At 54.0% G+C, this 67,805-nt stretch overlaps 5 protein-coding genes across 6 annotated transcripts; 3 read left to right on the forward strand and 2 right to left on the reverse strand.

Annotated features, from left to right (window-relative positions):
* The first annotated feature begins 93 nt into the window (after positions 1 to 93).
* On the forward strand, positions 94 to 14,076 carry ANPEP (alanyl aminopeptidase, membrane). The gene is made up of 20 exons (XM_049783937.1): positions 94 to 808; positions 2,096 to 2,238; positions 2,467 to 2,606; positions 2,868 to 2,994; positions 3,089 to 3,243; positions 3,614 to 3,727; positions 3,822 to 3,965; positions 4,045 to 4,110; positions 4,206 to 4,271; positions 5,882 to 6,054; positions 6,146 to 6,225; positions 6,570 to 6,703; positions 6,791 to 6,846; positions 7,277 to 7,427; positions 9,411 to 9,502; positions 9,758 to 9,868; positions 9,942 to 10,112; positions 10,864 to 11,004; positions 11,161 to 11,242; positions 13,927 to 14,076. The coding sequence occupies exons 1-20, from the start codon at positions 222 to 224 to the stop codon at positions 14,074 to 14,076; spliced, it is 2,883 nt and encodes a 960-aa protein (XP_049639894.1). The 5' UTR covers positions 94 to 221.
* A 2,757-nt stretch (positions 14,077 to 16,833) lies between these two features.
* On the reverse strand, positions 16,834 to 19,883 carry MESP2 (mesoderm posterior bHLH transcription factor 2). Its single transcript, XM_049783939.1, has 2 exons — positions 19,068 to 19,883; positions 16,834 to 17,379 (listed from the first exon to the last, which is right to left on the reverse strand). The coding sequence occupies exons 1-2, from the start codon at positions 19,881 to 19,883 to the stop codon at positions 17,110 to 17,112; spliced, it is 1,086 nt and encodes a 361-aa protein (XP_049639896.1). The 3' UTR covers positions 16,834 to 17,109.
* Positions 19,884 to 31,265: 11,382 nt separating this feature from the next.
* On the reverse strand, positions 31,266 to 47,040 carry WDR93 (WD repeat domain 93). The gene is given in 17 exon segments (XM_049783940.1): positions 31,266 to 31,541; positions 32,305 to 32,368; positions 32,678 to 32,891; positions 33,379 to 33,498; positions 34,974 to 35,101; positions 35,452 to 35,522; positions 37,382 to 37,510; positions 37,512 to 37,574; positions 38,653 to 38,758; positions 40,439 to 40,464; positions 40,878 to 40,993; positions 43,113 to 43,191; positions 44,358 to 44,422; positions 45,073 to 45,103; positions 45,105 to 45,161; positions 45,163 to 45,267; positions 46,750 to 47,040. Coding segments are annotated over 17 exon segments (1,941 nt in total).
* A 1,278-nt stretch (positions 47,041 to 48,318) lies between these two features.
* On the forward strand, positions 48,319 to 57,074 carry PEX11A (peroxisomal biogenesis factor 11 alpha). The gene is made up of 3 exons (XM_049783270.1): positions 48,319 to 48,410; positions 52,734 to 52,849; positions 56,131 to 57,074. Exons 1-3 carry the CDS (start codon positions 48,355 to 48,357, stop codon positions 56,685 to 56,687), a joined length of 729 nt encoding a protein of 242 aa, XP_049639227.1. The 5' UTR covers positions 48,319 to 48,354; the 3' UTR covers positions 56,688 to 57,074.
* Positions 57,075 to 61,585: 4,511 nt separating this feature from the next.
* Positions 61,586 to 66,635, forward strand: PLIN1 (perilipin 1). Of its 2 annotated transcripts, none has more exons than XM_049783256.1 (8): positions 61,586 to 61,717; positions 62,340 to 62,556; positions 62,825 to 62,907; positions 63,307 to 63,571; positions 64,142 to 64,314; positions 64,815 to 65,003; positions 65,255 to 65,506; positions 66,331 to 66,635. In XM_049783256.1, the coding sequence occupies exons 1-8, from the start codon at positions 61,670 to 61,672 to the stop codon at positions 66,598 to 66,600; spliced, it is 1,497 nt and encodes a 498-aa protein (XP_049639213.1). In that variant the 5' UTR covers positions 61,586 to 61,669; the 3' UTR covers positions 66,601 to 66,635. The 2 variants fall into 2 exon arrangements, with proteins under 2 accessions (XP_049639213.1, XP_049639214.1); XM_049783257.1 differs by having other exon boundaries at positions 62,352 to 62,556.
* The last annotated feature ends 1,170 nt before the right edge of the window (positions 66,636 to 67,805 follow it).

A 67,805-nucleotide genomic window follows, 5' to 3' on the forward strand; every position in this document is an offset into this window, starting at 1 on the left:
CCAGCCCTTTGCTCTCAGCAGAAACCTGCATCCTGGCGCTGCATCTCCACGGAGCCTGGGGGACTGTGTCTGGCCTAGCCCAGTGACCTTCGCCTCTCAGAACCAAAGGACCCTGGTTAATCTTTGCCCAGGCGACTCCTCCCTCACCAGGGGATATAAGTGAGACAGCAGCCGCCCGCTGTCTCCTGCCCTGGGCCTCTGCGGCATCCCCTGCCCTCACCATGGCCAAGGGCTTCTTCATCTCCAAGACCGTGGGGATCCTGGGGATCATCCTAGGCTTGGCAGCTGTGAGTACCATCATCGCCCTGTCCGTGGTGTACTCGCAGGAAAAGAACAAGAACAATGCTGAAAGCAACACGGTGCCCCCCACCAACGTGCCCCCCACCGCTGCCACCACCCCGGACCCCAACCTGCCGTGGAACAAGTACCGCCTGCCCGACTCTCTGTTCCCACATTCCTATAGCGTGCAGCTGCGACCCTTCCTGACCCCCAACAACCAGGGACTCTATGTGTTTGAAGGCTCCAGTACCGCCCGCTTTGTGTGCTTAAAGGCCACCGACAAAGTCATCATTCACAGCAAGAAGCTTAACTACACGACAGCACCGGTGTTGCGTAGTGTGGATGGTGCCCAGGCCCCTGCCATCGAGCGTTGGCAACTGGTCGAGTTAACCGAGTATTTGGTGCTGCACCTCAAGGAATCGCTCCAGCAGGGCAAGACCTATGACCTGGACACGAAGTTTGTGGGCGAGCTGGCCGATGACCTGGCTGGCTTCTACCGCAGCGAGTACATGGACAACGGCGTCAAAAAGTAAGTGAGGGGGCCGGAGAGATAGCATGGAGGTAAGGCGTTTGCCTTTCATGCAGGAGGTCATCGGTTCGAATCCCAGCGTCCCATATGGTCCCCCGTGCCTGCCAGGAGCAATTTCTGAGCCTGGAGCCAGGAATAACCCCTGAGCACTGCCGGGTGTGATCCAAAAACCACAAAAAAAAAAAAAAAAAAAAGTAAATGAGGGTTGGAGAGATAGCAAGGAGGTATGGCGTTTGCCTTGCATGCAGAAGGACCAGAAGGACGGTGATTTGAATCCCAGCATCCCATATGGTTCTTCGAGCCTGCCAGGAGCGATTTCTGAGCGTAGAGCCAGGAGTGACTCCTGAGCGCTGCTGGGTGTGACCCAAAAACAAAAACAAAAGTGAGGGGGACCGGATAGATAGCATATTGGTAGGGCATTTGCGTGGAACATGGCTGATCCCAGATCGATCTGGATTGGATCCTCAGCATCCCATATGGTGCCCTGAGTGCCGCTGGGTGTGGGCCCCACTCCAAAAGAAATGAGAAAAAGAAGTGAGGGCTGCTGGGGCTGGAGTGGTAACACAGTGGAGAGAAAGTTGCCTTTGCATGGGTCAACCCAGGTTTAATCCCCGACATCCTATAGGGTTCCCCTAAAAGCACTGTATAGAGCCAGGAGGAACCCCTAAGTGCTGCTGGAGAGGGGGAGATTCAATGTCTTTGTTTTCTTTGGGGGACCACACCCAGCAGTGTTCAGAGCTTCTGGTTCTATCTGGGCTTGTGGGGATCCCTCTATGATGCTGGGGATCAAACCTAAGTAGACTATGCAAGACCCATGGACAGAGCCCTTGCCAGCCCCTCCCATCCAGTGCGGCAGGTGATAACTCTGCCCAAATTTTCAGCTTCCCTTTCCCAGGTCTGGGGTCAGGGTGGGGGATAAAATTGCCTTGCAAGGCTGGGGCAATAGCATAGCGGGTAAGGTGTTTGTCTTGCATGCTGCCAACCACGATTTGATCCTTGGCATCCCATAGGGTTCCTTGAGCCTGCCAGCAGTAATTCCTGAGTGCAGAGCCAGGAGTAACCCCTGAGCACCCCCCACTGGTGTGGCCTCCAAACAAACAAAAGTAAATAATAAAAAAGGAAAAAGGAAGAGTCCCTGGTAGCTAGGGAAACTGAGGCACAGGAGAAAAGCTAATCAACACTTGGACCCTCGTTCCAGGGAAGAAGCCTGGAGGCTTTCTGGCAGAGGTGGGCACAGTGTCAGCCTGCTGTGCCCTCAAGGTGCCTACTAACTCCATTTTTGGGCAGGGTGGTGGCCACAACCCAGATGCAGGCGGCCGACGCCCGGAAGTCCTTCCCGTGCTTCGACGAGCCAGCCATGAAGGCCATTTTCAATATCTCCCTCATCTACCCCAAAGAGTACCATGCTCTCTCCAACATGCCCCCCAAGGGTGAGTGGACAACTGGGGAACCAAGCTCGGTGCCCTCACCCCCAGGCCTGGGTGCTGGGCTATGCCTGGGTGGGTTGAGGATCACTGGGAGCGGCCCCTGGACCGAAGCCTGAGCCCACTTGGGAGGTCACTCAAAACCCAAGGCCACAGGCTTGGAAAGCGGATGCCCCTGGGCTGGGATGCAGTGGGAGGGAAGCACCCCCACATCCCCAAATTCCTTGTGCCCAGGTCCTGACACAGAATATTCCAAAGACCCCAATTGGCGTGTCATTGAGTTCCAGACTACCCCCAAAATGTCCACGTACCTCCTGGCCTACATCGTGAGCCAGTTCGACAGCGAGAAGGCTGAAACAGCCAATAAGGTCCAGGTAGGGAGCAGTAAGAGCACCCCCTCGCCCTCTCTGGGGATGGACCCAGCCGCCCCAGCTTGAGGGACATCCCAGACAAGTTCCTTAAATTCTTTTGCTCTCAGTCTCTGTAACTGAAAAATGGGTTTTTGCTCCTCACACACGTGTGGCAGCCGGGACTCCCTGCCTCCTGGCCTGACCTGTCCTGAGCTGGCCAGGGTCTCCGTAAACCATGTCCCCACAATTCCTCCAACCTCCTCCTTCCTTCCCATCTGCCTCCAGATCAAGATCTGGGCCAGACCCAGTGCGGTCCAGGCAGGTCATGCTCAATATGCCCTGAAAGTCACCGGGCCCATCCTGGACTTCTTTGCCAGACATTATAATACTGCCTACCCGCTCAGTAAATCTGGTGAGTGAGGGTTGAGGGTTCTTGGGGATGGACAGATGGTGCTCCACCTGCAAGATGGGGGGATCCCTTGCCAACTGCCTGTCCCCCTCCACAGACCAGATAGGCCTTCCTGACTTCAATGCCGGTGCCATGGAGAACTGGGGACTGGTGACATACCGTGAAAACTCACTGCTCTTCGACCCATACTCCTCCTCCATTGGCAACAAGGAGCGGGTGGTCACTGTCATTGCTCACGAGCTGGCGCACCAGGTAGCCCCCACCAGAGATGGGCAGAGTGGAAGAGCATTGGGGGCAGGGTTCAGCAGCTGGACGGGTGGAGTCCCAATATCTGTGGTTGCAGGGTGGTGGAAGCTTCAGCAGCTGGAGGGGTAAAGTCCCAACATCTGTGGTTGCAAGGTGGGGGGAGCTTCAGCAGCTGGAGGGGTGGAGTCCCAACATCTGTCCTTGCTGAGTGGGTGGGGCTTCAACACCTGGGGGTGGAATCTCAACATCTGTCCTTGCTGGGTGGGTGAGGCTTCAGCAGCTGGGAGGAGGTTTGGGTGGGACTTCGCAGCTGTAGTTCCTGGGGAGGAGTCTGGGTAGCTGTGGCCCCTGGCTGGGCTGACACTGACATCTACAGTGGTTTGGGAACCTGGTGACCGTGGCCTGGTGGAACGACCTGTGGCTGAATGAAGGTTTTGCATCCTACGTGGAGTACCTGGGCGCTCACCATGCGGAGCCTGACTGGAATCTGGTGAGTTGTGGGGTTACAGGGCCAGGGAAAGCTGGGGCCAGGGACCAACACTTGGCCTCCTCCCTGAATTTGCTGACGGTCTGGTTCTTAACAGCAAGACCTCATGGTGTTGAACGAGGTGTACCGGGTGATGGCCGTGGATGCGCTGGCCTCCTCTCACCCGCTGTCCACCCCCGCCAATGAGGTCAACACCCCCGCGCAGATCAGCGAACTCTTCGACGCCATCTCCTACAGCAAGGTGCGCCCCTTTTCTAGGTGAAGGGAGGAGTAGGCCACCCCAGCTTCCTTCTGACCCTTCTTCCCCTGTCCACTCCCAGGGAGCCTCGGTGCTCAGGATGCTGTCCACCTTCTTGACGGAGGATTTGTTCAAGGAGGGCCTGGCGGTGAGTCCCTGGGGCCGGCACCCAGCGGGCAGGCTGCAGAGCTGGGCCAGCTCCGACCTCACCTCACCTGCTGTTGTCTCCCTGTGTCTCCACAGTCTTACCTCCATGCCTTCTCCTACAACAACACCGTCTACCAGGACCTGTGGAACCACCTGCAGAAGGTGGGTAACAGCTAGCACTTCAAAGAACTCTTTAGGAGAGAGAGATAGGTGATTTCACCAGCTAGAGCAGACCATAGGTTCAGATTTGAGAGAGACAGAGAGAGAGAGAGAGAGAGAGACAGAGACAGAGACAGAGAGACAGAGAGAGACAGAGAGACAGAGGGAGAGACAGAGAAACAGACAGAGAAAGAAAGACAGAGACAGATGTCAGCAAGTTAGAGTCTGATTAATTCTGATTGTTTCATAGTAAAATTATGATGAGACCCCATTTCATGCACATGGAAAATTTCACAATTCAGAGCTGCTGAGACAGGAGAGAGAGAGAGAGAATGAGAGAGAAAGAGACAGAGACAGAGAGAAAGAGGTTCTGTGGCCTTCCTGGCATTGAGGGGAACTCCCAGAATCTCTTCTTGTACCCCCAAGCCTGGTTCTTGACTCCCCATTTGCACAGCTGATGGCTGACCCTGCAGGGCCTTGGACCTGCCCATGGACTACCTCCTTTTTTTGTTTTATTTTTTGATCACATCTGGTGACACTTATGACAAACTATGCACTCAGAAAAGGCTCCTGGCTCGAGAGACCCTATGGGATGCCGGGGATCGAACCCAGGTCCATCCAGGATTAGCCACGTGCAAGGCAAATGCCCTACCACTGTGCTATTGATCTGACCTCTACCTCTCTTCCTTGTTTCAGTTTCCCCCTCTTTCTTCCCCTCCAAAGTCAAGTGGCTCTCTACATCTCTCTCTCCTCTCAGCTCCCATTCCCCAAGCAGATCTTCTCTTTTGCCTTATTCTCAATTTCTTTTTTTTTTCCTTTTCTTTTTTTTTTTTTTTTTTTTGGTTTTTTGGTCAAACCTGGCAGTGCTCAGGGTTTACTCCTGGCTATCTGCTCAGAAATAGCTCCTGGCAGGCACGGGGGACCATATGGGACACCGGGATTCGAACCAACCACCTTTGGTCCTGGATGGGCTGCTTGCAAGGCAAACGCCGCTGTGCTATCTCTCCGGGCCCTATTTTCAATTTCTTTAGGGGAGCACCATGTTGCCAAGGGTCTACTTCCTACCCTTGGCAGTACTTGGGAGGGGTTCATGCATTGCCAGAGATCAAACCAGAGCCCCCACATACAAAGTATTTGGAGTTTCTCCTGGGCCTCTGTTTTGATTTTGGTTAAATCCTAGGGGCTGTCAGCAAAGCAGTTAGAAATGCCAGGCACAGGTGTAGGGAAGATAAGATCCTTGGGGGGGTGGCATTGAAGTAGTACTGGGTGGGGCTAAGAGAAAGAGTACAGTGGGGAGGAGACATGTCTTGCATGTGTTGACCTGGGTTTGATCCCCAGGCATCTCATATAAACCTCAAACCCTCCAGGAGTGATGCCTTAATCCAGAGCCAGGAGCAAGCCCTGGGTGCTGCAGATACAACCCCCCTCCCCCACAAAAAGAGTGTATAGGAATGAAAGCACTGGGCCTTGAGGTGATAACTGAACACCATAGGGTGTAAGCTCCATAATAGACCCTGGAAGACAATAGCTCCCCAGATCCAGAATGCTGGGGGTCGGGTCTTCGGGGCCATGCAAGTGTGCTGAGCTGAGCCAGATCCTCCCTACCCCCACAGGCTGTGGATAACCGCAAGTACCCACTACCCACATCTGTGAGTAACATCATGGACCGCTGGATCCTGCAGATGGGCTTCCCTGTCGTCACTGTGGACACCACCAATGGGACCATCTCCCAGAAGCACTTCCTCCTCGACCCTGAGTCCAACGTCACCCGCCCCTCACCATTCAAGTGAGCGGGGTTGTAGGTGGGGCAGAAGTTTGTCTCTAGTCATGTCCCCTGACCCCCTGGGACTCCTTTGGTCTCCCCTTAATCCTTGCAGGTACCTCTGGATCATTCCCATCTCGTGGATGAAAGCTGGTGCAGAGCAGGAGTCTTTCTGGCTGAATGGGACAGAGAGAGGTAATGCTGTCCTCCCTGCCCCTGACACACCATCTTCCAGATGTTCTCTTCATCTCCCCTTTCCTGTTGGGCTACTCCCCATCCCTCTGGTGCTCTCCCGCTGTCCTATCATTCTGGTCTCCAGCATCTCTAGTCACTTTTGTTTTGGGGCCACACTTGGCAAGACGTAGGCCTTACTCTGGCTTTGCACTCAGGGAGTTATTCCTGGCGGTGCTCATGGGACCCTATGGGATCCCAGGAATGTGATCCCAGTGGGAGGGCTGAGGCTTAGGCCCAGGAGGGTCCAAGGTGAGTCTGCAGCGCTTCTGAGAATCCCGACCCTCCTCCCCCTCCCGGACACACAGAACAGAATAATTCTCTCCAAACCAACGCCAACGAGTGGCTGCTCCTGAACCTTAATGTGACTGGCTATTTCCGAGTCAACTACGATGAAGGCAACTGGAAGAAGCTTCAGAATCAGCTACAGAACGACCTGTCGGTGGGTGACTGAGGAGGCCCCTCACTGCCCAGGACAGGCCCGGGGTGGTGCCCTTGGCTGCCGCTCATGCGCTGTTGCCACCTCTAGGTCATCCCCAGCATCAACCGTGCGCAGATCATCCACGATGCCTTCACGCTGTCCAGGTGAGCCCCCACAGCCCAGCAATCCACACTGTCACCCCGGAACCTTGAATCCCTGGCCAGAAGTCCCTGACAGCCAGGTCCAGGCCTATTTTGGTTGTCGGTCTCGGTGTTTTGTTTTGTTTTTAAATTTTTGGGCCACACGCTACAGCATTCAGGGGTTACTCCTGGCTTTGTGCTCGGAAATCACTCTTGGCAGGGTTCAGGGAACCCTATGGGATGCCGGGGATCGAACTAACTTGGGCCGCCTACAACCAGCCTTGGCCACGTACACGGCAAACTCCCTCCACGATGTGGAGGGTTTTTCTGGGGCTCATTCTTCAGTCCCACTTTGGATTGGGGCTGACTTGACTCGTTGAACTCCTTGACTCCTGAGACTGACTTTATGGGGGCCCTGAGGTAAGCTTACCTGTGTCATTCCCTTTGTCTCCAGTGCTGGGATGGTAGGGGTGACTCTGGCCCTGGACAACACCCTCTTCCTGAGCAAAGAGGTCGAGTACATGCCTTGGCAGGCAGCCTTGGACAGCTTGAGCTACTTCAAGCTCATGTTCGACCGTACGAAAGAAGTCTATGACCCCATGAAGGTGCGAGGGCTTTGGGCAGGATGGATTCTGGTGGGATACCACTGTGGGGGAGAGTGTCCCCACACACACACACTGGCGGTTCTAGAGGAGGTGCAGCGTGTATTGTGAACAAGGGGCTCTGACATCTAGCTGCTGTTGCAGCTTTGGTAAACTTTTTTTGTTTTTGCTTTGGGGCCACTCCTGGCTATACTCAGGAATCACTCCTGGCTCTGAGCTCAAGAGTCAATCCTGGGAGGCTTGGGGGACCATATGGAATGCCAGGGATCGAACCCGGGTCCATCCCAGGTTGGCCGTGTGCAAGGCAAATGCCTTACCGCTGTGCTATTTACCAGCTTTGGTAAACTTTGGAGAGGCAAGAATAAAACCTGGGGAAGGCTTGTCCAGAGTAGCCTAGTCCTGCTGACCAATGAGAATAAAGATGATGTAATGGGGCCCGGAGAGATAGCACAGCGGTGTTTGCCTTGCACGCAGCCGATCCAGGACCTAAGGTGGTTGGTTGGAATCCCGGTGTCCCATATGGTCCCCCGTGCCTGCCAGGAGCTATTTTTGAGCAGACAGCCAGGAGTAACCCCTGAGCACCACCGGGTGTGGCCCAAAAACAAAATACAAAACAAAAACAAAAATAAAAAAAGATGATGTAATGACTTTTTTGGTTGTTTTTGTTTTTTGGGCCACACCCATTTGAGGCCCAGGGGTTACTCCTGGCTAAGTGCTCAGAAATTGCCCCTGGCTTGGGGGGACCATATGGGATGCCAGGGGATCCAACCTCGGTCCTTCCTTGGCTAGCGCTTGCAAGGCAGACACTTTACCTCTAGCGCCACCTCTCGGGCCCCTATGACATTTGACCAATGAAAATAAAAGATTGGACCCTGTCAATGACAAGGATCTAATGACAGTGGGGGGAGGGGCAGGGGAGGGAACACTTACAAAGGGTTGGAGGACAGCTCTGGGTACAGGTTCTTTTTTTTGTTTTGTTTTGTTTTTTGTTTTTTGATTTTTGGGTCACACCCGGTGGTGCTCAGGGGTTATTCCTAGCTGTCTGAGCAGAAATAGCTCCTGGCAGGCACGGGGGACCATATGGGACACCGGAATTCGAACCAACCACCTTTGGTCCTGGATTGGCTGCTTGCAAGGCAAACGCCGCTGTGCTATCTCTCCGGGCCTGGGTACAGGTCCTTTAAGCACTCTGCCCCCTCATTCCTTCTGGAACCTTCTGAACCTTCTGGACTTCTAAATTCTTTTTTTTTTTTTTGGGTGGGGGGGGCAATCCAGTCGTTCAGGAATCATTCCTGGCAGGCTTGGGGGACCCGATGGGATGCTGGAGAGCGAACCTGGGTTGGCTGTAGGCAAAGCAAACACCCTCCCAGTCCTCCTGGATTCTTTTTTTGTTTTGTTTTTGGGTCACACCCAGCAGTGCTCAGGGGTTACTCCTGGCTCTACGCTCAGAAATCACTCCTGGCAGGCTCGGGGGACCATATGGGATGCTGGAATTCTAACCACTGTTCTTCTGCATGCAAGGCAAACACCTTATCTTCATGCCATCTCTCCGGCCTCTGGATTCTTTTTATTTATTTATTTATTTTTGGTTTTTGGGCCACACCCAGTGATGCTCAGGGGTTACTTCTGGCTATGCGCTCAGAAATCGCTCCTGGCTTAGGTCATTGGGGGATCAAACCCAGGTCCGTCCTGGGTCAGCCGCAAGTAAGGCAAATGCCCTACCACTGGTCACCGCTCCAGTCTCCCCACCACTCTGCCCATCCTCCTGTGGTTCTATGTGGTTCATCCAGATGTTTCTCACCAAGCATTTGTGGGAGAAAGGAGGGTGGGTGATCCCTGCTGCTGTTCAGATGCCCAGAATCCCACTTATTTCTAGACTCTGTCCCCACCCCACCCCCAGGATGTTGGGGTCTTGGGGCTTTGTATGGGCTACAGCCCTGCATGCCTGGTCGGTGCCTCTTGAACACTCCTCTTTTCACTCCACAGAACTATCTGAAGAAGCAGGTCACACCCCTCTTCAATCATTTCAAAACTGTAACCAAAGACTGGAGTCAGCGCCCAACCACACTTATGGACCAGTGAGTGCTCTCCCGGAGGTCCTGCCCAGAGTTTGGCGTCCCAAGGCCCAGCTCAGTGCCCGACAGGGAGAGTCTACTTGTATGAGGCTCAGAATGTAGTTCTGTCTCTTCAAAGTCCCCGAAATATCTTGGGAGACCAAGGAAGCTCAGGCCTGAAGCACAAAAAAGCAAACAGGGGCACCCAGAGGTATGGGTTGGGCTGCAGGCTTTGAGTTGGGGGGGTCCTGGTGGGCTGAACTGTGTCCATTGGGACAGGTACAATGAAGTCAACGCCATCAGCACTGCCTGCTCCAGTGGGCTCCAGGAGTGCCAAACTCTGGTGCAGAACCTTTACCGAACGTGGATGCAGGACCCTACAAACAACACGTGAGTGTGCCCTGTCCACCCTTCTGTCTCCCTCTGGCCCAATACCCCCCTGTTAATCAGCTGTGTCCCCCAGGATCATCCACCCCAACTTGCGCTCTGCCGTGTACTGCAACGCGATCTCCCTGGGTGGTGCCGCCGAGTGGAATTTTGCCTGGGAACAGTTCCGGAATGCCACCGTGGTGAACGAGGCTGACAAGCTCCGAGCTGCTCTGGCCTGCAGCACCAACGTGGACATCCTGCAGAGGTGATGCCCCGCTTGGTTTGTGGGAGTCCCCCAGGGGCCTTGTGTCCCCTCCCCACTTCTCAGATGAGGTCACTAAATTGGCTGGAGGGAGGGTGTTGACCTTGCACGCATCAACCCAGCACCTCATAAGATCCCTCGAGCCTGCTGGGGGGAATTCCTGAATGCAGAGTCTAAAGCCTCTGAGCACAGCCATTGTGGCCCCAAACACAGTAATTAAAAAAGAAAAAAGGGGGGCCCAGAGACATAGCACAGTGGTGTTTGCCTTGCAAGCAGCCGATCCAGGACTTAAGGTGCTTGGTTCGAATCCCGGCATCCCTTATGTTCCCTGTGCCTGCCAGGAGCTATTTCTGAGCAGATAGCCAGGAGTAAAACCCTGAGCACCGCCCGGTGTGGCCCAAAAACCAAAATAAAAAAAAAATGAAAAAAGGGGACTGGAGAGATGGCACGGAGGTAGGGCATTTGCCTTCCATGCAGAAGGACAATGGTTCAAATCCTGGCATCCTATATGGTCCCCCAAGCCTGCCAGGAGCAATTTCTGAGCATAGAGTCAGGAGTGACCCCTGAACGCTGTCGGAGTGACCCCCCCCCCCAAAAAAAAACCCCAAATAATTAAAAAGAAAAGAGAAGGAGGTCATGGAGACTTGGAGAAGCTAAGTATTTGCTCTAGTGCAGAAGAAGGTTTGGTGCTGGGGAGGCAAAAATGGACCCACCACAGCAGGTACCCCTCAACAAGTGGCCTTGTCTCTAACAGGTACCTGGAATATGCCCTAGACCCTAACTTCATCCGGAAACAGGACGCCACCTCCACCATCACCAGCATCGCCAGCAACCCCCTGGGGCAAACGCTGGCCTGGACTTTCGTGAAGTACAACTGGAAGAAGCTCTTTGAGGAGTGAGTGTGCAGAGGGATGGGCAGGAGGCAGGCAGCTGACGGGGGGCTCCACATTTTCGTCATAATCCCTGGTAATGTACGCGTAGACACGTCTGTCCGTGCTGCCCGTCAGCACCTAAGCACACCCCCAACCCTGTCCCTCTGATCTCTCCACAGCTACGGTGGCGGCTCCTTCTCCTTCGCCAACCTCATACAGGCAGTTACAAGGCGCTTTAATACCGAGGATGATCTGAAACAGGTAAAGTGACCCAGGACACTGGTTTCTTCCATAAAGTGGCCTAGGACATTGGTTTCTTCCATGGGGGGTGGGGGTGTCTCTTGGGTTTCCCAGACCACACAGACTCTCATGTTTTTGCTGGGAAACTGCAGGAGTTCAGGTTTTTGTTTGCTCATTTTGCCTTTTTAATTACCTTATTTGAACATGGTGGTTATAAAATTGTTCATGGTTGAATTTCAGCCATTCAATGTACAACAAACACTCTTCACTAGGGCACATTTTCTGCTACCGTTGTTCCAGTTCCTCTCCCGTCTTCTTCCCTACCTCTCTCTGGGACAGTCATTTTTCTCTTTCTCTCCTTTCTTTTTTTTTTTAGACACTAGTTTGCAATATTGATTGTTACAGAAGGGGCATCATATGTGTCACTATCAAATATCCTTTCAGTACCCATTTTTTTTATCAAGAGCAGGGATCCTTAAAAAATGTTTTTTAGGGCCAGAGAGATAGCATGGAGGTAAAGCCTTTGCCTTTCATGCAGGAGGTCATCGGTTCGAATCCCGGCATTCCATATGGTCCCCTGTGCCTGCCAGGAGCAGTTTCTGAGCCTGGAGCCAGGAATAACCCCTGAGCACTGCCGGGTGTGACCCAAAAACCACACACACAAAAAAATTTTTTTGGTTTTGGACCACACTTGGTGATACTCAGAGGTTACTCTTGGCTATGTGCTCAGAAATTGCTTCTGGTTTAGGGGACCATATGGGAAGCCAGGGATTGAACCAAGGTTCCTCCTGGGTCAGCAGCATGCAAGGCAAATACCTTACCACTGTGCTATCTCTGGCCTCAGGGATCCTCAACCTTTTTTTTTTTTGTTTTTTTTTTTTTTTTGGTTTTTGGGTCACACCGGCGTTGCTGAGGGGTTACTCCTGGCTGTCTGCTCAGAAATAGCTCCTGGCAGGCACGGGGGACCATATGGGACACCGGGATTCAAACCAACCACCTTTGGTCCTGGATCAGCTGCTTGCAAGGCAAACACTGCTGTGCTATCTCTCCGGGCCCAATCCTCAACCTTTTAATTAATTAATTAATTTTTGTTTTTTGGGGGGGCCACACCCAGTGGCACTCAGGGGTTTTCCAGGCTCACTTGTGGCAGGCTTGGGGGGACCATATGGGATGCCAGGGATCTCTTCTGGGTCTGTCCCAGATCCACAGTGTGCAAGGCAAACACCCTACCGCTTTGCTATCATTCCAGCCCCATCCTCAAACTTTTTAAACAGGGGGTCAAACTATAGTTTAAAAAGAATCTATGAAAAAAAGAAAAAAAGGGGCCGGAGAGATAGCATGGAGGGTAAGGCATTTGCCTTTCATGCAGAAGGTCATCGGTTCGAATCCTGGCGTCCCATATGGTCCCCCGATCCTGCAAGGAGCGATTTCTGAGCATGAAGCCAGGAGTCACCCCTGGGCGCTGCCGGGTGTGACCCAAAAAACAAAAAAAGAAAAAAAGAAAAAAAAAAGAATCTATGAACAAAGTGGCTGTAGTTTGAGGACCCCTGATCAAGAGTGATCAGTTCCAACTGTCATTGTCACAGTGGACCCTTCTCTATCCCAATTGCATTGTTCCACTCTTTGTGACAAGCTTCCTACCATGAGAGTCCTCCTGGCCCTCATCTCTATTGTCTCTGGCTATTATCATCTATCCTTAATTTTTTTATATCCCACAAATGAATGAATTATTCAGTGTCTATCCCTTTCTGTGTGTGTGTGTGTGTGTGTGTGGTTTTTTTGTTTTTGGGCCACACACAGCGGTGCTCAGGGGTTACTCCTGGCTGTCTGCTCAGAAATAGCTCCTGGCAGGTACGGGGGACCATATGGGACACCGGGATTCGAACCAACCACCCTAGGTCCTGGATTGGCTGCTTGCAAGGCAAACACCGATGTACTATCTCTCCAGGCCCCTCTGTGTGTTTTTTGTTGTTGTTGTTTTATTTAGTTTTGTTTAGTTTTTGGGCCACACTCGATGAAGCTCAGGGGTTACTCCTGGCTCTGCACTTGGAAATCATTGCTTCTGGCTTGGGGGACCATATGGGATGCCAGGGGATCGAACCTTGGTCTGTCCTAGGCTAGTGCACTAGGCAGATGCCTTAAGGCTTGCAGCACCACTCTGGTCCCAAAACTACTTGTGTTCTTTTTTTTTTCTTGTTTGTTTGTTTTGGGACCACACCAGACAATGTTCAGGGGTTACTCCTGGCTCTGCATTCAGAAATCACTCCTGGCAGGCTTGGGGACCTCATGGGATGCTTAGGGATTGAACTTGGGCCATTCACATGCAAGGCAAACGCTCTAGCTCTACCTGCTGTGCTATTGCTCCAACCCCTATCCCTCTCCCTCTGACTCATATTTCACTCAGTGCTTATATTTGGTTTTTGCTTTTGGGCCACACCCAGCGGTGCTCAGGGCTTACTCTTGGCTCTGCACTTAGGGATCACTCCTGGCAGTGCTCAGGGGACCCCCTGAGATTCCGGGAATTGAGCCTGGGTTGGGCCTGCGCAAGGCAAGCTCCTTCCCCTATGAGCTGTGGCTCTAGCCAGTCCATGTTTGTTTTGGGGGGCCACACCTGATGCCAGGTTTAAACTTCCTTGGGGTCCCGTCCCTGGGGGTGCAGACTTTTCTCTGCCCGATCTGGACTGAACAGCTTCCTTCTCCGGCAGCTGGAGCAGTTTAAGAAGGACAATATGGACACAGGCTTCGGCTCCGGCACAAGGGCACTGGAGCAAGCCCTGGAGAAGACCAAAGCCAACATCAAGTGGGTGGCAGCCAACAAGAAACTCATCCAGGACTGGTTCAACCAGAACCAGTAATGCCTGGCAGTCCTGGGCCCCGCTGTGCCCGTCTCCGGAGACCCCCCACAAACACATCTCACTCCCAAGGCATAGTCTGGCCTCCTGAGCCTGCCATCTCTGCCCAGTGCTTGATCACTTCCTCCTGGTGACCCCGGTGACCCGCCCCACCTCACTGATCTCAGGGAACCCCACCTCCCCCCGGGTCTCCCCCTGGAGGATGAGTTCTTGGAAGAGATCCTGGAACTTGAGGGACCCTCCAGGACACCAGATCTGTATATTTTTTTTTCTAAGAGAAAATGTAAATAAAGATTTTCTAAAGGAGTTCCAAAGACTTGTGATAAACCCCATCTGGGCATTAATGGGAATGAGGGCCCTGGGGTAAGGTCCCGGGATCACACAGGGGAGAACCACCCACCTTCGGTGCTTTGAGTCCCAAGGCAGCCCCTAAGTGCCTAGTGCTGGGGACCTACCTGATATGGGGAAGCCAGTTGTAGAGTTCCCACAAGAGGTGGGGCCAGGCATGGACAGGTACCTACCCTAACAGAAACCAGGATGCTTGGAGGGAGGGGGTCCCACTCGAAGCCCTGAGAGCCTTGGAGCCATGGGAGAAAGAGGTCACATTGGGGGGAGTCTTGAGCTGGGTCCCTCATATCCTTAAGGCTCATGGCTAGAAATGTGAATTTGTGATTCTAGTTACCTGTTTGCAACCTGAAATGGTCCCACCTGGCCAGAGTGGGAGCATAGCCTAGACAGGCTCCTAGTTTTGGGGGGTTGGACCTTAGCAAGAGATGGGAAGATGGTAGGTACTCAGGGTGGGCTCTAAGATGACCAGGGGGTTTCTCACCAACCTTGGGACAGCAACGATGTAGAAAGACCTCAGCCTGCCTGCCCCAAGTAGCCCAGGCAGCTAGACTATAGGAGGTGGGAGGTATTAGCTGCAAGGCACCTTAGGGGATCCACTTGTCCATAGCTCTGTCACTGTTAACCCAAACTTCAGCTACAGTGAGGATTCCAGGGGGCCTGGTCTGTACCCTCACCCCAGTTGTCAGGGGGACTGTGTCACCAGCCGCATCTGCACTGCAAAGTCCCCCAACTCTATGGCCAAATGAACTTCAAAGGATGGGGCGGGGCTGGCTGCATCCTTGGGGCCCTCTGGGGCTGTCCCGGCACCCAAGCCTGTGGGCCAGCCCTTCCTGTCGCCAGTGTCCAGCGGCTGTGGCTGGCTGAGGCTGGCACTTGACTTTCTGGTGCCAACCGCCCCCCAGGAAGGAGGCAACTCACTATCTCAGGGAAGGGCCCAGCAGGGAGTTTAGCCATAGCTGAGAATTTACTGCATTATCTCCTTCCGCTCCGTTATCTGGTTGGCGGATGTAGGAGAGACCCAGGGAGAGGGGCGTGCCCTTGGGCCCAGCCTGCTTTTTTGCATCTGAAGTCAATCCAGATTTGCCTTGGATCTCCCATTGAGGGGGAGCAATGTCGTGACCCCCATACCCTATCCAGGGACCATGCATGAACCTTCCAACCGGCGGAGGCAGGAAGAAGCGGAGGGGGTGCAGCCCCCTACACCCTCTTCATTACACAGCCTTGGACCCACAACCAGTTCCTGGAGCCCAGATGTAAAACTGGGGTGTTGGAGGGCTGGAGCACAGAGAGGAGGGCGTTTGATCTCCAGCATCCTATGGTCCCCTGAGCCTGCCAGGATTGATTTCTGAGTGTAGAAACAGGAGTAACTCTGAGTACTGCTTGAGTGAGTTTATGAGCCCTGAGTAAATAAATAAAAAAACAAACAAACAAAAAAAAACTGGGGTTTTGCCTACTGAACTAGCTATAAAATTGCTCCTCCCAGTGGGAGTCCCCATGGTACACACTTTACACCTCAACTGGGCACCGCTGAGTGCTGCAGACAATGTCAGGCCCCTGAACCTGAGGAGCACTGTTTGGGAGGATTTGGGAGCATACAATTTCCCAAAGGTTCTTTGCTCTGACTGGTGCTGGGAGTCAGCCCCCAGACTTGGTAGGGAGTGCAGCTCTCTCTCACCATTCCACACCTGAATTATTTATTTGCTTTTGGATCACACCCAGCAGTGCTTAGGAGTTACTCCTGGCTCTGGGCTCAGAAATTGTTCCTTGCAGGCGTTGGGGACTATATGGAATGCTGGGATTCAAACTACTGTCTGTCCTGGGTCAGCTGCTTGCAAGGCAAACACCCTACAGCTGTGCTAGCTCTTCGACCCCCCACACCTGGATTATTAATTAGTGTCAATTTTGTTTTTCATTTTTGTTGGGGGGATCACACTGAGGGATCACTCAGGGATTACTCCCGTTTCTGTACTTGGGAAGCACTCCTGGCAGTGATGCCAAGGATCAAATCCGGGTCAATTGTGTGCAAGGCTAGCGTGCTCCCCTCTGTGCTATTGCTCTGGCCCTAAAGGTCAAATTATGAAAGGTTAAAGGTTGGGACAGAGAAGCATAGGTCAGTGATTCCAAGCTCAGCCCTCCTCCCATGGCAGAGTGACAGGGGACCACAAAGATGGAGCTGCTGAAACCAGGTTGTGAGAGGGAAGGACTAATCCATGATCACAGCAATGGAGCAGACACAGGCTGCTACATGCAGAGGGTAAGCCAGGGTGGTGGGGGCTCAGTCACTGGCAAGTAAGGACCCAGACCTGAAATTGGAGTGTGGGAGTATGACAAAGGCAAGGGTAGAAACAGGCTCTATTTAGGGGGTAGGAAACCCCTAGACTGGCACAAGGAACACAGACAGGACCCAATGCATTCTGTTGTTTTGCTTTGTTTTTCAGTAAATAAAAAATGGAAGCATAGAAGCTTCTGGACACAGGGTTGTCAATGAACAGGGTTGTTGGCACTCCCCACCCCAAGTCTCCTTTTGGAAGCCCAGAATCTTCCTGCAGCACAGCCGAGTCCGCACAGGGGGGCATTCTAGCTCCCCCACTGCCTCCAAAGCTGATCACAGTTGAACAAAGGGGACCTGGCCAAAGGCATGTCAACTGCCGATGAGAGGTCATCCCCACTTTGAGCCTCGTTTGACTCTCAGTAGAAGACACCCAGCTGGGTCCCCTCCAAATCTTCAGACCAGAGTTCAGGGCTGCCACTGAGCCGCAGGCCAGAGTTCCGGGCTGGGCTTGGGTCCCCGAGTGGGAACAAGGGACCAGGCTCCTGGTCCCCAGAGCTGGTGAGGGGCTCGGTTCGGAGGTCCCAGAAGTGCCACTGGGGAGGCAGCTGGAGGCTCTGGCATGCAGGGTGGGGTCTCGGGGGAGGCGTCACAGGCAGCAGAGAGAGTTCTGGGGATACAGAGATGTCCTGGAGAGAGAAAAAAGAAGGGGTTAGAGGGCTTGAACCCCTATGTCTGGAGCCTGGAAGACAGTAGCAGAGATTACTGGGATGTGGCTGGGCCCGTCTCAGCTGCACCCACTCACCAACTGCCCTCGGACCAGCCCCCATCACACCAGCTTCAGTGTGGCTGGACAATGAAGTTCTCAAAGGGCTCTATGTGTGTACATGTGTATGTACGCATGTGTGTCTGTCTGTCTGTCATCTGTCTGGGCTCTTGCATGCAAAGCAGCTCTCAAGGTCCTGGCCTAAGAAGCGCTTTTAAAATGAGAAGCTTGGGGTTGGAGCGATAGCACAACAGCAAAGTCTTTGCCTTGCAAGTGGCCAACCTAGGATGGACCCAGGTTCAGTTCCCAGCATCCTGTATAGTCCCCTGAGCCTGCCAAGAGTGATTTCTGAGAGCAGAGCGAGGGGTAACCCCTGAGCGCGGCTGGGTGTGGGCCCTGCAAAATAAAATAATCTTGTTAAAAAACAAAGAAAAAAAAACAAACAAAGAGGGCCCAGAGAGATAGCACAGCGGCGTTTGCCTTGCAAGCAGCCGATCCAGGACCAAAGGTGGTTGGTTCAAATCCCGGTGTCCCATATGGTCCCCCGTGCCTGCCAGGAGCTACTTCTGAGCAGACAGCCAGGAGTAACCCCTGAGCAACGCCGGGTGTGGCCCAAAAACAAAAAAACAAAAAAAACAAAAAAACAAAAAAACAAAGAAAGTGAAGCTTGAGGGAATGGAGAGACAGTACAGTGGGTAGGGTGCGCTTCATCCCCAGCATCCCAAAAGGTCCCCTGAGTACCCCCAGGAGTGATTCCTGAGGGCAGAGCCAGGAGAAACCTCTGAGATCACTGAGTGTGGCCCCAAAACCAAAGAAATAGCAACAACAATAAAAACACATAAAACTTGTAGGACAAAAAGGTAGTTATGAGGGTCCAGCACTTGCCTTGCATGTAGTCGACCCAGATCAATTTTCAGAACCCATAGGAGCCCCCCCCAAACCTGGCTCTGAGTGATCCTTGAGCATATAGTCAGGAGTAAACTCTGATCACTGCTATGTGTGACCCCAAAACAAACCCCAAGCCCAACAAAAATATGAAGTTCATGGGCCAGGGAGAGAGTACCAGGTTACAAGAGACACTACCCTGGCATGTTCCACCCCAGAATTAGATGTCATCCCCAAGCACCCTGCCAGGAGTCACTCCTGAGCATACAACCAGGAGCAATCCTTGAGAATCGCCGGGTGAGCCCACACACAAACAACGAACACTCCTAGCTCCAAGCTCTGTGCACCTCTCTGTACCCCCTTTTCTGACTCTGTCCCCCAGCATCCTTTGGAAGAAACCAGCCAAGTCTCCCACAAGGATGTAAAAGAACAGAGCGAAAGCACACAGCAGGGAGGGAATTTGCCTTTAACATGCCAGCCGGGGTTCAATCTCTGGCATCCCATGAGGTCCCTGAACCTGCCAGGAGTGATTCCAGAGTGCAGAGCCAGGAGAAACTCTGAGCACTACTGGGTGAGGCCCCAAAACCAATAAAAGAAAAAAAAAAATCCTTCCCATCCCCGGCGTCCAGGTGCCTAGCACTTTTCCTGTCTCCTGTCACTCCATCCCATTTTGTGGGGGGCCACATCTGAGCCACCTGAGAGTCTCCCTGCCTTGCCCTGCCATACCTGATACATAGAAGCCAGCTCCAGGGCCTCGGGGGGTGTCGTCCAGGGGGTGTCCTCACTAGGAATCCCGAGCTCAGGGGATGTCTGTGACCCTGGGCACACTCGGGGCAGTGTCCAAAGGGTGGCAGCTTCGGGGGTGACCAGATCCTGGGGTGCCTGCACCCTGGGGCCATAGGGGGGTGTCTCCCAGGGGCTCCTGTCATCAGGGACCTTGCACCCCAAGCCTTCGGGCGGTGCCAGGGCTCCGGGGCCTGCAGGCGGGGACCCCCAGGATGCTGTCAGGGGGACCTGGGGGTGCAGGGCCTGGAGGTGCATGGGGCCACCACCGTCGGGGCACAGAGGGCATGGGCAGGCCCCAGGGCTGGGCCTCCGTCTCAGCTGCTGCTGCTGCTGCTGCCGCCTCCGCTCCTGCTGCTGCGGGTGGAGACTGAGGCCCAGCACGTCCGAGAGGTGCCCGATGTAGCGCGATGCCAGGCGCAGCGTCTGGATCTTGGTGAGACTCTGCCCGGCCGGGGCCACCGAGGGTGGCAGGAAGCGGCGCAGGCGCAGTAGCGCGCGGGCCAGGGTGCGCATGCGTAGTTTCTCGCGCTCGCTGGCGCTCTGCCGGGGACCGCTCCGCGCCTGCGCACGAGCCGGGGCCGTCGGGGCGGCCTGGGCGGAGGCGGCTGGCTTAGAGCGGCGGGCGGCCCCGTCCGAGCCCGACGACGAGTCGGAGGACGAAGAGGCCGGCGAGATGGACGAGTCCCAGCTCCAGCCCGCCGGCGGGAGGATCCAGGGGTCCCCGTTGTGCAGGGGAGGCGGCGGCGACTGGGCCATGAGCGGGCCTTAAGGGAGGATGGCTCTGGATCCTGGACCACCAGATCAGGGCGCAAAGGATGATGCTCTGGGATGCTGGACCAGGCCCGGGGCGCGCAGGAGGAAGGATGCTCGGGAGGCTGGACGGCCCTGGCCCTGGCCCCAGCCAGGACAGCAGCGCTTTGGGCTTTTTATTCGGGGGCTCAAGGTGTGAGGGGGCTCCCCTCCCGCCAGGTTCTGGAGGTGTCAAAATCCACAGAACCTGGAGCAGGTCTGGGCAGGGGGCCCCTGGGAAAGCGCGCCCATTTGCGAAGGTGTTGATTCTGACCCCTCTGGGGGGCTCTAATGGGGACCCCTCCAGCCCCCTGCAGCCCGGGAAGCGTGGGAGGGTCATTTCGCATCTGGAGGGAGCCGCCAAATTTCGCACCGTCTCCCCTTTCTCTCTCTCTCTCTCCTCCCACACACCCACCACCTCCCCAGCCTACCAGGCTGAGCTGATTTGGGGTGAGCTAGGGCGCTGCTTCTGGGTGCCCAGGTGGATGAGGGGCCGTTTCTCTTCGGCTTTGGGATGTCATCCAGTGGCCCAGCAGCGTCTGGGAGGAGATGCCAAGGGCAGCACTGGGGGGGCTTGCTCAGGGACTGTGGGGAGAGAGAGAAGGGGGTTTCTAATGGGTCCTTCTGCTCTTTGCAACACCGACACAGGGCCCATTCACTGAGAGATGTAGAAGTTCATTTCTGACCCCCAGTAATAAAAAAAAAAAAATAAAGAGCCTGGAGTGATATGTTAGTATAGTGGGGAGGGTACTGGCCTTGCACAAGGTGACCTGGGTTTGATCCCTGGTAGCACATAGGGTTCCTGAGCACAGAGCCAAGAGTAAGCATAGCCACATCTGAGTATAGCCAGGTGTGGCCTCCCCCAAAACAAGGACAATAACAACAAGAAAAATTACGGGAGGGGGCCTGCGAGCTAGGGCAGCACTCGGTGATCAGATGCAGTGAGGAACCAAACTGGCTTGTTGGTACCAGAGAATCCTAGAGGCCACATCAGGCTGTGGTTGGGGGTCCATGGTGTAGAATAAAATAATAAAAAGGCCCTTTGGATGCTACACATAGGGTCAAATTCCAGCCCTTTGGGCTATGTCTCTTGCCTGACAAAGTGGGGTCCTTTGTCAGGCCTTGGTGTTGGAAGCTCCCCATGCCAGGACCCAGTGTTGGCACATCTTGTAGAGACTTTGGGAGATGCCCCTTAATGTTCTGGCCAGTCCAGAGTGAGGTGCCTATGGAGCTTTCTGAGACATCCTAGTTGGGGGGTGTGACCCCATCAAGCTGCCTCTGCTCTTGAGCTCCTGCATTCCTTTTATATATTTATTTTTGTGAGCTCCTGCATTCTTGCCAGAACCACCATGACCTTTGCCAACCCTGCTAAGACAGTCCCAGGGCTCTGGGCATCACGAGGCAGCCATGCTCATCGCTGTGAGGGACAAGGCGTCCAGTCACTCCCCTGAACACCTGAACTCCAACCTTGCCCATCCTATGCTGACCTGGCAGGGAACTGGGTGACAGTGCCCAGGGCTGTTCTGAGGGGTGCAGCCCCCTGCCCTTGCCCACTTTCTCCTGAGTATGGCCCCCTCTCTCTCCTGAGTTGGGGAGGCCCGGCCCCCAGGACCTTCTGCTCTGGGACCCCGTTGGGGCCTGGTGCTGGTGGCCGGCCTGGGCAGCTTGTGGTTTTCTCATTATCGTGGCCCAGCTCTGCCACCCGGGCCTCACACCTCTCAGCCTGTTGACTCAGGCCAGCGCCAGAAGCCAGAAGGTGTCGACTTGGGAACACCATGCGTAGGGCCTCTGGGACAGATCCCAGATCACTTGGGGCACGGGTGTGTGTGTGCAGGGGAGGCGCAGGAGAGGGCTGAAGCTTCCCTCCCAGGTCCAGGCCGCTGTAGGGTCCTGAGCACAGCGAGGAGGCAAGGCTCTGCCAGACAGTGCCACCTTGAGTGGTCCCAGCCTGCCCCATCTTCTGGAAGCTTCTCTGCTATTCGGACCCCCATAGCCGGTCCCAGTGGGAAGACCCAGCCCCAGAGTGTAAGCAGGTGTGAGCAGCAGGTGTGTGCCCCAGAGGCAATGCTTGGGCGATGCTGGATGCTTCAGGCTCCATTAGGCCTTGCCCACGGGGACTATGCCAGGCTCAGGACTGGTGCCAGGGACTGAACCCAGGTCTTCCAGGCAGGGTGAGCACTCCACTAGCTTTTCTTCTTTTTTTTATTTTTATTTTTGGGCCACATCCAGCAGTGCTCAGGGTTCAATTCTGGCTCTGCACTCAGGAATCACTCCTCGTGGTGCTTAGGGAACCCTGTGGAATGCCAGGATCAAGTCCAGGTTGTGAATGTGGAAGGTAAAATTTCTTCCCCATTGCACTCTCACCCCAGCCCTCAGTTTACTCATTTTCTTTCTCTTTCCCCCCCCTTTTTTTTGTTTTTGTTTTTGGGCCATACCCTTTGACACTCAGGGGTTACTCCTAGCTATGTACTCAGAAACTGCTCCTGGCTCTGGGGATCATATGGGATGCTGGGGATCGAACTCAGGTCTGTCCTGGGTCAGTTGTGTGCAAGGAAAATGCCCTACCTCTGTGCTATTGCTCCGACCCCAATTTACCCACTTTCAAGTGTCAGCCCTCAGGATCATTAGCAGCAGCATTACTACCAGTGGAAAACAGGCCCATGAAGTAACCAACCGATGATCCCCAGCATCTCTTCCCTTCCCGCCAAGGGGAATCCTAGGGCCTTTGAGGCAGTGTCTGTTGGGCTGTCCCTGGCCAGGGTGGGGATATGGAGCACCGATCACACACACAGACATACAGACACACACACACACGAGAGAGAGAGAGAGAGAGAGAGAGAGAGAGAGAGAGAGAGAGAGAGAGAGAGAGAGAGAGAGAGGAGAGAGCTGTGACGAGAGAGAGAGAGGAGAGAGAGAGCTGTGACGAGAGAGAGAGAGGAGAGAGAGAGAGGAGAGAGAGAGAGCTGTGACGAGAGAGAGAGAGAGAGAGGAGAGAGAGAGAGGAGAGAGGAGAGAGAGAGAGAGAGCTGTGACTTGCCCTGCTCTACTCTGTTCTGTTCTGTTTGGGTTCCCGGGCGTGTGTGTCCATGTTTAGAGGTACCAAACGCTTCATGCTCATGCTCAGGCTCGGGTCTCACTCAGGTCTCACTGCCACAGCACAGATGAGCACAGAGCAGAGAGGCAGGTGTCCTGCCCAGGTTGCACAGACCAGGCCTGCCCTCGGGGTCACAGTGACTACTACCTGTACCTAAGAACTCAGTCCCTCAGATGGGTCGCGCCCCCTCCTGGTGATGGGTGAGATTGTAGGGGGCTGCACTTGGCTGGGGGCCTGGGTCCCTTTTTCCAAGCTGGTCTTCCCACTTTCTAGCAGGCAGGGCCTGCTCCCTATTACAGATGGGGACATCGGGGTGCCAGGAAAGAGGGTTCCTTCATTTCCTCTTTGTCTTGGGCCCATGCAGCTACTCAGTTCTTCCCTCGCGCCTCAGTTTTCCTACCTTTTGCTGGAGGGTTCAGGAATGGAGGTAAGTGGGAGAAAGGCCCTGTGCACTCACCCCCAATTCTCAGCCCGACTCCCAGTAGACCCCTGCTCCTCCCAGTGCTCCTTTGGCCCCTGACTGTGCACCCAGATAACAGGATTACCAAGCAAGCATCCAGAATAATCTATTCCATATGGCTCTCAGGCCTAAAGGTGTGAGGCGAGGAAGTTCCCGGGGGTCTTGGGGATTCCACTGGGGGACCGATGAGCAAGGAGAGTGTCAGGAAATCTAGGAGCCCCCTTCCCCTCATGGGGCTCTCTTCTGAGATTTGGGGACTGGGGCTCTGGAAGGGGCTCACCCCACACCTTTCCTCTCCAATCAGGGAACTCAGCATTTCTTAAAAGCAACCGAACTTCCTCATTCTGAGGGGACTTGATTTCAATCTGGGGGTGCAGGCTGAGCTGGGCATCTTTAAATTTTTTTAAATTAAATTACCACTGTGAGATACAAAACCAAAAAATTGTTGATAATTGAGTTTCAGTCATACAACGTTCTCTTCCTTCACCAGGGCACGTTTCCCAACACCGATTTCTCCAGGTTTCCTCCTGTTACCAGCCCCAGCCTGCCTCTGGCACTCTTCTCTGCCTCCTCCCTTTTTTCTTTTATGGCATCTTTTCTTGTCCCTATGTGCTCTCCTACTCTACGCATGAAGAGTTTTATGGGGAGTTTGTGGCTTCAGCCTTGAACCACTGCCAAGGTCCCTCCTGGGGCAGGGGTGTCTATGGATTAGGTGGCTGGGTGGGGAGAGACAATCATCCCAGCCCAGCTCTGTTCCTGACACAGGCCAACCCTGTGCCTGCCCTGTCCCAACTATCATGGCAACAGCGTCTCAAACACACAGGGACAGTGTCATGTGGGGCCGGCACTGGACACAGTGGACAGCGGGTCCCTGAGATCCAGCCTGCTGCGCCCTGCAGAGCAAGCTTTGCCCTGTGGACCTGAGAGTGTTTCTCACCAGGCTTGGGGGCATTCGAGGGGTGCCCTAGGCTTAAAGGAGGATCTTAGGAACATCAGCAGAACTGAAAGGGGCTGGGGCATTGTGGAGGGAAAATGACCAGCCCCCCAAACCTGGTGATGGGGCCACTTCCTTTTCCCGGGGCTGGATCAGAGACTTGGGGAAAGGGAGGCCTTCTTATTAGCACCCCTCTGCCAGAGAGGCTGGCAGGGGAAGCAGGGAAATGAGGGGGCCTGAGAGGGGAGGCCCAGGCGCCCCCAGCCCTGGACCCCCCACTGAACCAACTTTCACCTTTGCATGGTGGGGCGGGACCCCCTCACTTCCCCAACTTCCCCCCAGGCTTGGACTGGGGGGTGGTCGGCACTTGTCAAAATACAGGCCCCTGAGGTGTGAAGGCCTGAGCCTGGCGGGAGCCTACTCCTGGAGAACTCATTAGTGGGCCCCAGATAAGGGTATCAAAGCCAGGGGGGTTCGGTAGGGACAGGAGAGGGAGTGGCACAGTCCGGACACCAGGGCCCCCCTGCTCCCGGTACCCTCATACCAACTGGGCCCAAAAGTTTGTGGGTCTTCTGCTTCTTCACAGCCGCTTTGGGTGCTCCAGATTTCTCGAGGACCACTGTCAGACTGTGCAGGGGCCAGAGCTGTGTCTGGGGTGTCATCAATCCACTGGTGTGGCTACTTGCAGCCACACAGCAGAGTGGATTTGGGGCCAGCCCTTAACTCGCTCCAGTCAGGTTGTCACAGAGCAAAATTAGGCCATTTGAGCTGCTTCTTATCTTTGTTTTTTGGGGGTCAGACTACACATCTAGCTATATAACTGGGGGCTCATATAACATGGTGATGGGGAGCAAACTAGGATCCCAGAATGCAACTTGTTTGCTCAGCTCTCTAGCTGACTTTTATTTATTTTAGTTTTGGGACCACACCTAACGGTGTTCAGGGTTAGTCTTTTTTTTTTTTTTTTTTTTTTGGGCCACACCCGGCTTTTGCTCAGGGGTTACTCCTGGCTGTCTGCTCAGAAATAGCTCCTGGCAGGCACGGGGGACCATATGGGACACCGGGATTCGAACCAACCACCTTTGGTCCTGGATCGGCTGCTTGCAAGGCATACGCCACTGTGCTATCTCTCCGGGCCCCAGGGTTAGTCTTAAACTCTGCACTTGGGAATCACTTCTGGCAGGCTCTGGGAACATGCGGGATGGCGAGGATTGAACCCGAGTTAGCCATGTGCAAGACAAAACACCCTCTCCACTGTGCTATTGCTCAGCCCTGTATTTTATTTTTATTTTGAGCCACACCCGGCTGTGCTCAGGACTTACTCCTGGCTCTGTGCTCAGGGATCACACCTGGTGGGCTCCAGGGACTATAGGTACTGCTGGTGATTGAACCCAGGTACAAGTCAAATGTCCCACCTGCTATTGTTATCATTGCAGCCCCTAGCCCCCTTCTGATGTTCTGTTTTGGGGTAATTTCTGGTGGTGCTTGTGGGGCCCTTCAGCACCAGAGACAGAAGTAGTAGGAACTCCAGAATTCAAAGCTTAGGACAGTTGCATGCATGAAAGTGTCCCAATCCCACACTCTTCCCCCTCTCTCTTTGAATTTCTCTCTCCCTTTTGACTTTCATCCATCCTCCTGTGAGAATACTTTCAACTACAAGAAGCAAAGATAGTCTACGCAGGGAAGATTGACATCAGGTTCATTTTGGGTCTGTATTTTTTTTTTTTTTTTGGTTTTTGGGCCACACCCTGTGACGCTCAGGGGTTACTCCTGGCTATGCGCTCAGAAGTTGCTCCTGGCTTCTTGGGGGACCATATGGGACGCCGGGGGGTCGAACCTCGGTCCGTCCTAGGCTAGCACAGGCAAGGCAGGCACCTTACCTCCAGCGCCACCACCCGGCCCCCGGGTCTGTATTTTCAATATTTTTTGGAAGTGGTGCCACACCTGGCTTGCTATGCTCTAACTCCTGGCTCTGTGCTCAGGGGTCACTCCTGCCTGTGCTTAGAGGACCTTAAAGGATGCAGGAGATTGGGGCTGGAGCGGTGGTGCAGAATGGTGCCTTGCCGGCGCTAGCCTATGGGATCCCCCGGTGTCCCATATGGTCCCCCAAGCCAGGAGTGATTTCTGAGTGCATAGTCAGGAGTAACCCCTGAGTGCCACCAGGTGTGGCCGAAAAACAAAAACAAACGAACAAAAGGATGCAGGAGATAGAACCTGGGCTAGCCAAGTGCAAGGCACAATATCTGTACAATTGCTTCAGCCTGTGTCTCTACTGCTTCAAGGTGGGAACTGGAGTTAGTCTTGGGCATTGTAGAAAGCTGACAGGTTTGTACAATGTCCAGAGTGCCCTGGGACAGCCCCTCCTCAGACTGGCTACTGCCTTTCCTCTGGACACAGGAATCACAGCAGCCAATCTCTGGGCTCCAGTGTGGGTAGCATCTTCAGCCGTGGTCCAGAAGAAAGGATCCTTGTTCCCCTCACCTCTGGTGGGCAAACAGCGTCCCAGTCAACTGAGCTCTTAAACAAACTGGCACTAAAGATTGAGGGGTGGGGGCCAGAGCAATAGCACGGTGGTAGGGTGTTTGTCTTGCATGTGGCCAATCCAGGTTTGATCCCAGCATCCCATATAGTCCCCCGAGTCAGGAGGGATTTCTGAGCACATAGCCAGGAGTAACCCCTGAGCTTCATCAGGAGTGACCCCCAAAAAAACAAACAAAACAAAACAAAACAAAAGATTGAGGGTGGGATGGGGCAGGAGCATAACACAGTGGGGAGGACATTTGCATGCAGTTGACTTGGGTTCTATCCCTGGCATCCCATAGGGGTACCCCAAGCCTGCCAGGAGTGATTCCTGATCTCAGAACCTGAAGTAACCCCCGAATGCTGCTGGATGTGGCAAGGAAGGAAGGGAGGGAGGGAGGGAGGAAGGAAGGAAGGAAGGAAGGAAAGAAGGAAGGAAGGAAGAAAGGAAGGAGGCATTTTGCAGTTTGGATCAAGTTCCCTGATAATCCAGGTAGCCCCAAACCTCAGCACCCACGTCCTATCCCATCCATTGACCCCACATCCTAGAAGCTGCTGAGTGAGTCTGATGCTCTGGACTGAAATGGGCCCACAATTTTCACTCGAGGGGGAGAGAGGTCCAACCTGGAGTGGATGGGAGTGGGGTGGGGTGCCTTGACACACACCTTTGCCGCCCCCACCCCTTCTCCTAGGTTCCTCAGTTCAGACCCCGCCTCTGCAGGCCCCTTGTAACACATAACATGCACACTTCGTTATGCAGGTGCCATCGAATTGGTTCCCCTGCACACCTTGAGCTCAACATCAGTGGCTGCCAGGTTCCACTTAGCCAGGATCGCAGAGCCACCGTGGTTGCCACTTCCAGCCCGTGTGCTCTAGGCCCAGCTCCGCCACAGCCACCCTCGATCCTGGAGCAGGGCCTCGGCCTCCACTCGCAGCAACAGCATCAGAGTTGGCAGCCTAGCCTCTGCGGCTGCCTGCTGAGCCCCCATGAAGGCCCGGCGCACGTCCAGGTTAACAGCGGCTTGGGGGTTCCTGCCAGACCCTCCGGGCTCCACGTGGAGGCCGCTTGGCCTAAAGGATGACACTAGGCTGGGCTTGACGTGCCCACTTAGTGCCCGCTGCCCCCCTGCGCCCACCTCCTCCCCTCCCCAGTTCCCTGAGCCCCAGTGAATAAGGAGAGGGAGGCTGAGCCCACGTAGTCTCCCGGGTCTCCTCAGCGATGTCCCAGAGACATGCTGGCCCTGCTAGACACATGGACCCTGCGGTCCTTGGAAGAGAGTGTGGGCGATCCTGAGTTCCTGGAGCTGGGCCCATCTTGGCCACAGAGTCCCCTTCTTCTTTCCCTTCTGCTCTGCTCACAGCCTGGGCCAGGGACACCTCTAATCTAGATGGGGGTGTCAAGCTACTTTCACCTATAGTCCTGACTTAAGGTCTCCAGTCCCAGCCTTGGTGTGGGGGAACTTACTTTGAAAAAAGAGCCTTACATACACGGTGTGTGTGTGTGTGGGGGGGGGCTTCGTAAAGCCCAAAGGTCTGTTTGTGCATGAGGTTCTCTGTACCCAAGGAACCTTTTCTGTCGAGGGGGAGCCCACACCTCACCTCTGGTCTCAGGGCTAGACACCACAGCTGGCATTTGGCTGGAGAGCATGGGGTCTTCCCAAATCGGGGGCTTTACACCTTGGCTGATATCTGATGCCCCTTTTCCATGCCTCCACTTCATCTCCCAGTACCCTAAGTGCGATAGGGCAGGGGCCTACCCTCACCCCCCCCAGAGTCCATCAGCATGGCAAAGGGCCTGAGGCTTAGGACGGAATTAAAGTTATTAACGAGTCTTTTCACAGATCAGTGGGCTCTGGGCCAGCCCCCCACCCTAGTCCCTTCTCCAGCAGGGTGCCAAGCTCTGTTTATTAGCACCTGGCTGTGAGTCCCTGCTAATCAGAGGATTGAGGATAGGGAGCGGGAAGGGAAGGGGAGGACCTGCAAGCTCGGATGACCTGGACGGTGGCCCCCACACGCACCCGATTAGGAGGGCGGGAAAGTCAAGCGAGGAGGCCAAAGTAATGGGCGGCTGCCTTTGCACACCAGCCGGAGTCCAGGACCAAAACCCGGCCCAGGGCCCTGAACAGTCAGCCTGAAGGGGGCGGTGAAGAGGCGCCAGCAGGGGGCGAGCGCGGGCTGCCGCTGCTCAGGGCAGGACTCAAGTCCAGAGAAGCACACAGATAGGCCTGCCTGGCTGGTGGGTGGCATAGTGGGGAAAGAGTGGGTCTTGCATGCAGCTGACCAGGGTTCAGGGTTCGGTCCCTGACATCCCCATATGGTCCTTCAGCCCAGCTAGGAGTCAGTCCTAAGCACAGCCAACTGTCCCCAGATGGGGAAGGTGAAGGCACTTTGAGGGTGGGAAGCCCTTCGTCTTGGACCATGTAGTCAGAGCCTGCACCAGGGGGGACCCAGGGACCCTGAGGGGCGGTTGTTCCACGTGGTGGGGCCACCTTCACCACCTGCAGTTCCCCCAGAGAACCACTTGGTGTCTTAGGAGCAGACCCAGGCTCAGGGTCCCAGGGAAGGACGGACCCTTCTTCCTTCCCTTCCCTCCTTCCCTTTCATCTTTCCCTCCCTACTTTCCCTTTTCTCATCCCCTCCCTCCCTTGCCTTTCTTCCTTGTCTTCCCACACCCAGTGATACTCAGGACTTGCTCCTGACCCTGCACTCAGGATCCCCCCCAGAGGTGCCCAGAAGACCCTATTACCCTGGGGATCAAGCCCAGGCCTGCAAATACAAGTCCAGCACTATATGCACTGCACCATCCCTCTAGTCGCAGAGGGAAATTTTTTTTTTTTCTTTTTGGTTTTTGGTCACACCAGGTGGCACTCAGGCACTCCTAGCTCTATGCTCAGAAATCGCTCCTGGCAGGCTCAGGGGAACATATGGGATGCCGGGATTTGAACCACTGTCCATTCTGGGTTGGCTTTGTGCAAGAAAAATGTCCTTCTGGCTGTGCTATCTCTCCGGCCCCCAGAAGGGTAATTTCTAAACGGGAGAGTTGGGCCTCCTCTGGGGCTCCTGGGACAGCAGACGGGAAGGCAGCAGTGCCCCAGGTCCTACTGGCCCCATGTGCCAGTGACCTGACTTCCATCTCCACCGAGGTGGGTGAGAGGCAGCGGCCCTGTGGGGGCTGGGAAGGATGCAGGTGTGGACTTAGGAAGTGCAGTCGGTTTATTGGGGGCTGCCTCACTTCCGGTTGTCTCTCTGCAGCATGATGGAGGTCCTGTGGAGCCGAAGCCATTGCTGCTCCTCCATCTCTCTGCTTGCCTCCAGGCTCTGGAACCTGCGGCCACAGGGCAGGGCCTGGGCTGAGGTCTGGGGGGACCCCAGCCAGGCCATCACAGGAGCTCCCCAGCTTGTGTCCTTTCTCTAAGCCTTTTCCCCAGGCCTTGGACCTCTGTGCTGAGACACAGGGCATTCCACGGGGTCCTCCCTTCTCTCACCTCTGCCAAGCTCCAGGAAAGTGTCATGGGATATGCCTCGGCCCATACCTAGCATCTCCCCTGGAGCTGGGGGGTGCTGTGGGGAGAAGGGGCAGAGCTAGGGGGCTCCTACTGCCTTCACATTTGTCTAGGGTGGACAGAGAAGGGACTGAAGTTTGGGGGAGCAGCAGGATGGACATGTGCCTCTGAGGCCAGGCTTGGTTGGCACCAGGGGCTGTGTCAGAGCCTCAGAGCTGAGGCCACAGCTGGCCTGGATTTTGTAAGAGCAGTTTGGACACTGTCGCAAGCCCGAAACTCAGCCTATTGCTCCACGGACCCACCATTCCTTAGCCCAGATTTGGGGTAGGTGGGGATGGGCGGATGGCAGAGAGTAAGAGCAAACCAGGATGCTGTGTGGGGTTCCCTGCTTTCTTCTAGGGGTCAAGCATGTCTCGAGGCCTGATCTTGGAGGCCCTGAGAGCAAGTAGACAAGGAAAAGCTGGTTTCCTGACGCTCGCGCACCAACTGGACCTAGCTCAAGATGTGGGGAACTGCCACCCTCGAGGGGTTGAAGCTGGGGTCCCCCTGCCTCCTGAGCCCCACCTCTTCTGGAGCAGGATCTCACATCTCCTCTCCAAGGTCAATGCCTGCTCGAAGGTGTGGCTTCCAGGCAGGTCCATGGCGGACACGGTGCAGTTCTGCAGGGCAGCACCCAGGAGTGGGCAGTGCCGGAGGTCGTAGTAGAACACGGACTGCTGGAGGCGGCCAGCCCCATGGGGTGCAGTGTTGTCCATATAATCTCCTGCAGTGGAGCAGGAACCGGGTCCCCAGGGTCCCTCATGGGACCCCGGGGGCCACTCTCTGGTACCAAACCCAGTCATTGGGGGGAGCTATGGGGGTCCCAGGACTCAAAGGAGAAGGCTGGGGCAACCCTAGGCTTGGGAATGGGACTGATGGGGAAATGCCCCCCTCTCTGGCTCAAAGCCCCTCCCAGACCTTGGATCAAGAAGAAGGGATGCTGGGGAGACACAATGAACATGGGGCACCAGGGCCCGGTCAAGTGCTGGGGTGTCAGGGGTGCGAAGGCACAGATGGTCTGTGTTATGGTCACGTCCAGGAGCTGCACTAGGCCGTTCTGGAAGAAGAGCAGCATCTGGGGGTAGTGAGCAAATGACACTAGGGCTGTTTTTGCCTATCACGACAACCCAGCACCCCTGAGCTGCCCCATACCCCCCCACATGCCTTCCATGTCTGGGTCCCTCTGCTCCCTCCTCCCTGGAGCTGGGTGTCCCCTTCTCTTGCTAAACGAAAAGTTTGCCATGACCCTCACACCCTCCGGTACTGCCTGCTTTCCCTCCAGGCCCTGCTCACTTGGGTGCCTCTGACAGACCATCTGCCAGAGGGACCCAGTCAGTGTTCCCAGAACTGAGACTCAGTGGGAGCAGTCTCTCTTCTCTCTCTCTCTCTCTCTCTCTCTCTCTCTCTCTCTCTCTCTCTCTCTCTCTTTCCTCTCTCTCTCTCTCTCTCATCTCCTCTCTATCTCCTTCTCTCCTCTTTTCCTCTTTTCCTCTCTTCTCCTCTCTCTCTCCCTCTCTCTCTCTCTCTCTCCCTCTCTCTCCCTCTCTCTCTCCCTTCTCTCTCTCCCTCTGTCTCCCTCTCTCCCTCTCTCTCTTCCTCTTCTCCTCTCTTCTCTCCTCTCTTCTCTTCTCTTCTCCTCTCTTCTCTCTCTTCTCCTCTCTCCTCTCTTCTCCTCTCTCCTCTCTTCTCCTCTCTCTCTTCTCCTATCTCTCTCCCTCTCTCTCCCTCTCCCTCTCTCTCTCTCTCTCTCTCTCTCTCTCTCTCTCTCTCTTTCTCTCTCACAGCCTGGAAAGATGGGCAGGAGAGGGCAGAGAAAGTGGGCAGGCAGGGAAACATACCATGCCAGGTAAGCTCCCGACCGGAGCCACATCACAGATGACTTCATCCAGGAATTTGACAGGCCTGGCAGAAACAGGGCAGGGCACACATGTGCAGAGCCTGCTGTTCTCAGGGAGGGTGCTGGCCTTACACTCAGGTTCAATCCCCGGCATCTCATAGGGTTCCCCGAGCACTGCCATGAGTGTTTTCTGAGTGCAGAGCCAGGGGTAACTCCCCGAGCATTGCTAGGAGTGATTTCTGAACTTAGAACCAGTAGTGACCCCTGAGGACTGCCAGGACACCCATACAGGACATGAGAGCTACCCCTTGAGCAATCCTGTCATGGTGGCAAAGAAACCACATCCAGATGGAGTGGGGCCGCCCCCCATTCACCTGTCCACGAGGACCCGGATGGACAGGTCCTGGGTGCCCTGGGCCGAGACTAGGTGGAGGGAGGCGTCTGAGCACAGCACTGCGCACTGCATATGCCACTGGGGTGGGGGGTCAGGGAACAGGCTGCGGCCTTTGTGCTCCAGATATGGCTTCAGGTAGTGGAGGCTCTGGCACGCACAGCCCTCAGGCAGTGCCACCACCCCCAGGGGAATCCCTGTGGGGAGAAAGGAAAGGGACAGAACTGAATGGTCAGGAGTCCCCGGGGACGGGGGGGAAATCTTGCAGGGGGCGCAGGGGATGGCATCAGGCAGGCAGCCCAGTGCTCCCACCCTGAGAAAGAGCTCACTCACATCAGAGAAGCAGGACAAAGGGGGCCCTGCCTGACCTCTTCTCACCCCACCAGGACCCCTGCACCCCCTGGGCTGAATGGTCATGCATCAGCAGGAGCAGGTCATGGGCCCCAAGCACTGATGGAGAGGTGCCCCCAAATTCATAGTGAAAAGATCTTAGCTCTGAAGGCCAAGGGTCCCTGATCTGAGGTGACCCCCTCACAAAACCCCAGAGAACAGATTCTGGCTCAGAAGCTGGAAGGGGTCCCCACCTCACTGCTCCCATGTGACTGTGTGTGTGCTGGTTGCCCCTCAGTACTGCAGACAGTGATGGCTCCTCTCCAGGGCCCTGTGGGGGACCAGGGGCCTCACCTTCTTGCACGTCCCACAAAGTCAGCACCCCATCCTCACAGGCCACCATCAGGTAGGTGCAGGTCTGGTTTAGCTGTGACATAGTGATGGGCGCCGCGAAGGGCCACACGCCCTCGGGGTCTGCAAGAGATGGATGAGATAGTCACCGGCACAGCTGGGAGGAGCGCAGGATGTGCTGGTGAGACCAGTGTCTACACAGCCTGGCCTGCGTCCTGGGCTCAGGGCTGGCCCTGCTCTGGGCTCCTGAGACAAGGTGCTCACCAGCCCCCAGTTCACAGATGATGAAACTGAGGCTGACAAGGCCCTGCCTGAGGTCTCAGACCCTGGGAGGGAAGGAAGTTCTCTTTTTATGTCTTTTATTTTAATTTTTGGTTTGTTCCACAGCTCTGGGGGTGCTAAAGGCTAACTCCTGGCTCTGCACTGAATCACTCCTGGGAGTGCTCAGGGGACCCTAATGGGGTGCCAGTGATCAAGCCCAGATTGACTGTGTGCAAGACAAGTGCCTTTACTGGCTTCAGTCCCCACTTTTGTGAATTTTGTCAGAAGTGGGATTCAAACCCACGCCTCCATTTGGAGACCAGAATCCCCAGCGCTGGGGAAGCAGCGGAGCTTCAGTCTGGAGCCTTAGACCACATCCTGATACCCCATTTTTGTGAATTTTAAAGTCCCCCCTTTGAAGGAGGAAATGGAGTCAGATCTAAGTGACCAGCGCAAGGAACCACAAAACTCTTGGAGCTGGAGAGATAGTACAGAGAGGGCCTGCGTTGCACATGGCCAACCCTGAGTTTGATTCCTGGAATCCTTTATGTCCTGAGTACCACCAGGAATGATTTTCCAGCATAGAGCCAGGAGTCAACCCTGAGCATTGTAAATCATTTGTGCTGTCAAATCCTTTGTTGGGTATTTGTGAATCCAAGAACAGTCCCCAGAATGAGAAATTACTTCCCATCCCCTTGTCCCCTTTCAGGGGGAGACCTTGGTAATATTTATCCGCAGAAGATAATAATCCACACAGACAAGAAGGATAGGGTGTAAGAGATTGGGCAGAGAGAGAGAGCGAGAGAATCCTCTTGCAGCCTGCAAATAGCTTTCACAAAAGGACCCCTCTCCCCTGTCCATCAAGCTATTTATTGCCAACTCCACAGCGCCCCCACCTGGAAGGGCTAGGTGGGGCAATAGTCACAGAACAATCCCAAGGAAATATTTTTATATACAACAATTCCAAGAATAATCTTATGGAAACTTTTTCATATACTACAAGCACCATCGGGCATGCCTCTCCCCGATAAAGGAAACATAATCACAAACGCTCCAGCTGGCTGACCACCTCCAGGAATTTGTATGCAACTGACTAACATGTGTGTGTCACCAGTGTCTTTGCTGCAAAGGGCTCCACACCCCAAAATGGCCTTTACGACAGGGAGGCTGAACCCACTGGCTGTTTCCAGAGAGAAGGGGGTGTAGACAGGCGCCTGGGCTGGGTCCCTCCTGCTGCTCGAGGAACCCCTGAGCCTGACTCAGCTGTGTACCCCTTAAGAACCAGTCATCCTCTACTCGCTGCCTCCCCAAGGCTCACACAGGGCCCAGTCAAGTACCTGCCTTATCCTTCAGAGTCCGGTTAAGTGAGAAGAAGAGGAAGTTATGGGTCCCCATCCAGTGGAGGCCGAGGAGACAAGGTACCCCTGGAAGGGAGACGGGCATATGACAGAGCACTGGGCCTGGTCTGAGGAGCAGGAGTAGAAGAGACTGTTCTGGCAGCGGCACCTACAGAAGGCTCTCCTTCTGTGAGGAGCTGGGCAGAACTTCAGAAGCTTCTAGAAACACGTGTTATTTGAGCATCAGATGATGCTTGAAGGAGGAAGGTAGGGCCAGAAGAGCTAGGTGGCTCAGCTAGCCCCAGGCTGGGTGTCATAATGCAAACCTGAACCTACCAGTGACTTTTTTCTGTGGAAAGAGAGGACGGGGCTGGCATATGGTAGGCAAGAGGCCCCTACAGAGACCCTCCCCATGGCACTATCCCTCCCAGCCTGCCCGTTCCCCCCATGGACTCCATGCCCAGACTTCCTTACTCACCCGGGGGGCTCCTGGCATCCGAAGGTGGTGAGATCATACTCCCATAGAGGAAGAAGTGAAAAGTAGCTGTGCTGCAAGGAGAGAGTGGAGTGCTCAGGGCTGGTTCTTGCCTCTACACTCAGGATTTCCTCCTGCCGGATCCAGGGAGCCATTTGCATGTTGGGACTGAACCCAGTGGGCAAGGCAAGCACTGTCTATCCCCACTGCAATCTCATTCTGGTCCACTCACCATTATTTTCTTTTTGGGCCACCCCTGGCAGTGCTCAGGGGTTACTCCTGGCAGGCTTGGAGGATCATATGGGATGCTAGAGATTGAACCTGAATTGGATGCATGCAAGGCAAACGCCCTCCCTGCTGTGCTATTATTTAGCTCTGGGTTTGATCCCTGGCATCTCAAGCTCTGCCAGGTATGCCCCAGAAAATGTGTGTGTGGGAAGAAGGGTCATGGCTCAGCAGTAGGGGACATGCTTTGGATGTGTCAAGACCTGGGTTTTTAGCCCATTACCACACACACATATACATACAAAAACAAGTACATTTTATTCTGTTTTTTGGCTACACCAAGTGGCACTCAGGCGGTACTCCTGGCTTTGCACTCAGAAATCACTCCCGGCAGGCTCAGGGAACCATATGGGATACTGAGGATTGAGCCTGAGTTGGTCCTGGGTTGGCCATGTGCAAGGCAAACACCTTACCCACTGTGCTCCTGTTCCGGCCCCCTAACAAATACATTAAAAATAGAGGCCAGAGCGGTGACGCAGGGCATAAGGCATCTGCCTGGCTTGCGCTAGCCTAGGACAGACCACGGTTTGATCCCGTGTCCCATATGGTCCCCCAAGTCAGGAGCGAGTTCTGAGCGCATAGCCAGGAGTAACCCCTGAGCATCACCGGGTGTGCCTGAAAAACAAAACAAAAAGCAAAAAAACAAATCCATTAAAAATAAATAGGGGGGCCCGGAGAAATAGCACAGTGGCATTTGCCTTGCAAGCAGCCGATCCAGGACCTAAGGTGGTTGGTTCGAATCCCGGTATCCCATATGGTCCCCCATGCCTGCCAGGAGCTATTTCTGAGCAGACACCCAGGAGTAACCCCTGAGCACCGCCGGGTGTGGCCCCAAAACCAAAAAAAATAAAAAAATAAAATAAATAAGTAGGGACCAGAGAGTTAGCATGGAGGTAAGGTGTTTGCCTTGTATGCAGAATGTCGGTGGTTCAAATCCCGGCATCCCATATGGTCCCCTGAGCCTGCCAGGAGTGATTTCTGAGCATAGAGCCAGGAGTAACCCCTGAGCGCTGCCGGGTGTGACCCAAAAACCAAAATAAAGAAATAAATGTTTGTTTATTTGAGGAACTAACTGAGGGCTACTCCTGGATCAGTGCTTGTGAGTTACCCCCAGTCGTACTGGGGGGACTATTAAGTGAAAAGTACTGGGGATAGAACCTGATTCAGCGGCGTGCCAGACCAGCGCCCTCCCCTACATAAGCACTCAGAGTCTCTCCCTAACTCTTTTTTTGTTTTTGTTTTTGGTTTTTTTGGTTTTTAGGTCACACCCGGCAGTGCTCAAATGTTATTCCTGGCTCTATGCTCAGAAATCGCTCCTGGCTGGCACAGGGGACCATATGGGATGGGCCGGGATTTGAACCACCGTCCTTCTGCTTGAAAGGCAAAATGCCTTACCTCCATGCTATCTCTCCGGCCCCTCTCTATAACTTCTTTAGTGTCCCACTGGACCTGTTCTGTTTTTTTGTTTGTTTGGGTTTCAGGGAACTCTATGTGCTGTTGGGGATCAATAAAGGGCCAACCATGTGCAAAGGCAGGTGCCCCCTCACCCTGTGCTCGCTCTCCATACCTCGTCACACCTGGGTTGGGCACAATCTCCATTCAAATTTCTTTGGAACTGCAAGGCTGTGGGTGAGAGTGTTGGGCTCACCCTGGGCGGCTCCTCGCCCCACTCCCCACTCAGCGAAGCCTTTGTAGGGCTGTGTTGAAGATGGCAGGCCTCCTGCTCCCACTGGGTCTCCTTGATGTAGTGGTTCTGCCCCCAGCCCAGGCTGTTGTTAGTCTTCAACCCGGGCAAAGACCTCCAGGGGGCTTTTCAGGGTGGTGCCTACCAAGAGAACAATCTTTTTTTGGGGGCCACACCTGTGGCACTCAGGGGTTACTCTGGGCTCTGCACTCAGAATCACTCTTGGCAGGATCAGGGGACCATATGAGGATACCAGAATTTGAACCATAGTTGGTCCTGGACTGGCCACTTGCAAGGCAAATGCCCTATCCAATGTGCTATCTCTCTGGTCCCTAAGAGGAACATTCTAGAAGTCTCTGGCCTCCCACCCTCTGCTGTAGAGATCTACTTGCAGGTTCTTTGTCTGTTTTTTTTAGGGGAGAGGAGGGGCACTACACCGGACAGTGTGCAGGGGTATTCTGGCTCTGCACTAAGGAATCACTCTGGTGGTTCAGGGTACACTATAGGATGCTGGGGATTGAATCTGATTGCCCATGTGTAAGACAAATGCCTTCCCGGCTGGGGCCTATTGCTCTGCCTCAACAGTATTTTTTTTGTTTGTTTTTACTTTCAATTTTCGTTTTTGGGCCATACCCAGTGGTGCTCAAGGGTTACTCTTGGCTCTGCACTCAGGAATCACTCCTGGTGGCTCTGGATGGGGACAAGCTGGCTGCAAGGCAAGTGGCCCTCCCAACCCGCACTGTGCTATCATTCTGGCCTTTTTTTTTTTTTTTTTTGCTTTTCCCATGCAGCTACTGGATTCCTGGGAGGAGTGTTTGTGCATGATTTTCTCCATGGCCCCAACTTTTACATTTTAAATATACATTTATTTTTGGCCACACCAAGCAGTGCTCAGGACTTACTCCTGGTGAACTTAGGGTCCCTATGAGATACCAGGGATTGAACCCACATCAGCCATGTGCAAAGCAAGCACCCTCCCCTCTGCACTATCACTCTGCCTCCACCAACTCTTTTTTACAGTGCATTGGTAAATTGTCAGACGACAAACACAGGTCTCTGGGTTCAAAAAAGTCAAATACTTCTTACCTGGACACCTGCATTGTGAGTGCTGCCGAACACTTGAGACAGACAAGCGACAGGCAGAAAAGACGGGGACAGATGGTGGCAACAGAGAAGGCAGAAGACACGGGGAAAATCCAGGGCACAAGGACAGAGATGGGGTGGAGGTCCCTGACCGACCTTAACGATTGGTTTTTGGGTGGTTTGATCTTCATGATCTGCACCGGGGGACTCAGCTTGATGTCTGCTTTGTAGGAGATGCCTGAATCCTGCCAGATGGGAGGGAGAGACCCAGTGAGGAAGCCGATTAGTGCCAGAGTGATGCTCAAATGCACATGTTCCAAAGGCGGCAGAATAGGGGCTGTCGCTCAAACAGAGGGCCCCATCCTGTGCCAGGCCCCTCGGCAGAGGTCTATGACCAAAGAGAAAAAAGCAGGCAGGTGGGAAGGAAGAAAGTCAGATGGGCAAAAATCAGCAAAGAGCAAAGTGACACATTTAAGTCTCAATATAAATTCATAAAATATGGGCTTACAACTGGGGAGCACCTCATGGGACAGAGCCTAGGCCAGCTCAGCATGGCCTTGAGCACTGCCGGGAGTGAGCCCGAGCACTGGGTGGGGAGTGACCCCTGAGCACTGTGCAGTATAGCCCCAACACAAATCAAATATACATATAGAAATTGATATATATGTATACATATATATAAAATCATATATATATACTTAGAGATTTTTATTTGCTTCAGATAAAAGGAAAGAATGACAGTCCCAGCAGGTAGAGTGCTTGCTTGCATGAGACCAACCAAGGTTCCATCTTCAGCATCCCAGGAATGACCTGGGAATGACCTGGTGCAGAGCCAGAAGAGAGTCCTTAGCACTGCCAGGTATGGACCCCAAACAAAACACAAAGTACTCAGGCCTGGATATCACAGTGGGGAGGGAGCTTGCCTCACCTGTGGCCAAACCAGGTTCAATCCCAGCACCCCAAGAATGGCTCCTGAGCATAGAGCCAGGAGTTAAGTCTTGGGCACTGCTGAGTTTGGCCCTCAAAAACAAACAACAGGGCCGGGCGGTGGCTCTAAAGGTAAGGTGCCTGCCTTGCCTGGGCTAGCCTTGGACGGACCGCGGTTCGATCCCCCGGTGTCCCATATGGTCCCCCAAGCCAGGAGCAACTTCTGAGCACATAGCCAGGAGTACCCCCTGAGCATTACCGGGTGTGGCCCAAAAACCAAAAAAAAAAAACAAAACAAAAAAAAAAACAAACAACAGAAAAACAACAAAGGAAAATCGTGGCTGACTGGCCACTGATCAGACCCTCACCCAGAAGGCGGCCTCCTTTCTCCCCTCCCCATTTACACCACAGACCCCAAAGACTTGAGAAAAGGCCAGCCCTGGGCCTCAGGGGGGCTGACATGGGAGGGCTGGCGGCTCTCTCTGATTAGGCAATGGAATCTTGAACTCTCTCCCTGAGAGCACGAGGCCAACAGAAAAGAGTTAAAGTTTACGAGCTGTGAGTGGCATTCCTCCTTCACCAGAGAAACATCCCCCATTGCATTTTATCATGGGGGGGGGTGTTGTCTTATGTCAGTTTTCCATGCTGAGGATTGGGAGAAGACCACTTCTCTCACACCCACCTACACCCCTGCCCTCGGCCTAGATGTCATGCCAGCCATTGTGCCCCTGTGCTTTCTGGAGGATTCACTCAAGGACTTCACACAAGGATTCACACAAGGCCCAAGTGCATGTTTCTGAACATCCACAGACACTGCTGCGACATTTGCAAGGGAGGGTGGGTTTCTAGTTGGGAGCCGAAATCTTTCAGAGACAGACGTGGGCTTCTAAGTTTCTTACCGCTTCTGCAGCATCTGAGACCAAGGTGTCCATGAGACTCTGGGGGTGGGGGTGAGGAAGGGAAGGAGAGGGAGGGAGAGGGAGAGAAAGGGAGAGAGAGAGAGGAGTTTGTTCACTACACACTGGTCCCATGTCTCTCTGAAACCTGCCAATGTTTTCTCTCCATTTCCCCGATCACTTTGGGGAGTAACAAACTCAGACCTGCAGGTTCTGGGGGTGCCTTGTACATATGAGGCCTGTGCTCCACTACTGGCCTAAACCCCACCCCTGGCCTGCAGATGTGAACATGTGTGACCTTCACCTCCAGGGTCTAGAAATGTGAGAATGGAGAGAAAAACAAAGGGGTGGGAGGAAGGAGGGATGGGACAGTGGAACTAGGGGTCAAAGAATGCCAGGTCTGAGGGTGGGGCCACTGGAAACTAGAGTGGAGCAGGGGTGGGTGGGCTCTAGAACCCCCCCTTACTGAATTTCATGTCTTCTGTCCCTCCCATCCTCCCATCCAACTGCCTACCCAGAGCTCTGCATGGGAACCCCAGATGCTTTCGACCTACCTGTTGTAGATGTTTGGCCTTTTTCTTGGAATTCACAGAGATCTGGGGGTGCTCCACCTCCTTGAGCCAAGCCTCCTTGGGCAATCTGTACACCTCCAGCCAGAGGTCGCCAGCCCCTGAGTTGGGAAATCAGGGCCTGTTGGGCAACTGGGCAGCAGGGCCAGTTTTCAGGGACCAGCCTGGCTGCTCAGAATCTTGGCGGGCCTGCAGGCAGCCCAGGGAGCAGTTCCTGCGGGGTAAAGGTGAGGCGTCCCCCCACAATCCTGGCCTCTCTCTGTCTTTCAATGTGCTGCCTTCTCTAACAGCAGATCTGCAGGGAATGTGGGGAAACTACCCACTCCGGCCCCACTACTCCTGAGCCCCAGGTTCTGTATGGGCCAGAGACTGGCAACGTCCTGTCTCCTCTCACGGGGCCCTGACAGAATCAGCCTTGGCCAGAGTATGGTCAGAATGGTCCGGGAGCAATTGAGGAACTTTGATTTGGCCTGCCCAGGCAGAGGGTTCGGGCTAAAAGCACGACATGGACAGTGACATCTGGACCTCTATGTTTAGACCTTGGACCTCAGGAACAGTGAGAGGGGGAGAAGTGCATGTCAAGTCTCCCAGTTGGTGGCACTTTGCGAGGCAGCCCCAGAAGGCGTTACAGAGGAAGCAGTTTGCGTGGGAAGAGGAACATGTCCGTAGCCTTCTGCCCTCCAGAACCTTCCTTGTCAGCGGCTTGGGGAAAACCATGAAGAGCAGTTGGATGCTACAGCAGGGGCTGGAGCAATAGGACAGAGGAGAATAACAGCATTTCTGGGTATGGCCCCCAAACAAAACAGACAACAGCAACAAAAAGAACATGAAATGGGGGCCAAGCGAGGATGGTGCAGTGGTAGGGCATTTGCCTTGCACGCAGCTGACCCAGGACAGACTGCGGTTTGGTCCCCCCAAGCCAGGAGTTGATTCCTGAGCACATAGCCAGGAGTAACCCAAGCATCACGGGTGTGGCCCCCCAAAAATAGCATGAAATGGAGTGAGCATCCCAAATCCCTGCTTTACAGTCTTCAAAAGGGGTGTGTGGTCATAACTGAAAAAATAAATCCTGGCTTTGGGCCATACCCAGCGTGTGCTCTGTGCTCAGGAATCACTCCTGGCAGTGCTCAGGGGGACACAGTATGGAATGCCGGGGATCAAACCAAGTAGGCCTTGAATGCAAGGCCAGCTCCCTCTCCTAGGGGGGCTTGTATTTGTAGCCTTGTAACTTACTATGATATAAAAGAAATGGGGGTGGGGTGGGTGGGGTGCGGTATCCCTCTCACCAACTTCTTATTTATTCCACCTGTAATGATCAGATACCTGCCCACACCAGGAATGGGCAGGTCGGGAGTCTGCAATGGGGGAGGGGGAGGGATAAGAAGGAGAGTGAGAGATGTGAGAGAGAGGCAAATGGCAGAAGTGAGGAATCAACAGCAAGACTCAACAAGATTTAGTATCAGCAATTCAGCAACAGATTCAGCAGCAGTAGCTTCAGCAAAGGGAGTTAGTCAGTCAGCCTGGAAGTCAGTTAAGAAGCCTGGAAAAAGCAGCTGAAGGGGAGACAGAGGCCAAGAGAAGGAGGAGTAGAGAAGTAGCTGCTAGGAAAAGGCTTAGCATAGAGGCCATGTGAGGTGTACATGGTGATAGGGACTGTGAAATAAAGCTGGCTGACTCCTGGAACTTCATCTGACTGCTTTGGGAATCTCTCCGCCCTCACCCTGCAACCTTCAGACCTTTCAGAGCATAGGGGCTGTGGGAGCTGGACCTAGTTGAGAAAGGCCGCACATATTAAGACAACAGGTGGGATGGGGCTGGAGAGATAGTATAAAGATAAGGCATTTGCCTTGCGTGCAGAAGGTCAGTGGTTCGAATCCCAGCATCCCATATGGTCCCCCGAGCCTGCCAGGAGCGATTTCTGAGCCTGGAGCCAGGAGTGACCCCTGAGTGCTGCTGGGTGTGATCCAAAAACCAAAAAAAAAAAGAACAACACAACAGGGTGGGACCCCAAAGGACTGGACGTTTGGGTAGAACCTTGCATGAGGCTGCAGCAGGGTTTGATCTTTGGCCACCACACAGGGTCCCGGGTTCCACCAAGACAAAGCCTGAGCATTACTAGGGTGTGGCCCCCAACCAAAACAGCACAAAACAAGAACCGTAAGGACGAAGACAGTTCCAGAGAAGCTGTGCCTCAGCCCTTCCTACTTCTTCCTATCTTGCCTTGCAGGAGGAAGGCAGCGAAGTCCCCTCCGACTGAGAGCTGCTTCTTGACGCAGGTTGTTTGCTTGTTGGCTTCTTCCTGGGCACAGAGAAGGGGTAAAAGTGCTACATCCAGACTGCCACGGGGACAGCAGCCTGAGGGCCTCGATGGCAGCATCATGGGGGAACATAAATTCTGCAAAAATCCCTGCAAAGGCCGGGGATGCCTGAGCCACCTGGGAGTTTCTCATCTTTGTGCAGGAATCATGGACACACAGGCCTTTGGGCTGTGCTTGTTGGGCCTTGGGTTCCCAACAAATTCTTGTAGGGAAGTAAAGCCAAGGTGACAGTGGGCAATCTTTATGGATTAAACATGTTAGGGGGAGTAACCTGGGCTCTGTACTCAGGAGTTCATCTGGGAGTTCAAAGCAGGCCACCCCCCATGCAAGGTAGGCAAATTTCTTTGTCTGGTTCTTATTTTGGTGCCACACCCGATGATGCTCAGGATTCATTCCTGGCAGGTTCAGGGCGCTGGGGATCAAACCTAGGGTAGGCTACATTTCAAGACAAGTGCCTTCTCTCCGACCTCAAAGACAAAGACCTCTGGTGGTTTGAAACTCCACATTCCCATATGTTTCCCCCCCACCCCCCCCAGCCTGCCAGGAGCAATTTCTGAGCATAAGAGCCAGGAATGACCCCTGAGCACTGCCAGGTGTGACCCAAAAACCAAAACCAAAACCAAACAGACAAAAAACAAAGACCTTCAAAGACAAGCTTCCTGAGAGTTTGTAGGAGGGAAGAGGGTTCTTTATGGTAGATGTTCTGGGGTGCTTTGTGGTCAGAGGCCTTTCTTTATTTTTTTTTATTTTGGGCCACACCTGGCCCATGCTCAGAAATTGCTCCTGACAGGCTCAGGGGACCATATGGGATGACAGGGATCGAATCCAGGTCTGTCTCAGATTGGCTGCATATAAGGCAAACGCTCTGCCCTTTCTGCTATTGCTCTGGTCCCAGGTCTTTATTTTTTTTCTTGTTTGTTTTTGGGGCACACCTGGCAGTGCTCAGAGATTCTCCTTGTTACTCAGGGATCACTCCAGGTGGGGCTTGGGCAACCCTACGGGGTGTAGGGGATCTAATCTGAGCATCAACCCCACTGTATTATCCCTCAGACCCCCAGAGGACTCCATTTCTTGCTCCTTTCCCTGCACAGCGGCCATGGCCCCTGTGGTAATGGGGCACAGTGATGGAGATGGCGCAGGGACTCACTGTGTCATTGATGGTTTTGATGAGGTAAAGACAATCCCTGCAGAAGTAGAGGAGCCTGACAGTGCCTGAAAGAGAGCGAGAGCATCAGACTGACTCGCAGCCCAGAAGTCCTGGAACGAAATTGCTCATTCTACTTTTCAGAATGTTTTTTCCAGGCCTCCTTCCTGGTGCACACTGTTGAGATGGTCTTTAATTGCTTTCTGTTTGGTTTGTCTGTGTTTTGAGGCCACATCCAAGCAGTGCTCAGAAAGTTTCTCCTGGCTCTGCACTCGGGAATCAGTCCTGGCAGTGCTCAAGGGACCACCTAGATATCCGAAGGCAGCGAACCCAGTGATTCCTGACTGTCCTGTTTCTCTAGCTCCACCTGCCTTATTTCTGAATTGACTAGGGCAGGACTAGGGCCCCCACGGGGCGCCTCTGTCCAGTCCTTCCCTGGAGAAAGGTTATTTAATGTCAGGCTTGGCTGAAACCTCCTAAAAAAAGCAGGGGTGTCAACTTGTCCTTCTGTCCCAGGGCTGTTTGTGGGTTCAAAGAACCAGCATGGTGGCAGGTTATGCCCAATGCCTCGCATTCCTCTCTGTCCTGGAAGGCTGTTTCCCATTTCTGGGTGTCACAGCCCCCCCTGGATTCAGAAAGAAGAGCCCGGGCAGCCTGGCTTTGTCCACAACTGAGACTCCCGCCAATGCTACCAGATGGGAAAGAAGGAGAGAGCTACCGTTCTCATCCAGGAGCACAAGGAGGGTCTCTGCCTCCAAGTCCACGGGTCCAGATGGATGTGACCTCCACCTTCAACTTCTCCCAGACCATACAGCTGTTACCCGCTGAGCAGGTTGTAGATGGAGAAGCCGTTGGCGCCACCAATAAACATGTACTCTTGGGAAACAGCCATGCAGGTGGGCTTGCTGCTGAGCTGGGGACAAGAGTGAGTGAGGTTGGAGGAATTGTGCTCAGCTCTCCTGCTGTGGGGAAGTGATGTTCTTCAAGATGCCCCTTTCCTGAGAGTCAGGGCAGCTCAGATGAGACCTGTGGGCCAGGATTCGGTCCACATCCTCCATTCTCCAGGGGCTTCTGATAGGTCCTTTCCCTGGAAGTCAATGATCTGCCAGTTGGTCCTCAAACTAGACCCGAGGGCCACATATTGTATTTGTATCGGTTTTGTTTCTTCATTGCAAAATAAGATATATGCAGTGGTGCATAAGGATTTTCGTTCATAAGTTTTGTTTTTACTGTAGTCTAGACCCTCCAATGGTCTGAGGGACAGTGAAACTGGCCCCCTGTTGAAAAAGTTTGAGGACCCCTGTTCTAGGCAATCCAGGAAAATGGGGTGGGTGGTAGTCTTGGCTGCTACAAGGACACTGTTCTTTGAAGAGGGGAGATTTCAGAGCTGTAGCAATAGCCCAGCAGAGAGGATGCTGGCCTTGCACGCAGTCAACTTGGGTTCAATTCCCGACACCCTATAGGGTCCCCCAAACTCCTAGGAGTGATCCCTGAGTGCAAAACCAAGAAGTCTTGAGTTCTGCTAGTGTGACACAAAAACAAAATAAACTGAAAAACAAAACAAGAGCCAGAGTGATAGTACAGCAGGCAAGGCACGCTCTTTGCCCAAAGCTGGCTAGGTAAATCCTCTGAACCCTATTATGGTTTACTGGCCCCAGCCACAAAGTGACCCCTGAGTGGAGCCAGAAATAAGACTTGAGTACTGCCAGGTGTGGTTCAAAGGAAACCAAAACAAAATAGGGTCTATTTCCAAGGGAAGTGCTGACTTTATTTTTCCTGAAAAGGGGGACAATGGGCTCAGTGTTTTTTTGTTTGCTTGTTTGTTTTTTAGGGCCACACCTGGCAATGCTCAGCGATTACTTCCTGGCTCTGCACTTGGAAAAAAAAAAACTACTGCCTGAGGAACCATGTAGGATGCTGATGATTGAACAAGGGTCAGCTGCTGCACCGCAAACACCTTCGTCCTCCTGCTCCTTCTCCTCTCCTTTAGCCCCTGGCTTTGTTTATTTTGGTGCCACAACTTGCCTGTGCTCTAGACTCACTTCTGGCTCTGCTCTCAGGGATCATTCCTGGTAGTTTCTTGGGGGACCCTATGGGATGCCAGGGGATCAAACCCACCCACCCAGGTCAGCTGCATGCAAGACCAGCACCCCTCCCCATCAGTTTGGGGCCCTCTAGTTTAGAGACCCCATAAAGTGGCTCCAGCCCTCGATGCAGGCAGTATGTGAATAAAAAAAACAATCACCAACATTTCCTCACAGCAACTGCCATAAGAAAAGACCTCTATCTTATCTCCACTGAAGGGTGGACACCTTCTTCTCCAGCCCGTCTCCCTGTCAGCTGCAGCCTCTGTGATTGGCACCCCGAGAGGGATTCCTGGCCCAGGCTGCCCTACCTTGCTCTCGGCCTGGGGGCCATAGGTGGTGGGTCGCAGCCGGCTGCGTTGAGCCTCATGCAACGCATCTCTTTTCTCAATCATTTCCCACGCCCGGTCCAAAATAAGTGTCACCATCTTGTTGATGAAGCGGTAAGGCTGAGGCAGGGAATCCACCTCCTGGTCTGGATCTCGGAAGCCATACTCCTCATCCTCATCCATGGATGAGGTGAGGGATGCCACCTCTAGGGCCCCCTTCCGTGTCATCCGTGACATCTTCTTCTGGTCCCGAGTTTCTCGGGGAGAAGACATGGTAGAAGGTAGGAAGTCTGTAGGGCTCCCAGCTGCGGAGATAGTATGGGGGGGGGGGCTGTGGGGGGGACCATAAAATACAGCAGAACCTCCTTCTATCCCCAGCACCATATATGATGCCCTTGAGCATCTCTGGGGGTCACTCCTGAGCACCCCCAGGAGTGATCCCTCAGCACAGAGCCAGGAGTTAAGACCCTGAGCACCACAGGGTCTGGCCTAAAACTAAAACAAAAACACTCAAACACACAAAAATAAAACAACCCCTTCTAAATCACCGAGTAGTTCCTTCCTTCAATCCCAAATAAAAATAGGGGCTGGGGGGAAACAATGCAAAGTCTGATCACAGCCTGATCATGACCAAGCCCTGGGTTCAACTCTAGCTCTGCATAAAAGGAAAGAGTAGGGGCTGGGGTGATGACAGCACAGCAGGAAGGGCGTTTGCCTTGCACCCAAGCAACCCAAGTTCAATCCCCGACATCCCCTGTAGAGGGTCTTGTCAGGAGGGATTCCTGAGAGCAGCCTCCAGTAACTCCCTGCACCCCAACAGGTGTGATCCAAGCCCCCCAAAACTCCAGGAGGATGAGCTCAGCAGGGGGGCCCCCAGCCAGGCCAGGAGTGACCCCTCTCCCAGAGAAAGAAAAAAAATAAACAGAAAAGGGAACAAGTAATCTGTGCTTCATAGAACTCAAAGCCACAGGTCAGGGAATGGAGTCAGGGAATGCGAGGGACCGTCCCCGGGGCCCAGGGCTGCACCTGAGGCGCCTTGAAGGCCTGTCAGAGCCTTCCAGGAGCCACAGTTGCTTCATGTTGCCTCAGCAACCACAACTTCCGGTGCCAAGCGGAAGTCCATGAGATCACGCGAGGAGGGCTCCCGCCCCGGGGCGGGGCTACAGCGCGGGGAAAACCACGCCCCGGTTATAGACTTCGCCTCTCGCGGTGACTCAGTTCCCTGGCGGGAAACTCCGCCCCTATAAAAACCACGCCCCTTTACGAGCTCCGTCCCCGGTTGGAACCACGCCCCTCCGGGAAGACTCCGCCCCGCCTCTTCTCCTCTCGTGATGACGGCGTCCCTCTAGGAAACTCCGCCCTTTACGAGACTCCGCCCCCATCACGCCCGTGACGACTCAGTCCCTCGCTGAAACCACGCCACCGAATGAAACCCCCGCCCCTCCAGGAGACTCCGCCCTTCATCGCGTACATATCCCGGAAACCCCGCCCCTAAGAAGCTCCGCCCTTTAAGACCCCGCCCCTTCTGAAACCACGCCCCCTCCGCTCCTGGGAGCCTTGCTAGGCCTAGGTGGCCCCGGTGGCACCATGGACACCTTCATCCGTGTGACCAACCAGACCCAGGGCCGGGACCGGCTCTTCAGGTGAGTTGGACTCCGGGGGCTGCACTCCGGTACCTGGGACCCCGGAGGACAACCAGACTCTGCCGGATCCCCAGTGTCCAGAGCCCAGTGTCCCGCCCCCTCTCTGCTCCTTGCAGGCCGCAGGGGTGCAGAAACTCCTGGAACTTTTTGCAAGTGTCTTTTTGCAAGTTCTGCTGGGAAAGGAAGGTGGCAGGGCCAACCCGAGAGACTGCAGAAAAAAAGCTCATGCTGGGATTGGGATTGGAAGACTCTGGAGTTTGCAGGTGTCTGTCCCCTTTGAGAAAATCCCACCTGGAGAAAGAAATTTAAGGTTGATGGGGGAGTCATGCATGGCCCAGCGGGTAAGGCTCTTGATTGCCTGGCACACTGTCAACCCAGTCCCACTAGGCACACTGCCTACCAAAGTTGGCTGAATGCAAGGCAGATATCCTACTGCTGTGCTATCGCTCTGGTCCCCAAATTTAAAAGGTACAGTTGGAGGCACATGATCAGCTTTCTCCTCCACTTCTAATTGGTGTTAAGGTTCTGAGTAGCAGAGGTGAGTGATTGATTCATTTTGAGTGCCAGGGATTGAACCTAGGACCTTATGTCCGAGAAGCCTTGTTTGCCCCCACCAGCCCACAGCTGGGCATTCCAGCATGCACCCACCGTGAATGACCCAGTCTCCAGGAGGGCCTGGATCAGAACTTTGATCCAGATCTCTGATCAGAGCTTTCATAAATGGCCCTGTTGAGGCCCAGGCAATAATACAGTGCACAAGGCGGTTGCCTTGTGTACAGCTGACCCAAGTTTGATCCCTGGCATCCTATTCGGTTCCTTGAACACTGCCAGGAGTAACCCTTGAATGCTATCAGGTGTGACACCCCACACACACACTGCAAAAAAAAAAAAAAAAAAAAAACAACAAAACAGTCTTGTTATATCATTGCCTCATTAAAAATAGGAGCTCACCACTACACTGAACTCTGGACCTGTTAAGGTGCACAAAGAAGGCTGCTTAATAATAAAATAAAAAAATAGGGATTGGAGCAATAGCACAGCAGGTAGAACATTTGCTTTGCATGTAGCCAACCCAGGTTCAATCCCTGGCATCCCATTTGATCCCCCAAGCACCACCAGGAGTAATTTCTTTTTTTCTTTTTCTTTTTGGTTTTTGGACCACACTCAGTGATGCTTAGGGGTTACTCCTGGCTATGCACTTAGAAATCGCTTCTGGCTTGGGGGACTATATGGGATGCCGGGGATTGAACCATGGTCCATCCTAGGCTAGTGTGGGCAAGGCAGATGCCTTACCCCTTTCCCCACCGTTCTCCCAACCAGGAGTCATTTCTGAGCACAGAGCCCGAAATCCCCAAGTTCTGCCAGGTGTGGCCCCAAAACAAAAATAAAAAAATTATATGTAGGAGGTGATGTCTTTAGGGGTGGAGAGAGAGCGATATCTGAATTAGATTTCCTGCCCCCAATTTTTTCCTCAGGTTCCACCAGGAACGATCTCTGAGCACAGAGCCAGGAGTAAGCCCTGAGCACTGCCAGGCATGGCTCCAAAACAAAATTTAGAAATGATCATGGTTCTACTGTTAGGCCAAAACCAAGAAAGGGACATTCAGTGATATGCCCAGTCAGGCCCTTCCCATACCCTTTTGTGTTCCCTAGTGACACATTCAAGCTGTGGGAAAATGGAGGAGGAGGCTTTCAGGGGTTCAAATGTCAACGGGATCCAGGGCCCTGGGTCTGGTTCCCAGTAGGAAACAGGACACGTTTTATTGGTCTGCTGTCACATGTGTGTGGATTTTACCCATGCTCAGAACCTCATGTGCTGTTACTAGACCTTTGTGACCATGACAGCTACCCTGTGCCCAATATCCCCATGCGCACAAACGCTTTCTATATTCCATGTGAAATATTAGTTTCGAAAGACAAGCTACAGACATCCTGCATCCTGCATCTACACTGATTTACACACAGGTGTCTTATTTGGCCTTTCTTTTTTTTCTTTTCTGTTTTTTTTTTTTTTTTTTTTTCTGTTTTTGGACCACACCCAGTGATGCTCAGGAATTACTCCTGGCTAAGCGCTCAGAAGTTGCTCCTGGCTTGGGGGACCATATGGGACGCCGGGGGATTGAATTGTGGTCCATCCTAGGGTAGCGCTGACAAGGCAGACACCTCTAGTGCCACTGCCCCGGCCCTTATTTGGCCTTTCTAAAAAAATAAATAAATAAACATCTAAAGTGGGGCCCAGGGACCGGAGAGATAGCATGGAGGTAAGGCATTTGCCTTCATACAGAAGGATGGTGGTTCGAATTCCTGCATCTCATATGGTTCCCCAAGTCTGCCAGGAGCGATTTCTGAGTGTAGAGCCAGGAGTGACCCCTGAGTGCTGTTGGGTGTGACCCCCCCAAAAAAGAAAGTGGGGGCCAGAGTGGTGGCAGAGTGGTAGGGCATTTTGCCTTGCATGTGACTGACCCAGGACGGACCTCAGTTTGATCCCTGGTATCCCATATGATCCCCCAAGCCAGGAGCGATTTCTGAGCACATAGCCAGGAGTAACTACTGAGTATCACCGGGTGTGGCCCAAAAATTAATCAAAAAAAAAATCAAAAGTGAGGCCAGGGGCCAGAGAGATAGCACAATGGTAAGGCATTTGCCTTGCATGCAGAAGGACAGTGCTGCCAAGAGTGATTTCTGGGGGCCGGGCGGTGGCGCTGGAGGTAAGGTGCCTGCCTTACCTGCGCTAGCCTAGGAGACGGACCGCGGTTCGATCCCCCGGCGTCCCATATGGTCCCCCAAGCCAGGAGCGACTTCTGAGCGCATAGCCAGGAGTAACCCCTGAGCGTCACCGGGTGTGGCCCAAAAACCAAAAAAAAAAAAAAAAAAAAAAAAAAAAAAAAAAAAAAAAGAGTGATTTCTGAGCACAGAGCCAGGAATAACCTGAGTGCTGTTGGGTGTGACCCAAAAACAAAAACAAAAGCAAACAAAACAAAAAAAAAGTGAGGCCAAATCCTCAAACTTCGGTGTTTCCTATGTCCTGATTTGTGCTTTGCCCCAAGACCTATCCCATAGATGGCTCGTGACAATGACATACATTCAAGAAACAGAGGAAAAGCAGCCAGGGTGGGAAAAGAGGCTCACAGCCACATGCTTCCTTCCCATGGATCAGAGCCAGCCTCAGGGGGGCTGGCCCTGCTGTATTGGGAAGCTCGATCTCTGTCTCTGTCTGTCTCTCCTTTGTCTCTTCTCTGTGTCTCTCTGTCTCTGTTTTTCCTCTCTCTCTCTCATCTTGTTGCATTCTTTTTTTTTTTTTTTTTTGGTTTTTGGGCCACACCCATTGATGCTCAGGGGTTACTCCTGGCTATGTGCTCAGAAATCACTCCTGGCTTGGGGGCACCATATGGAATGCTGGGGGATCAAACCATCGTCAGTCCTAGGCTAGCACTTGCACCACTGCTCCGGCCCCATATTGTTGCATTCTTTTTTTTTTTTTTTTTTTTGGTTTTTTTGGGTCACACCCGGCAGTGCTCAGGGGTTATTCCTGGCTCCAGGCTCAGAAATTGCTCCTGGCAGGCACGGGGGACCATATGGGACGCCGGGATTCGAACCGATGACCTCCTGCATGAAAGGCAAACGCCTTACCTCCATGCTATCTCTCCGGCCCCATATTGTTGCATTCTTACCTCATGCTCTTTATCCTTTACCCTTTGTTATTTATTCATTCATTTATTCATTTATTTACTTATTTATTTATTTATTTTGGTTTTTGGGTCACACCCAGCATCGCTCAGGGGTTACTCCTGGCTCTTGGCTCAAATATCGCTCCTGGCAGGCTCTGGGGACCATCTGGGACGCTAGGATCCTAATCACTGTCCTTCTGCTTGCAAGGCAAACACCCTACCTCCATGCTATCTCTTTGGCCTCACCCTTTACCCTTTGGCCAGTGTGTGACTTGCAAAATTTTGTTCTTGGAAGAGTTTCTTCTTGAAGAACTGGGCATGGGGAACTTCACCACCAGCCAGGTCTCTCTCTCTCTCTCTCTCTCTCTCTCTCTCTCTCTCTCTCTCTCTCTCTCTCTCTCTCTCTCTCTCTCTCTCCCCACACCCAGCAGTGCTCAGGGGTTACTCCTGGCTCTGTGCTCAGGAATCGCTCCTGGCAGACTCAGGGAACCATATGGGATGCCGGGGATCAAACCTAAATCAGCTGCATGCAAGGCAAATGTCCTACTCACTGTACTATTGCTCTGGTCCTTGGTCCTGTCTTTTCTTGTTCCCTTACTTCCCAGATCCTGTAGGAATTGGCTGTGTGAATCCTCCTCCCGTTTCCATTTTTCAGAGCCACACAGTACACATGCATGTTGCTTAGATATTTGTTGGAGCCAAAACCAGGCCAAGAGAAGGTGGTGGAGAAACTCAAGAGTCTGGAGGCCAGTGTAAGCACCGGCCGCAAATGTAAGTACCCGGGAGGCTCCCAAGTCTGACTCCCCAACTCGAAGCCTTCCACCACCTCAGCCCTGGGTCAGTGGTTTCCAGACCTTCAGCTTCCCTGGATGAAGTCAGGCAGCCCCTGAGGCTATCTTCAAGGAACCCCCTAGCCAAAAGAGACAGAAGTTCCCGTTAGTTCTTGATTGGTACTATACCACATCTTTTATCATATAAAATATGACATATAAAATTATGTGTTTATTCACTTTTGAGTTCTTTTTTTTTGGGGGGGTTGGACACACCCAGTGATGCTCAGGGGTTACTCCTGGCTATGTGCTCAGAAATCGCTTCTGGCTTAGGGGACCATATGGGATGAAGGGAGATGGAACCGCCGTCTGTCTTAGGTCAGCATGTGCAAGGCAAATGCCTTACCACTTGTGCCACCACTCTGGTCCCTCACTTTTGAGTTCTTAGCATCGGAAAATGCCTCTGCAGCCCTGGGGAAATCTTAGTTCTCTCAGAGAACCCAAGCACTATCCTGGATCCCCTGCCTTCTGGCCTACCTGGAAGAATTGTTAGCCAATTGTTAGTCAATGAAAGTCAAAGTTAGTGTTTGGTACCCACTTCTTTTTTCGTTTTGGGGTCATACCCTGCAGCGCTCAGGGGTTACTCCTGGCTCTATGCTCAGAAATTGCTCCTGGCAGTCTCGGGGTACCATCTGAGATGCCAGAATTTGAACCACTGTCCTTCTGCATGCAAGGCAAACACCCTACCTCCATGGTATCTCTCCGGCCCCTGGTACCCATTATTTTGGAGGGGGCCACACCCAGCGAAGCTCAGGGGTTACTCCTGGATCTTCTCAGAAATCGCCCTGGCAGACTTGGGGGACCCTATCGGATGCTGGGAATTGAACCCTGGTCCATCCCAGGTTGGCCCCATGCAAGGCAAATGCCCTACAGCTGTGCTATCACTCTGGCCCTTTGGTACCCACTTAAGACATTATTTTGGGGGGTGAAATCCAGTTGTGCTCAGTGGTTACTCCAGGCTCTGCACTTAGGAATCACTCCTGGCAGGTTCGAGGGACCATATAGATGTCGGGGATCGACCCCCGGTCGGCTGCATGTACAACACCCTCCTCTCTGTATTATCGCTCCGATCCCAATACTTAATGCTATTTAATATAGAACCATCCAGGCTAATCCCCCCCCCCCCCCCCCCGCCACGTGCCTGGCTTCTCGCTGCTGGGCAAGAACCAGGCATTGCTCCACCAGGTGAGGTCTTTATTTTTTATTTATTTTTATTTATTTATTTTGGTTTTTGGGCCACACCCGGTGACACTCAGTGGTTACTACTGGCTCTGCACTCAGAAATCACTCCTGGCTTGGGGATGCCGGAGGATCGAACTAGTAGGTCTTTCCTAGGTTAGCGCATGCAAGGCTGACACCCTACCATTTGTGCCACCTCTCCGGCCCCCAGGTGAGGTTTTTATTAACCCAGGGAATATTGTTCACGGGCAGCGGGGGAGTTGAGTAACTCCACTCAGACTTCCACGTACAGTGTTCAGCTTTGAGAGAACTCCGAGCTCACGTAAGGGTGTAGCCAGACAGATCTGCCCAGTCTCTGGGAGGCTGGAGGGAAAGGAAGGCATTTGAGAGGAGATGGGACTTGGGGGTGTGTCCTGAGGAGGAGGAAAAACCGGGTTCTCCGGCTGCAGCTTCAGAGCCGTGTTGAGGGGGGATTTTTGTGTGGGAAGGTCATTGAGGAAACAAACCGGTTTGGTGGAGAAAAGGCCAGTCATCCTGGAATGTGGATGTTGAGGAAGTTTTTCTGGGTGGATCAGGGCTTGATGCTATCGGGACAGAATGGCTCTTGGGGAGGTCACCGCTTTAGAGATATGACCCACTTGGCATAACCCAGCAGCACTCCACGTGCTGCTTTGGGTTCTTTTAGATAAAATAAGTCCAGGAGTGGAGCACACAGAGGCCTTGGACTTGATCCCTCCACCCATGGCAGAAAGTGCCAGTAGCAAGTGTCCTTCTGAGATTTTCTTCTTTCTCTGCTGGCCTTGTTGGCAGACTTTGTTTCCCAGCCACATAGAGATCTGCTTCAAGATAGGGGCCTGGGGGTTGGAGAGACAGCACAGTGGTAGGGTGTTTGCCTTGCACGCAGCTGATCCAGGGCAGACAGTGGTTCGAATCCCGGCATCCCATATCGTCCCCTGTGCCTGCCAGGAGCAATTTCTGAGCGCAGAACCAGGAGTAACCCCTGAGTACTGCTGGGTATGACCCCAAAACAAAACAAAACAAAACAAAAGGATAGGGGCTGGATAGCTAGTACAGTGGGATGGGCATTGGCTCTGCATGTGGCCGACCCCAGGTTCGATTTATGATTCCCTGAGCATGCCAGAAGTGATTCCTGAGTGCAGAGCCAGGAATGGCCCCTGAGCACTGTTGAGTGTGGCTCCTAAAACACAAAAATAGTCACTTTAAATTGTTTCTGAGACTGGAGTGGGGAGGACATTTGCCTTTTATGCAGCTGACCCGGGTTTGATCTCTGGCATCTAGGCACCACCAGGAGTTACTCCTGAGTGCAGAGCCAGGAGGAACCCCTGAGCATCTCTGGGTATGGTTCCTCCTCAAAATAAACAACCCAGAAACGAATTAAAAAATTGTGCCATGGGACCGGAGAGATAGCATGGAGGTGAGGCGTTTACCTTGCATGCAGAAGGTCAGTGGTTCTAATCCCGGCATCCCATATGGTCCCCCAGCCTGCCAGGGGGGATTTGTGAGCATAGAGCCAGGAGTAATCCTGAGCACTGCTGGATATGACCCAAAAAACACACACACACAAAAAAAAATTGTGCCTTGGGGCTGGAGAGATAGCATGGAAGTAAGGTGTTTGCCTGGCATGCAGAAGGTCCGTGGTTTGAATCCCAGCATCCCATATGGTCCCCCAAGCCTGCCAGGAGCAATTTCTGAGCTTAGAGCCAGGAGTAACCCCTCAGCACTGCCGGGTATGACCCCCTCCCAAAAAAATTGTGCCTTGTGGGGCCAGAGCAATAGCACATCGGTAAGGTTTGCCTTGCACCTGGCCTACCTGGGACAAACCGGGTTCAATTTCCGGCATCCCATATGGTCCCCTGAGCCCGCCAGGAACGATATCTTTCTTTCTCTTTTTTTTTTTTTTTTTTTTTTTTGGTTTTTGGGTCAAAGACTGAAGGGCACAATTAGCCATGCTGCTCTACGGACAAATGCCCCAGCCTGGTGCCAGGTGGTCCCGCAACCTGCTTACATTGCCTTTTCCCGCAGGGTTCAGACTCGGGAATGTAGTGCACGCGCTGCAGGCCACGCAACAGAGCCTCCAGGCCACGGATGCCGCGGCTCGCCTGTGCCTGACTCTTGCCAACCTCAACCGCGTGCTCTACTTCATCTGCGACACCGTGCTGTGGGCACAGAGCATGGGACTGGCACCAGCCGTGGACCCGAAGCGGTGGCGCCACTGGGCGTCCCGGCACTACTATTACTCGCTGCTGCTGAGCCTGGCCCGGGACGCCTATGAGCTGGCCCGGCACATGGAGCGGCAGGGCCGCAAGCAGGCCAGGCAGGAGGCCCAGGCCGTCCCCTCGGTGGCCGATGAAGACGCCATGTGGCTTCAGTCCTTCCTCCTGCTGCTCCTCCGGTCCCTGAGGCAGCAGCCACCTCTGCTGTTGGACACGGTGAAGAATGCATGTGACCTCCTGAGCCCGCTGAACCAACTGGGCATCTATGAGTCCAATCAGGGTCTCATCGGACTCGGGGGCCTTGTGTCCTCGCTGGCCGGCCTTGTCACCGTGCTTTACCCTCACATGAAGCTGAAGATCCGATGAGGACTGGCACGGACCCCCCCCCACATCTTCAGCTGCTCCAGCCCCTCAGGCCCAGAGGCAGGGCTGACCAATGAGCGTCTCGGACCTTTCGAGAAAAACCACCAACTTGGGAAATGACAGTGCATTGGGCTCTGGGCTCTGGGCTCTGGCAGCATGTCCTGGAGTTGGTGGCGAGTGACAAGGTGCCAATGGGGCCTTGGAGAATCGGTGAGGAAGAGAAGGCGGCCATAAAGCTAAACTCACCGATGCATATGAAACTCCTCAAGTTTCTAATCAAGCCAGGAGACTTAATATAGAAAAGTTTGGGGATTTTCAGAGTAACTTCTAAGCTGCTAGGAGAGGAATAATCAACAGATTAAAGATGACTAATAAATTCTGAGACCAAAACGGTGTGAATCTGTGAATATGTGTGGCTGGTGTTGCTTTAGGTTGTGCTGGATAACTTTTTTTTTTTGTTTTTTTTTGGGGCCACATCTGGTGATGGTCAGGGGTTACTCCTGGCTCTGTGCTCAGAAATCGCTCCTGGCTTGGGGGACCATATGGGACACCGAGGTATTGAACCGTGGTTCGTCCTAGGCTAGTGCTGACAAGGCAGACAGCTTACTGCTCTGCATCACTGCCCTGGCCCCATGTGCTGGATAACTGCCGTGAAGGGCTGGAGTGGTAGCACAGCGGGGAGGATGTTTTTCTTGCACGCTGCTGACCCAGGTTCGATCCCCGACATTCTGTAGGGTCCTCCATGCCTGCCAAGAGTAATTCTTGAGGGCAGAGCCAGGAGCAGTCCCTGATTGCTGCCGGGTGTGGCCCAAAAACCAAACAAGTCCCCACCTGCCCAATTTCTCAGAATTGTTCCGCATTCACTGGTCCAACAGGACCTGAGGTTCCCCAGAATAAGATGATGAGGGGGTCCTGCAGGATGGGTAGGCACAGAGGACAGCGGGAAGCCAAGCCCTTCTCCAACCCTCCCCTGGGCTCTGCAAGGCCCTTTCACCACTCACCTCTCACCCACATTCTGGCTTCCCAGCCTAGCTGGCTTCGGGCCTGGCCCTGTCAGGAGTGCCAATGGGCCCGAAGCCTGTAATCCCTCTGGCCCAGGGCCACAGCTCCAAAGGTTTCGTGATGCCCTTCACCCTCCCAGGCAGAGTCCCGAAGCTCGTCCTCAGTGTAAGTGAGGCCAGAGGTGCCTTTTGAAGCATTTCCTCTTGGTCTGGCAGGAACAACTCAGTCTGATGATCAATCATAGTCACCGAGGCTTGTCCCCAGCAGAGACCAGTGGGGCTGGGAGATGCTCTAAGGGTGGGGCATGTTTTCCGATTCCCCCCAGCACCACTGGGACCACCCACACACCCAGAGCTAGGAGCCACCTCAGAACAGGCCTGAGTAGCCTCTGAACACCACTGGGCATGAACCAAACCCCCTGCCCCACTGAAAAAGATAGATCTGTTTTGATTTATTTGTTTTGGTTTTTGGGTTACACCCAGCTGAGCTCAGGGTTTACTCTGCACTCAGAAATCGTTCCTGGAAGACTCTGGAGACCAAATGGGATGCCAGGGATCGAACCCAGGTCTGTCACAGGTTGGCTGCGTGCAAGGCCCTACCACTCTGCTATCGCTCTAGCTCCTGACATCTATTTTGAGACCAACATTTTTTTCTCCTTTTTATTTTTTTTGGGGGGAGGAATTGGTCACACTTGGCAGTATTCAGGGGTCATTTCTGGTGGTGCTCGGGGGACCCTAAGGGATGCCAGGGATCGAACTGAGTCAGCCATATGCAAGGCAAATGCCCTCCCTGCTGTACTCTCGCTCTGGTTCCTCCTTTTTTTGGGGTGGGGGTCACACCTGGCAGTGCTCAGGGGTTACTCCTGGCTCTATGCTCAGAAATCGCTCCTGGCAGGCTCGAGGGACCATATGAGATGCCGGGATTCAAACCACTGACCTGCATGCAAGGCAAATGCCTTATCTCCATGCTATCTCTCTGGCCCTCCAGTTCCTCCTTCTTCCATTTAAGCCTTAGGTTCTCTGGGTTGGACTGAGAGACTGGGATTGCTCACAGCACAATGCTCCCTTGTCTGATGCTACAGCAGGCATGTGGGGCTGGCCAGGCTCAGAGTTCGAGAGCTGTGAGGACCAGAGCTCCCCGTTGCCTGCTTCTGTGGCTTGGCTTGGCCTTGGGGATTGCTGTGGTTTCTGGTCATGCTGGCATCCATTGGACCAGGGGTTTCAAATCTCAGGCATCTGCTGAGGGGTCCCCAGTTCTGGTTCTTGCCATGGGGTGGGGGAATCTCCCTGCATCAAAGACTCTCCCCATGAAGGATGACTCTTCTGGGGTGGCAGGTGGTGGAAATCTGACTGTTCTTGATTTGCTTAATCAAATCACCCATCAGAGACAAGGGCTGTGGGGGTGCTGGGTAGCCCCAGAGGAGCTAAGGGGAGAACCAAAGTTTGACAGGTATGTCTCATCACCACCTTTCTGGAAAACGTGTGTGTGTGTGTGTGTGTGTGTGTGTGTGTGTGTGTGTGTGTGTGTGTGATCGGACCTCGGTTTGATTCCCGGCGTCCCATATGATCCCCCAAGCCAGAAGCGATTTCCAAGTGCATACCCAGGAGTAACCCCTGAGCGTCACCAGGTGTGACCCAAAAACCAAAAAAAAAAAAAAAAAAAAAAAAGGAAAAAAGGAATTAATCCTGATGGGTTTAGGGCACTATATGGGGTGCCTGGATGGGATCAGCGGTAAGCAAGGAAAACACCCTCCCCACTGTACTATAACTCTGGCCCCAGGCTTAGGAGTTTCTTTCTTTTTGGGGGCCACCACTGGTGGTGCTGGGGGGGTGGGCTAATCCTAGCTTTGGGCTCAAGGGTTGTTCCTGAATGAGCTTAGACTTTTTTTTTTTTGGTTTTTGGGCCACACCCGGCGATGCTCAGGGGTTACTCCTGGCTGTCTGCTCAGAAATAGTTCCTGGCAGGCACTGGGATTCGAACCAACCAGCTTTGGTCCTGGATCGGCTGCTTGCAAGGCAAACACCGCTGTGCTATCTCTCCGGGCCCGAGCTTGGACTTTTGCACTGAGCATGTGCTTGACCCTTTGACTCATCTCTATGACCCTGGAGGACCTTTTATTTATCTTTTTGGCCACACCCAGCGGTGGTCTGGTGTTACTCCTAGCTCTGAGCTCAGAAATCACTCCTGACAGGCTGGGGGGTGGGGGGGTTATGGGATGCCAGGGATCAAACCTGGGTGGCTGCAAGTCCAATGCCCTCCCTGATGTGCTATGATTCTGGCCCTTGGAAGAGGGTTTTTGAGAGGAGGGCTGGATCCTGGGGCAGAGGGAAGGAAGAGTTTGTGGTTCTAGGCTGGCAGCTCCTCCAGGAGTGTGTGATTTGGCCTAGTACCCCCCACTTGGCAGAGTGCCCATATGGAAATCAGCACATACCCAGGGGACCCCGTCAGTGACCCATGGCACCCAGCCACCCCTGCTGCTTCTCTCCACTGTCCCGGGGCTCAGAGCCGCATTGCAGCCCAGCTCAGCACCAAGGAGCACTTGCCAGTGAGTATAGGGGTCTGGGGGGCAGCTCCTGGGGCTTCTGATCTGGGAGGTTTTGAGGATCAGGAGACTCCTTACCATGGTTAAAGATGGGGAAGTTTTGAGGGTGAATTTACTGGGATCCTTTGTTTCTGAGCCATACCCTGCGGTGCTCAGGGGTTACTCTTATCTCTGCATTCAGAAGTTACCACTAGCAGGCTCTGAGGACCCTATGGGTTGTTGAGGATCGAAGCCCGATCAGCTCTGTGCAAGGCAAACGCCCTCCCGCTGTGCTTTGGCTCCAGCCATGGGGGCGCAATTCTTAGCAGAAATGAAGCATAGAAACCTGGGGAGACCCTGACTTTCCCAGATTGTTGTGACTTATTTAAGAGTCACTGGGAAGACAGGCCACTTTCTACCTGGTCGCACAGGAAAGACAGACAGAGATGCCGCATCTAGGCATAGGACTGAGCTGAGGAGGGACTCAACTGAGCACAGGCTCTGTGGGTAGGAGGTTCGGGTCCCATCTGAGGTTTGGGTCTCATCTTGCTCACTCAGGCTTCCCTGATCTCTGCCAGCCCAAGCTCAGAGCTGGGAGTAGTCCCTGAGCACCATCAGGTATGGTCCAAACCCTCAAAATTAATATATTAATAACAATAAAACCTATATGGAACTTTTTATATATAAACTTTCTATATTACATATATTTAACATATAAACCTGAAGCTTACTTTGTTGGGGGGCACATTTTTTTTTGTTTTTGGGCCACACCCGGCAGTGCTCAGGGGTTACTCCTGGCTGTCTGCTCAGAAATAGGTACTGGCAGGCACGGGGGACCCTATGGGACACCGGGATTTGAACCAACCACCTTTGGTCCTGGATCAGCTGCTTGCAAGGAAAGCCTTGCTGTGCTATCTCTCCGGGCCCTGGGGGGCACATTTTTAGGTTTTGGATTTGGGGCCACACCCAGCGATGCACAGAGTCACTTCTGGCTCTGCATTCAGGAATCACTCCTGATGGTGCTCAGGGACCTTATGAGATGCAGGGGCTCAAACCCGGGTACGGTGTGTGTAAGGCAAAAACCCTCCTGGCTATGACATGGCTCTGAAACCTAGTTTTCAGTCTCTCAGACCCTATGCATGACCCCTGAGATGCTGCTAAAACTTTACCTTAAGGGTTCATCTGCATTTTCCTGCTCCAGCTGAGAGCACCCCACTGGCAGGCAACTGGTGGGGCTATGAAGCAATCCAGCCCACTGGGACCCATCCGCCGCCTGGCTGCCGGGTGACACGTACCCGCCCCCACCAACTGCCTCCCATCCAGGGACTTGAGCAACCAGGCAGGGCCCAGTCAGTGACCAGTGACCGGGAGACGGAGGCGGGGGACGGACGGACACGACGCCCACAACCTTGGGCTTGCTCATGGCCTTGGGGCCTTTTGCTTTGCAGCTGGAAGAGCCAGGATGGCGGCCAACAAAGGCCCGGTGGCCCTGCTGGATGGAGAACTCCCTGTGAGTACGGGGGAGTACTCTGGGAGGAGGCCACAGGACTGGACAGTACCCAGAAAGAGGGGACATCGGGAACAGCACTTGCCTTGCATGTGGCCCACCCAGTTTTAGCCTCTGGTACTGATATGGCCTTCTAAGCCCTGTCAAGAGTGAGCCCTGAGGGCTGGAGTTACAGCACAGCAGGGAGGGCATTTGCCTTGTACATGGTAGACCTGGGTTCGATTTCTGGCATCCCATAGGGTCCCCTGAGCCTACCAGGAGTGATTCCTGAGCACAGAGCCAGGAGTAGGCCCTGAGCAGCCTAGCTGGAAGCCCCTGAGCCTTATGGAGCAGTAGAGGGAGGGAGAGACAAATATCCCTGGAGCCCCAGACCCCTTGGACACATTGAGAATAGAGTCAGGAATCTCAGGCCATTGCTTAGGGAGCACAGGTGCATAGAGCTAAAAGCATCTAGGTGGGGTCAGCCTCCATCAGGGCAGAAGGACACTCCCATATTCCTGGGCCCCTTCTGTGTCCCAGGAAGGGGGTGAGATTGACTTGGACTCCTGGGGGACAGCGACGACTGCTGGTCCTCCATGGAGAATTCGTTCACTGGGGCGGGGATGGGAGACTCATGGTGCACCAGACCCCCTCACAGGAGCAGGAGAATGTGCTTCAGCGGGTCCTACAGCTGCCGGTGGTGAGTGGCACATGCGAGTGTGTGCAGAAGACCTACAGCAGCACCAAGGATGCACACCCGCTCGTGGCCTCCGTATGCAACGCCTACGAGAGAGGAGTGCAGGGCGCAGGCAGCCTGGCCGCATGGGGCATGGAGCCGGTGGTCCGCAGGCTGTCCACCCAGTGTGAGTGCCACCCCTGGCATGCCAGGCCCCGTCCCAATCCCGACTTTGGCAGGCCTGGGAGGGAGCCAGGCACCCACTTCCACTCCTCATGCCCCACATGGTGGCACAGTGGGGTCCTGGCATTAAGGACCATGGCCCTCATTGGGCTCAGGGACTTCCAATATGACCTGGCTGAGGAGCAGCACAGCCAGGGGCAGGCATCTCCATGGGCACGGTAGGGGTAGCAGTGGGGGAAGTCATCAACACGCCTCTTCACTCTCACTTGCAGTCATAGCTGCCAATGATCTGGCATGCAGGGGCCTGGACCACCTGGAGGAAAAGATTCCAGCTCTCCAGTACCCTCCTGAGAAGGTGGGTTCTTTTCCTGGAATATTCCTGTCTGCCTCTGGGGAAGCTGGGGGCATGGGCCTCCACAGTGGTTTACCAAAGTAGCGGAGTGTAGACAGGAAACCGGGGCACAGAATTCCAGGACAGACGGCATCAGGGGCAGTTCTTGAGGGGTTTCCTACTCCCTCACGGTGGGCACAGATCCTGCCACTGGTTCAGGAGGGCTGGGCCCGGCCCTTCAAGCTTGGCTCCTACCAAGAACCTGAACCTTGGTTCTAGACACAGGCAGCAGGGCCTGATATGGCAACTAAGGGTCCAACTTGGGGCCTAGTGGGTGCCAGGCAGGCTCCCAGCCTTTGAGCCACACCTTGCATATAAGCTGGCACAGGGACCCCATGCCCATCCCTGTCCCCCACCCCCCAGATCGCCTCGGAGCTGAAGGGCACCATCTCCAGCCGTCTGCGCAGTGCCAGAAACAGTATCAGCTCACCCATAGCCAACACTTCTGACAAGGTCCTGGGTGCCGCCATGGCCGGCTGTGAGCTGGCATGGGGGGCGGCCAAGGACACAGCCGAGTATGCCGCTGGCACCCGGGTGGGCCGGCTGGCATCAGGCGGGGCTGACCTGGCGGTGGGCGGCATGGAGAAGGTGGTTGGATTCCTGATTCCTCCCAAAGAGGAAGATGCAGGTACTGGAGGTGCCCTGGAGTGGGGTGGGATGGATGTGGGGAGCACTAGCTTCGGGGCTTCCCAGCAGGAGCTCCTTTCCTAGGCCTGGGGGCATGAGTAAAGCGTGACCAAATGCCCCTTAAGAGACAGGAGTGATAGCATAGCAGGAAGGGCCTTTGCCTCAAATGTGGCTACATGGGTTCCCAGCATCTCATAGAGTCCCCTGAGCACACTGCCAGGAGTGATTTATTGATTTATTTATTTTGGTTTTGGGGCCACACCCAGCAGCATTCAGGGTTTACTCCTGGCTCTGCACTCAGAAATCGTCCCTGGCAGTCTCAGGGGACCATATAGGATGCCGGGATTCAAACAGATGTCTGTCATGAGTTGGCCGCATGCAAGGCAAATGCCCTGCCACTGTGATATCGTTCAGGCTCCCCAGTAATAATTTCTGAGTGAAGAGCCAGGAGTGACCACTGAGCACCACTGAGTGTGACCCAAAAATAAAAAACAAAACAAATGACCCTTAAGTGCATGGAGACCCCAGGCAGCTGCAAACACTCTTCCTCACCTGTCTGCATCCCTCCCAGCCCCAACTTCAGGACACCAGCAGCCCCAGAAGACCCCCAAGGTCAAGCCAAGCCTTATGGCCAGGGTGGGGGCACTGGCCAGCACCGTGACCCACCACACGCTGCAGACCACGGCCCGGGCGCTGAAGCAAGGCCATGCCCTGGCCATGTGGGTCCCGGGGGTGGCTCCCCTGGTGAGTATCACTGGCTTGGGAATGGGGCCCCTTCCCTGTTCCCCCCAAATCTTCTCCTCCTAAAACATCTCCTCTACTTGGGCTAGAAATTTAGGTCCAAAGAAGGAGGTAGAGAATGATAGAACAGCAGGGAGGTTGTTTGCCTTGTTGGGTTCAATCCCCGGCATCCCATAGGGCCCCCTGAGCCTGCCAGGAGTGATTTCTATGTGCAGAGCATGGAGTAACTCCTGAGCACGGCAGAATAAGGCCCCAAACTAACCAAACAAATAAACAAAAACCCACCCATTCTGCCCCATTCCCTCGAGTTCTAGCCCAGCCCAGACCCTCCGGGGCACCCGAGGGTGGAGAGTGGCAGGTATGTGGGATGCAGCAGCCCCCCCACCCCCGGCTTGTAGTCAGCTTCCCTGTGAGCACGAGAGGCTTCTTCTGAGTGGGCAGATACTGGGAGGGTCCCCTTGGTGCCTGGCAGGCCTGTCCCAGTGCCCCTTCCCCACCCGCAGAGTAGCCTGGCACAGTGGAGCGCGTCGGCTGCCATGCAAGTGGTGTCCCGGCGGCGGGAGAGTGAGGTGCGCGTGCCCTGGCTCCACCACCTGGCAGCTGCACGAGACCAGGACCACGGGGACCTCACGGACACCGAGGGGGATGAGTCTCAGGGGGACAGTGACTCTGAGGCGGAGGAGTTCAATGAGGTGAGGAGGTACTGGGCCCCCAAGAAGCAGTGTGGAACTGGGGTCCCTACCTGGCACCTTGGTGCTGGGGTGCAATCCCCTTCCCCATCTTCCCCCTGGGACTTAGTCCATGCTCCAGGTTGGGGACCCTCCCAACTGCACCCCTATGCCATGGGGTGCATGGCCCCATGTCCCAGAGAAAAAGTGCAGTTCAGAGGAGGGCTATGAACTGTGGGGAGCTTCGGGTAACTGTGACCTTGCCTTGCCCACAGGCTGCAGCCAGGCCTCGGGCTCCCAGTATCCTGGGCAGCATGACCCAGACCCTGCAGAAGGCCCTGAAGACCACTATCGCCGCCGTAACCTGGGCCCCTTCGGCCATGCTGGGCACTGTGGGCCGTATGCTGCACCTCTCACCGGCTCCACCTACCACCATGGTCACCCCCAAGAGCCGGGCCATGTCCCTGTCTGATGCCCTGAAGGGTGTTACTGACAACGTGGTGGACACGGTGGTGCACTATGTCCCGGTGAGTTCAGCCCCTGCCCCCCCCCAGGCCCTCCAAGACCCCCAACCTCCTTGGCTCTTTTTGGTAGCTCTGATAAAAGTTTTTTGGGGGGCACGCCCAGCAATGCTCAGGACTTAATACTGGCTCTGCACTCAGGGGTCACTCCTGGTGATGCTCAGGGGACCAAACCCCAGTTGGCCACATGCAAGGCAAGCGACCTCTTGGCTCTGCTTTTTCCAGTGTCTCTTCTTGATGACTGACCTGGAAACATTTCAGCCTTGATGGCATCTTGACCCTGGCTGAGAGTTCCACATCCTCCCCATTTCCTGCTGGAAGATAGGGCTCCGGCCCCCCATTAACTCGCAACATAAGGACCTAGCTGCTCCCTGGGAAAAAGTGGGGTCAGCTTCCACCACACCCATGAGTTGAGAGGAACTGAGGGAGGTGCCAGCTGCCCCCACCAGGAAGACCCCCCAATCACCCAGACTTTCCCTTTGTGGTTCCCTGGGAAAGTTGTAGGTTGTGTTGTAGGAGTCTTCATGGGGAAGGGGACCTCTTGGAACTCAATCACTTCTTCACACCTGAAGCCATTGGGCACCTTGGCACCGTGGGATACCCCAGAACTAGGCAGCCCCCCTTCTGGCTGGGGCAAGTGTGGGCAGGCTCAAGGAAGGAGATACCACAAACATTGCTGCTGAACCCTCCCTTAAGGAAAGACTTTAGAAGGCAGAACTGTCTCTAGGGAACCCATGGAGACCCCAGGTACCCCTGTGTCCCCCACTCCATCCTGCAGATTTGTCTTACAAGGGACTGGAGTGGACACTCACATACACCCCTGCTTTCAGCTCCCCAGGCTATCACTGATGGAACCAGAGAGCGAATTCCGGGATATCGACAACCCACCCCCCGAGTGGGAGCGTCGGGGGTCCCGGGGCAGCCTGCGCAGCACCCGGAGCACGGAGGAGCGCGCAGAGCCAACAGGGCCACGCCTCAGCCTCCCCATGGCTGCCAGGGAGAAGCCCAAGCGCCGTGTGAGCGACAGTTTCTTCCGGCCCAGTGTCATGGAGCCCATTTTGAGCCGTGCACAGTACAACCAGCTGCGCAAGAAGAGCTGAGCATGCTGGGAAAAGAAACCAACAACCAACCAACCAGTCAGCCAGCTAACCAACCATCCATCCATCCATCCATCCATCCATCCATCCATCCATCCATCCATCCATCCATCCATCCATCGATCCATCCATCCATCCATCCATCCATCCATCCATCCATCCAACCAAGCAACCAACCAACCAACCAACCAACCAACCAACCAACCAATCAACCAACCAACCAACCAACCAACCAACCAACCAACCAACCAAACAAACAAACAAACAAAACCCGGTTGTCTTCCACAATTAAACACCTGCTACCGCCGCATGAACTGGCTGAGTCCTTCCCAGCAACCACCCTTAGCTCCCACTTTGTACCAGCTTTGACCCAAATATTCTGCTGGGGCTGCCCGTTTTATGGCTTTATGTTGAGAAAAGTGTGCCCCTTCCCGCCATCCAGAGGAATAGGCTCCCCGGCGCCCAAAGTTCCTTCCAGAAACTTCCAGTGTATTCTTGGGTGCCAGGATTCCTTCTGATGCAGTTTCAATCCTTCCCACATCGCTGCTTCACCTACTACTGTGGAAACATAATAGTCAGTTGTACTGTATTGTTTGAAGAAGTAAGAAAAAATAAACCTGAAGTCAGACAGAGTGATAGTTCGGGGCGGGGAGAGTGTGCTTGCCTTGCAGGCAGCCAACTAGGTTAGAATCCTGGCACCCCATAGGACTCTTCAAACCCTGTTAGGAGAGATCCCTGAGTACTGTCAGGAGAAAGCCCTGAGCACCACCCAGCGTGACCCAAAAACAAACTGAGAAAAATTAATGTTTCTCAAAGTCCCAGGATCCCAGCTCTAGAGCCCCTAATGAGTCCTGAGTTCACTGTTTCAATGTTTGGAGTGCTTCCCACCTCTGGTGGGTGTGTTCAGCTGCTCCAATGCTCTGTGCTCTGTTTTATTGAGAACTAGGAGTGAATGACAGGCTGAGTGCCAACACCCCGTGTCTGCAGTGCCCTGCTTCTGCTCATAGCCTCACTTCCCCTTACACCCTCACTTCTAGACCACTTTTTTCCACCTCCCCTTCGATGTGGTCACGGTGCCCCATCATCTGGTCAGGTTGGTCCTTTGCCCATGCTGATGCCACTCGGTGCGGATTCACACCAGGGATGCCCTCCTCACCCCCCCACTACCACCTGAAGCTCTACTGTCCTGATATTATGGGGGACCCCAT

Source organism: Suncus etruscus, chromosome 11, assembly GCF_024139225.1.
Source record: "Suncus etruscus isolate mSunEtr1 chromosome 11, mSunEtr1.pri.cur, whole genome shotgun sequence".
Taxonomy (NCBI): Eukaryota; Metazoa; Chordata; class Mammalia; order Eulipotyphla; family Soricidae; genus Suncus; species Suncus etruscus.

Bases quoted from the DNA above. Each gene is read 5' to 3' on its own strand.
- ANPEP (XM_049783937.1), top strand. From the start codon at position 222: ATGGCCAAGGGCTTCTTCATCTCCAAGACCGTGGGGATCCTGGGGATC. The intron at 2,607-2,867 runs GTAGGGAGCAGT...ATCTGCCTCCAG, and splicing joins AAACAGCCAATAAGGTCCAG to ATCAAGATCTGGGCCAGACC. The intron at 6,847-7,276 runs GTGAGCCCCCAC...CTTTGTCTCCAG, and splicing joins GATGCCTTCACGCTGTCCAG to TGCTGGGATGGTAGGGGTGA.
- MESP2 (XM_049783939.1), bottom strand. From the start codon at position 19,883: ATGGCCCAGTCGCCGCCGCCTCCCCTGCACAACGGGGACCCCTGGATC. The intron at 17,380-19,067 runs GTATGGCAGGGC...TTCTCTCTCCAG, and splicing joins AGCTGGCTTCTATGTATCAG to GACATCTCTGTATCCCCAGA.
- PEX11A (XM_049783270.1), top strand. From the start codon at position 48,355: ATGGACACCTTCATCCGTGTGACCAACCAGACCCAGGGCCGGGACCGG. The intron at 48,411-52,733 runs GTGAGTTGGACT...TCCATTTTTCAG, and splicing joins GGCCGGGACCGGCTCTTCAG to AGCCACACAGTACACATGCA. The intron at 52,850-56,130 runs GTAAGTACCCGG...CTTTTCCCGCAG, and splicing joins TGTAAGCACCGGCCGCAAAT to GGTTCAGACTCGGGAATGTA.
- PLIN1 (XM_049783256.1), top strand. From the start codon at position 61,670: ATGGCGGCCAACAAAGGCCCGGTGGCCCTGCTGGATGGAGAACTCCCT. The intron at 62,557-62,824 runs GTGAGTGCCACC...TCTCACTTGCAG, and splicing joins CCGCAGGCTGTCCACCCAGT to TCATAGCTGCCAATGATCTG. The intron at 64,315-64,814 runs GTGAGTATCACT...CCCCACCCGCAG, and splicing joins TCCCGGGGGTGGCTCCCCTG to AGTAGCCTGGCACAGTGGAG.